We start from the raw sequence: 72,089 nt of genomic DNA on the forward strand, positions 1-72,089 counted from the left end.
CCACTATGGGCAACATCATCATCATATACCAGCTGATCAGGTGGTGGTGCGTATATAACGCCGTAACCTTGTCCCATATCCCATATAAATATATTTACATTTATATGCGTATATAACGCCATATGGTCATGGGTCATTGCACATGTATAAATGAGTGAAATGCAGGAAAAATATGTAATAATCTCAACATTCCTTCCGGATAAACTTTTTCAACTACGTATTATTCTAAGACTCATGAACAGAAAATAATAGTAATTCTCATGGGGAATTAAGAATATAGACATCCCTACTATTTCCATGAATAGATTAATTTATGGAAACTATGCGTTTGCTCGTTTCTTCAGTATAATTTGGACCATGCCAAAAGAAAAATGGGATGACCTTAACATACCTGGAGTAGGAACAACTCCGTATAATTATCCAGTTGGGAACCTTCATGGTTGAGCAAAATTTGCCCTTGCTTGTAAAAATTCATGGACAATTATTGCTTCACGGAATGAATAACATTTTTTTTTCTTTGTTTGGAAGGGTTATGGTTTCTGCTTTTGATTTGAATCAAGACTTTGCTTATGAATTTTTAAGGTTGGACAAAGATTATGTACCTAATATCTTTTTGGTTTGAAAACCAAAATACAGAATATGGTTTCACATATTCTTGGTTTGCTAAGACTTAAAGCTTAGTCATTCCCGTCATTTAGCCATTTGGTGACTTCCAATTTCGTGGATTCTTTCCATGTGGGGTGGGGGTGGGATGTAAATTTTTATCAACTTATTAGCTAACTGGGTAATGTCCTGTTACCCGGTAATTAATCAATTACCCGTATAATTTAAATAATTATCTCAACTTAATTAAATACTACTCTTTTTTAACATACCTTGTACACCTTACTATCATGGCCATGTAGTACTTTGTATGACACTAGTCCATAAATACCTGGTATTTTAGCTCGGGCCGTATTTTATCCCAAAAATGGCAAACTTTGACAAAAATTTATTTTATTAGACTTGCTCCCCCTTTCATCTTTATGAATTTAGTAATCACTTGTGAAACAGCATAATCCTTATAATCCCCAAATAATCTTTTCCTTGGACTGATGTGAATTACCTTACGACAAATTCCACGTAAAATACTGCAGGATACAACATCGTCGTAACTTAGTACTACGAAGCGTAACATCATCATAATGTAATACTACAGGGTGCAATACTGTCGTAACTTATTATTGCGATGCGTAATATCACCGTAACATAATATTGTCGGGTACAACACTGTCATAACTTAATACTGCAGGACATAACATCAATCGTAATATATTACTGCAAAGCGTAACACCATCGTAACAAATTACTGCATAGCATAACATCGTCATAATATAATACTGCAGGACATAATATTGACGTAAATATGCGGGGCGTAACATCATTCCGCCCTTTGGAATATTCGTCCTTAAATGTTGACTGATGCTCTATCATTTTCGTAACTTATAGCTCTTGTGAATACCTTAATACTCTTCTTGTTATTTAAGCAGTTGCTCTGTGAATAAATCCAAAGTCTAAGGTATTCCCCCCTTTAGTCTTTTTGCTCATATCATGACCTGTGGTCGAAATCTTCCTAATCTTGTAACTTCTGTTACCTCCTGTCATGTAGCCTGTATGACCTTGGCTTTGTTGGTACACTTATGCGATTCACCTTTCCTTTTACCTTTTATCTTTTTGTCAATCTCTAGGCCTTACTTTGTATATACAAGGCTTAATATGATGCCTCTCTGGGCCTCTATAGGTATACTGATGTCCGTTGCTCGATACTTTGTAGAACTTGCGAATATGGCCATATCATATTTCATAGATCTGATTATCCATTCATATGACTTTACTGCATTTACATGGGTTATACTATACCATAATTTTTACTTCAATCTACCTCTACTGAGGTATGCTTACCAAGTTCCCAGTTACTTTTGTTGCCTACCCTTTAGGTATAAATCTCAGTCCTTTAATGCCACTTCATTACCGTTTGTCGTAAGAATCATGGCCTAATCTCATGTCATACTTTGTAACTTATATCTGACCATTGTTGATTCGCCTCAATGTTGATCTATAATCCTTTATTTGAAGACTTGAAACTTCTTACGTAATACATTACCGCTAGGGCTTACGTTGTATTGAGGAATATTTGAAGTGATTCTCATAATCATAATTCATAGTGTCTCAATGTGATTAACCTTATGGGAGTATCTTGATTTTGTGCCGCCAACGAATTTTTTTTTCCCTTCTCTTCTTCTATTTTCTCTTTTTTTTTCAAATAATTATTTAAACGAAGGCCCAAACGTTATCCTTTATCTGTCACAATTATCCCCTCATTTTATTACTAGGTCAACATTTCATTCTTTCTAAATGCTATTAATCTTAGATTCCTTTGAGTTTGTTCAGGCCATACTAAACTTTCAATAACTTAGAGAAACCATTATCTCTCTTGTTTTCATGGACTTAATCCCGAGGACTTATCCATTCTCGTCACCTTCTCACTCGCCTTTTCTTATCCCTACTCCTGTCTTCCTAAAACCTTTTCTCTCTACCATACTTTAGCTTGCAACCTATACATATCCATTTATACTACTTGCAACCTTTCTTCAACTTGCTTGCACCATAGATTTTCTTGTGTTATTCTGGAACATCAAGCAAGACATCACATCGTCTCTAACTCTTCTATACACTTTTAACTACACCTCTCGATATGTAGAAACCATAGGCTGGAAGATATGCCACTTTTGTCACGACCCAAACCGATGGGCCGCACGGGCACCCGGTACCTTACTCAGCCGAGTACCAACATATGTATCTTTCTTATTACATCATCATATACACGTGACATACAGGCCTAATAGGCCAACATGATCCTTTATAAACTCAAAACATAGGCCGACAAGGCCGTACAATATTTCACGTACACAACATATGCTACAAGGCTCTAAGAGTACATAGTTGTCATAAAGGTCGGGACAGAGTCCTACCATACCAAACAATACACGTCTAAATCATACAAACCAAACATGCAACTCTGAAGCAAATGGAGCGCACCAACATCTTCCTATAAGCGGATAGCCTACTTGGAGGGCTCTCGAACTATCTATCTGGACCTGCGGGCATGAAACGCAGTGTCCCCATGCAAAAGAAACGTCAGTACGAATAATGTACCGTGTATGTAAGGCATATAAATAAATACATAAGAGACATGGAAGTAATATAGAGTACATGACTCGACCTGTCAGTCTGAATAACTTTGTAAATCATAAATTACTTTTAGCGTCATGCATATGCATATAAATGTCATGTCGTGCATAGGTATATGTTTCATAACATCATCAGCCTCTGAGGGCATCCCATCATATCATATCGTCCAGTGTGGGAAAAATTATCATCTTATACCAGCTGATCAGGTGGTGGTACATATATAACACCATAACCTTTCCCATATCCCATATACATACATATACATACATATATACGTGTATATAATGCCATTTGAATCATATTTCAGCCATTGTGGGCAACATCATCATCATATACCAGCTAATCAGGTGGTGGTGCGTATATAATGCCGTAACCTTTTCCCATATCCCATATACATATATTTACATATATACGCGTATATAATGCCATCTGGTCATGGGTCACTGCACATGTATAAATGAATGAAATGCAGAAAAATATGTAATAATCTCAACATTCCTTCCGGATAAACTTTTTCAACTGCATATTATTCTACGACCCATGAATAGAAAATAATAGTAATTCTGATGGGGAATCAAGAATATAGACACCCCTACTATTTCTATGAATAGAGTAATTTATGAAAACTGTGTGTTTTCTTGTTTCTTCAGTATAATTTGGACCATGCCAAAAGAAAGAAGGGATGACCTTAACATACCTGGAGTAGGAAAAACTCCGCATAATTATCCCATTGGGAACCTTCGTGGTTGAGCGAAATTTGCCCTTGCTTGTAAAAATTCACGGACGATTATTGCTTCATGGAATGAATCATGTTTTTTTCTTTGTTTGGAAGGGGTATTGTTTTTGCTTTTGATTTGAATCAAGACTTTGCTTATGAATTTTTAAGGTTGGACAAAGATTCTGTACCTAATATCTTTTTGGTTTGAAAACCAAAATATAGAATATGGTTTCTCATATTCTTGGTATTCTAAGACATTAAAGCTTAGTCATTCCCGTCATTTAGCCATTTGGCAAAAGTGACTATTAGTCACTTCCAATTTCGTGGCTTCTTGCTATGTGGGATGGGGGTGGGATGTAAATTTTTATCCACTTCTTAGCTAACTGAGTAATGTTCTATTACCCGGTAATTAATTAATTACCCGTATAATTTAAAAAATTATCTCAACTTAGTTAAATACTACTCTCTTTTAACATACCTTGTACACCTTACTATCATGGCCATGTAGTACTTTGTATGGCACTAGTCCATAAATACTAGATATTTTAGCCTGGGCCGTATTTTATCAAAAAATGCCAAACTTTGATAAAAATTCATTTTCTTAGACTTTCTTCCCCTTTCATATTCATAAATTTACTAATCACTTGTGAAATAGTACAATCCTTATAATCCCCAAATAATCTTTTCCTTGGACTGATGTCAATTACCTTACGACAAATTCCACGTAAAATACTGCAAGATGCAACATCGTCGTAACTTATTACTGCGAAGCGTAACATCACTGAAGTATAATACTACAGGGTGCAACACTGTTGTAACTTATTACTGCGATGCGTAATATCACCGTAATGTAATACTGTCGGGTACAACACTGTCGTAACTTAATACTGCAGGACGTAACATCAATAGTAATATATTGCTGCAGAGGGTAACACCATCGTAACATATTACTGCAGAGATATGCCAATGCTTGCAGGGCGTAACACAAGATATGCCAATGCTTGGTTAAGTGGGGAAAATCCCGTAGTTCCTTGGCTTGAGATCTTGTGAATGACCTAGATTCTATTGGTGTTCCTTGGGGTGTATCCGGTCAACTCTTACCACTTAAGCTTCTAAAACAAGAATCATACTTCCAAATAAATCCCAAATTGTCCGAAAACCGAAACCGACCATGCACACAAGTCATAATATATAATATGAAGTTTATCAAGACCTTAAACCACCGAACAAAATGCAAAAGCTCAATACGACCAGTGAGGTCGTTACATAAATATACCTATCCATAGTCTCGTAATAACAACTGGGGTCCGAAAATATCAAAGTCAACTCTTGGTTAAAAGTATGATCTTTTAAGTTCTTCAAATTGCCAACTTTTGACAAAAAGAGTGAAATCATCCTAGGAATGTCATGACCCAAAGCGATGGGCCGCGACGGGTGCCTGAGTCCTACTTGTCAAACACCCCTAAACATGCGTCTAGGATATGAACCTGTATAACGTCTATTGCATTACGAAATTGACATACTTGAAGGAAACCTGCCATCAAGGAATATGTACGTATACATGTAAAATACAGTGAGCGAGCCGGCAAGGCTGCTATAGACAACTATACATCCAAAACTGAAAGCTGACAAGGCCACATACAACCCAACTAGACATACTGTCCACAAATCACTAATAGAAACATAACTGTATAAAGACGAGACTAAGCCACATCATACCCATATACATATATATATATATATATACACATAAACATATCGTACCAAAATCAAAAGCAACTCCGGATCAAATGGAGTATGCCAACTCTTGCTGGTTAGGGATCCTAAGAAGGGGGACCGTCAGCTTGCCTACCTGCACCTGTGGGCATGAAACGCATGCCCCGTGAAATAGGGCGTCAATACGAAAAATGTACTGAGTATGTAAGGCATGAAAATTAGTACGTAACAGACATAAATGAAACATGGAATATAAAAATATGTATTTAAATCTGAATAACGTTGTAAATTCTAAAACGTTTATAACGTTATGCACATGCGTATAAATTTTGTGTCATGCATAGGTATGGGTGTACATAATATTGTGAGCACGTGATTTTTGCCCTATATGAATTACTCCCATAAATTCAACAAAAAATAATTTCTTTCAGTGTTTGCAATTTTGCGGATTTCGTGCCATTTTATGTTAAATGTTTACATTTGTCTGTGCATATTTATTTTATTTAATTAATGGAAAATACAAAAACATGTCTCATTTGCATTTAGTATTCAACTTTGCATTTTTGAATTAAGTAGTAAATTAGTCATTTTATAAGAATTGAAAAATAATCACAAAAATAGTTTAATTCACACTCTTTAATTTTAACTTTGATTTTGAGTAATCTTCTTTTAATTTATCTTTAATTAATTGTGATAATATTTATTTAGGTATAATTAGGGGTTTTTAGGTTAATTAGGTTCTAGTATTTAGTTTATATTTTAATTTAATTTTGAAAAAAAAGAAGAAAAAGAATTATTTTGAAAAAAAGAAAAGGGAATTGAAAGGTTAGAAAGTTGGGATGTCTTGTTTTAACTTGTCCAAGACCAATGTGAATTCCCTCACCCAGCCTAATTATGCCAGACCCACACCCCAAACCCGCCAGCCAACCCGTCGCTGCAACCCGACCCATTCCCCAAATAATTGATTAAACATAAAAGAAACGAACGGATGAGCCCCAAGTCCCAAACCCGACGCGTACTGTTCTTCTTCTCCAAAGAGTCACTCGAATCCAGCCCCATTTCAGCCCAAATCCATGGCGAGTGAGCATCAAACCCATAACCACGCGTCCATCCACCTCTCCTCTTATCGTTCTAATGGTTTCTGATGCCCAAGATTCCCCCCTCCTCTCACTCGCTCGAATATGAGTTAAATCTCACGATTGGAAGGTTTTGGAGACGATATGATGGATGAGTGTGAGGCGTTGGATGGATTTCACTCAATCCGAGCCCCACATTCATCAGGGATTCGTCTTCAAAAAGAGCCTTATCCGATTTTGAAGGGGGGGGGATTGCTGGTAAAAGTTTTTGGGGAAAAGGTTGAAAGTTTTTCTTTAATTTATGGTTTTCTGATTTTAGGGTCGGCTTTGAAGAGTTCTTTCAAAGTTTAAGAGAAAACATATATAGAATTATTTTTTATTTGTCGAGTCCGGGTTTGAGTTCCAAGGAAGATAAAAATTGAAGTTCAAGCTTGGTTTTCTACTGTCGTCTTGCTGATTTGCTGCTGAACCTCGCTAGGATATGGGGTAGAGAAGTGTATTGACGAGTCCATAATTGTTATAAAAGAGATTTGCAACTTCAGGTTCAATTTTCCTCTCTTTATTTCTATGCGACTCTGTTTTGTTTCAGTGTTTTGAGTTATGCGATTCAGTCTAACGTGGTTTGTTCTGTGTTATGATCGAATACCAGTGGTGGTATGTGTTTGAGTATATATAGTCAATAAGAGTCGATTTGGGTAATCATCTTCCATCTCCTGTATGTCGTGATTGTTATTCGGGCTCGAGGTATATTCTGAGTTAAATTTCATCGCGTTCAGTTGAACGATATGTGCAGTTTCTTCCGGTGAAATTCCTTTGCAACATGCTCTGATGTGCATGATGATTTGCTTGAGCCATAATTCAGGGAGTTAACTAATGGTTCTGTAGATGTTATACTAGAATGTGTGGTCGACCTAGAATGGTTTTCACTGTTAGCTGTGGTGTTCTGATTGAGGATTCAGCACACAACTAGCCAATGGTTGTGCTAAAATTGACCTCAAATCAATTGGTTCAAGTATCCTAGCAATAGAGTGTACTGGAATTTCTGAGTTTGCATCTTTTTATTACTATCATTTAAACTTTTGCGGGATTGAATCAATGAGTTCGAGTTTAGTTTCTCATTCATTCGTGACTAGCTAAGATTTTTGGTAAAATCTGTTGAGCTATGTCGCTTTTCTCTGATGTTTTGTGGGTGAAAACTTGGTTCGAGTCTATTTGTTGCCATTGTTTAGACCTAAAATTGAAGTTTGAGATTCAGTTGTATGAGCTGCGCTCATCTTTGAAGTTCTGGGGATTGGAAAATATCTTCTCCTTCTACTTTAATCCTAATTCATTGAATGTCATTGGTTGAAGGATTTGAGTTGAGTATTCGAGTTGGTAGCATCTTCGTTTTGAGATATGAGTCCGACCATGACTGCTTGTTGAAAATATGATCTTACTTTGCATCAAGTTGTTTCTTTGTTTCACATCGAAGTGCATTATGATCTTCACTCTGTAAAAATTATGCATCAGCTGTATTCATGAAGTAGTTTCTCTTAGAATTCTTGTTTGTTTTCTTAAGGCAGTGCTGGAAATATACTATTTAAATCCTAAAACTCAGTATTGGTAATTTTTTTTTGTGCTCTTGGGGTAGGAAAAGTGTCTGGGCTAAATCTTAGCGATTCATGTGGTATCATGTTCTGTTTGATTTAAAAAAAACCTAGCTCAAAGCTGTATTGGTTCATGTTGTACTGAGTTAAACCCTTGCTAGTTTGTCTTAGTTTCTTCATTCTAGATGGTACGAGCAGTAGGATTCTCTATTGCTTACCAGAATTTGTTAATTTGGTACACTGCTTGATGACCCATTCTTATCAAATCATGGTTTAAAACAGTGTTAAAACTAAGTTGTTTCACTACTTGTTTAGATGTGCTCTATTCTCCTTCTTCTGCTCGAAAGTTACCTACGTTGTTATAGCTCTAAGAGCTCTGTTCTTTAGTGCTGCTAAAAGCAGTTAATTCGAGCAGTGAATTAGGCTGAAACATGCAGTGTTTTGAGGGCATTTGCCAGGGTTGTTAAGCTGTTAAGCCTCTTCTGTTCTGCATTGTGTTAAGAAATTTTGTTCTGCATTGTTTTTCTTGCCTTCTTCTTCTTTGAATTAAACTTGTGACAGACTGTTTTGATATCTTTTCTGCAATAGGCTCGGTTGGCATCACACCAAATGTGACTGAGTCAATGTTTTGGACATGTCGACCTCCTATCAGGCTCTTTCCCTATTTGAAATTAATTAGTTTGCATCTATGCTTGGTTGATAGTGTAGTTATTTCTCATGTTTACAAAAATCATGTTTCAAAATTGAAGGACTGAAAGTTCTGTTGGTGTACTCCAGTAGCTAAATCACATTCTCAAGTTCTGTTATTGAGCTCGTACCATGTGAGAGTGCTGATTTTTTTTAATTGATTGTGAAAAGGATTTTTGATTCAAATAAGAGGTAGTTCATTCGCATTTGAGAGAATGTTAGTTTTGTTACAATGTTGATTAAGGATCACATTTGGATGGCTTCTTCTTTTCTATTAAAACGTGCCAATAGTTTAGGTGAAGTCTAAGGACAATATGAATTCTCGCTAACTCCATGATTGATTGATTTGTTTCTACATAGATCAACATCCCTAGAACCTTAACTCCTGCTCCTCGACATAGCAGAGAACGAAGGACCCCAATCCCCAAAGAGGCTACAGCCTAATTTCACTCTCTGGTTTTCTTTTTCTTGGAAATTCACCAGTAGCCATGGAACGGTGATTTGGATTGTTAGCCCAATCGTATCTTCATTTGGAGTCCTTTAATGAGATGTTTAATTAATTTTAACTCCTCAAGCCTGTATACTATTAGAAATCCTTTTAAAATAATTTGAGGTGTGCCGTTCCAAACAAAATATCAAATGCATGTCCCTCATTTAATTAACATGTGAATCCTTAGAATTCGAGGCGTGCCATTTAGTTGAATTTCCATGGCCCTCGCAAATTTAAAAACACGTAGTTGCTTTAGGCGCGTTAGTTTAGTAATATTACCTTCTTAATTTCGGGTGCGCATTTATGTGACCCAAATACAAATCTCAACAATGTTAGATAAAATATCTCGAGGACCGCGGGTGCATTTATGTGACGTGGTTCAAGACGTATTTTAAATGACGTTGCAGTCTTCCTAATAATTAAATAAAAGCGGTTAAAGTTGAAATTGAACCATAGGCTAAAATGTGTTTAAAATCAGATAATTTAGCCAATTATACTAGTTGGGCGACCGTGCTAAAACCATGGAACTCGGGAATGCCTAATACCTTCTCCTAGGTTAACAGAATTCGTTACCCGGATTTCTGTGTTCGCGGACTGTAATACAGAGTCAATCTTTCCTCGATTCGGGATTTGAACCGGTGACTTGGGACATCATAAAATTATCCCAAGTGGTGACTCTGAATCTTTTAATAATATGATCCCGTTTCGATTGTCCTTTAATTGGAAAAACTCCCTTATATACTCCCTTCCGGGGATGTTGGTAAAATGAGGTGTGACAGCTCTGGCGACTCTGAATCTTCAAATAAATAAATCCCGTTTCAATTGTCACTTTATATACCATTTGGTTCAAGGTTTAGAATTCGATCTTAGATGAATTGTTATATTTGGCTTTGTTTATTATCTGATTTTATTACATGTTTGGGCCTAATGTGCTAAATGTTGCTTTTACCGCTTTGATATTATTTGAATTGTATATGAACTGCTACGAAACCCCTCTTCTCTCTCCCGAGGAGTGTACACTGGTCGTGACTTCTTTCTGTTAGTGTCAAATCCCAAATAGAACGAGTCTTGGACAATTTGCAAAGCCGGATGATCTTTTGGTTACCGGCACGCAGCCCTCCCTCGGCTCGAGTTGTCCGCTCGGGTAAGCCAGGTCTAAAACAAATAAACCCAGGTTTTTAAACTTAGTATAACAATACCTCATGCTGGATCCCTAGTAGGAACGTTTGTTTGTATCATGTGCATTTTGACTTTGGAGACACAACACAGAGGTTGGGTCTGTCTAGGACAGGTGCACCCGAAATAAAAAGACCATCCTGATGCATCTTACTTGCTACTTGTGCATTTATTTATTTCGGATTTGCATGCTGACCGACTTTTGAATAAAAGGAGAGAGTTCAGAAAAGAAATAGCAGTGTAGAGGGTTAAGAGAGTTAATCACCTGTTTTAAGAAAAACCGGTGTCCAAATAGCACCGAAACTCTACTAAATTTTTGAAAAAAGAGGAGAAAAACGAAATAAAAAAAAGAAGAAAGTTTGGTTTTCAAAATAGTCTATTTTATTTGCCCGAACTACGCCAGTTTGATTCCTACCGGATGTGGGATACGTAGGCAACCTCCATCGGGTCTAACTTCCTTTTTTGCAAAATAGCCCAAAAGAACAAAAAATTTACTTTTATTTGAAAACAATTAGGGTGATGCCATTCTTGTCAGAAATAGCCGAATGTCCCTAAAAGGGCGCGGGAAGGCTGCTTTTGCAAGAATAGCCACCTGTGGTCATTTTTCAAGGTTTTCACCGGTTAGCCAACACAACCTTAAAATCTTCGTCTTCGAGGTGCTGAAAGGTCGTATTTGCAAAACCGGATTTTATTTTATTTGAAAAAAACAATAGAAAAGAGAGGAAAAAGTGTCAATTTTGTCTTCGAGTCAAATGAGTCTTGATTTTTGTTTAATCACCCTAACAAATGTGCAGAATGAGCACGAGTCCAAGTTTGCCGATAACAGTCATGAACAAGATCCCTTTGGAGTTGCATATGTGGTGGGAGGATTTGGGAAAATCGGAGCAAGATAAGGTCAGTCTCCATTTGGGAGGTCTCACCGGGTATTAAAAATCAGACCTAGAGGAGATGTCATAAAGGCTTTGGTTACGTTTTGGGACCCGACCCATAACGTATTTCACTTTTCGGATTTTGAACTCACCCCAACCTTGGAAGAGATAACAGGTTATATGGGAAATACTGAAGGGCTGAGGCATAAGTATTTGATTTCTCCAATAGCCGTTAACTCTTACAAATTCATGGATTTGTTAAAGATAAATAAGGGAGTCCCGTACTCCGAATTGGAGGGTGGTTTTTCCACTCTACGTTTTATATATTAGAGGTACGGGCATGTAGGAGGGTTCAACAATCCGGCAAACGGGGTTTGTAGCAGAGGGAACTAAACAAAATGGGATGAGCATAGGAGTTTTTCCTTCATGGTAGCTTTCCTAGGCCTTGTGGTGTTCCCCCGGAAAGACGAGAATATCGATTTGCGGGTGGCTGGAGTCGTGAAGGTCCTGGTTACCAATGCCAAAAGCATTCTTGCCCCTATGATAGTGTCTGAGATATACCGAGCTCTCACAGCTTGTAAAGTTGGGGCAGATTTCTTCGAGGGTTGCAATAAGCTATTACAGATGTGGATGATCGAGCACCTGTGTCATCGCCCTCGGTATATGAGTTATGGATCTACAAAGAAAAGTTGCATTGAAGTGTTTGACACAAGGATTTCAGGGTTCAAGCTTCCAGAGGGGTTTGGAGATTGGGTATCCCGCCTTCGTTCCATTACTGCAGGACAAATAGAATGGACATTGGGTTGACTTCCTGTTGAAGATATTGTATATATGCCCACCACTGGTCCTTACTTCCTCCTAATGGGTCTGCGAGGTATTCAGCCCTACGTTCCTTATTGGGTAATGAGACAGTTGGGAAGGTGTCAGGTGATACACCCAGATGAAGATCTTAGTGTTTATGCGGTCGAGGTTAGCTCCGACGGCCAATTTCATGAAGAAACAATTCGTTCTATTTGGAATGAATGCCAGTATTTGACGGTGAACACTCGAGTGCGTGACCTATCTAGAGGCGAAGTCTCACCCGCCTATCTTGCCTGGTATATAGAAAGAAGAAAACTGCAAGGGCCGAACCAGGAAAACCAGCCAAAAAGCCTCACATTCAGGAATTCGTTGAGGCGTCGCAAGACAGTGGGCTTGGTTGACTAAGGAGAATGAGTACAGGGCCACAATAGGAAAATTGGAAAAGCAAGTCAGAGAGCTTCAATTCGAGAGTGTCTTGCAAGTTGCGGCGGACGAAGGAGAAAAGAAAAGGCTAGCCAATGAAAATGAGGCCCTTCAAGACCAAATTCAGAAAATGAAAATAGTAGTAGAAAACCCCGCCCGAAGTGCCAAAGATGAAAAGCTCATCAATAACCTGAGGCAGAGAGTGAATGACTATAGTTTTGATTTGAACAAAGCAAAAAGTGAACTAGCCGGGGCTCGAAAGCAATTAGCTAAAAACGCAAATGAACGAGCGCACCTGGTTAAGCAGTTGAAAGAAAAGTACGACAATGAGGTCGCAGGATTAAGGAAAAGGGTCATCGCCACAGAAAACAAAATGATCAAACAGGCGAAAGACTTCAAGGTTGAAAGAGAACATTGATATATAGCTTTGGCACAATTAGAAATAGATTTGTAACAACTTCAGGAGCAGAATCATGTGGCCGAGCAAACTTTGGAAGCCAGGGCCAGCAGATCGGGCATTTGTTTCAAGAAAAATGTGTCATAAGAGAGAGAATTAGAAACATCGCCGATTACATTGTTATGAAGTGCCAAGTCTGTGAGGATATGACTCGCACTAACTTCTTCGCGGTGGTGATGACATTCGTTAAGCAGATAATGAGTGACTTGGACCGGCTTCAAAGGGATCTTGCATATAGGCCCGCGGCGAGACCGAATGATGTCCCGCGGGCACCAGGAGCATTGATGTATTCATGATTTCTCATTTGAGTCTGTATTTCCTTTTGCGTTAGAGTCTGTCAGTTGTGTTGAGTTTGTATTTTCTTTTGCTGGAGTCTATCAATTGTGTTCGAGTCTGTATTTTCTTTTGTTGGAGTATGATAGTTTATTTTTGGAGTCTATATTTCGTCTCTTCATCCGCGTCTATTAGTTTCTCTCGGAGTCTGTTATTTTGGAGTCTTTGTAATCAAAGTCTTTACTTTTTATGAAACTTGAAAATCCCAAAATATGTTATTTGACACTTATCTCCCAGAACTACGCTCGGTCTGATTCATGCGAGGTCATGATACGTAGGCAATCTCCATAGGATTCGACCATAACCAAAGAAAGAGAGAGAGAAAACAAGAGAGAAAAAGAAAAGAAAAGAGAGAAAATAAGAGAAAAAAAGAAACAATGGCAAAATAAGAGGGAAATGAAAAAAGAAGAGAAAAAGGCCAGAATGAAAAGAAAGAGAAAAAGAAGGAAAGTTGCAAATGGAAAAGTCGGGATTATGCAAGCAGCTGATCAAATGCATAATAGAAATGGTTAACTGCTTAGGTGAATTCATTCCCCAAAATGTGGTTACCAATCTGTTAAAGCCCTAACCACTAACAAGGTTGTTGTTGATGTATTGAGTTCAGGCAGGTGGTTAGTTGATTGGCATTCTGGCAACTCACTCATACAACACCCGATCAAAAGACAGGCTGAATATGGCCAACCAAGAACCGGAGACAAGTATTGGTGACCCGTCAAAAGAGGTGGAAGAACTGGATGTTAATGCAATGAAGGAAGAGATGTATAAGTTAAATCAGCAGATGGCTGAAATGTACCAAGCCTGGGCAAAGGGGTATCCACCACCGGTTTATCCCTCTAACACTGCTTATATCCCACCATCGGCCCAACCTCAAGAGCCTCCCACTGTGAACTCATCTCCAGCCTTTCCTCTCTACTAACAATGCTATGACACCATTTCCCATACTTCTCAAGCTCCACCACCCAAATAAGTCCCATACCCTAATCCACCAAGCACTCCTGTTTTTGTGGCACCTCCACCCGCTGCATTACATCGATCTTCCAGTGAACCTCAATTCCAGACTCACGACAATCAGTATTATCCCCCTGAACCCACCTTCAAAATCTCAGAACCATGTTCTTACACCCCTCATCTTGATCTCCCGGCAGAGACCGAGAGGCCACCCAAAAATCCCGAGCATGAAGATATGATCAGAAAGGTCAAAAGCTTAGAACGATCGTTCAGAGATATGAGGGGGTTGGGAGGTCAAGTAAGTGTGGCCTACAAGTATTTATGTCTGTTCCCAGATGTTCAGTTACCTGCAGGGTTCAAGATGCCCAAGTTTGATCTATACGACGGGCATGGTGACCCAGTAGCATACTTAAGAGGATTCTGTAGCAAGATGAGAGGAGCAGGCGGAAGAGATGAGTTGCTGATGGCATATTTCAGCCAAAGTCTGAGTGGATCGGCATTAGAATGGTATACTAAAGAAGATCACAGCAGGTGGTACACATGGGACAATTTGGCCCAAGCCTTCGCCTGCCATTTTCAGTATAATCTTGAAATTATCCCAGACCGTCTGTCATTAACAAAGATTGAGAAAAATCCCGGTGAGAGTTTTAGAGAATATGGATTCCGTTGGAGGGAACAAGCAGCCAGGGTTGACCCTCCGATGAAAGAAAGTGAGATGGTTGATTATTCTTGCAGGCTTTGGAACCCACTTATTTTGGTCACTTGGTGTCAGAAGTGGGTAAGTCCTTTAATGAGGTTGTAAAAATGGGAGGCATGGTTGAGGAGGGACTCAAGTCCAACAAGATCATGAGTTATTTAGCAATCAAAGCGACCACCCAGGCCATTCAAAACGGTACTGGAGGCGTACTCGGGAAGAAGAAAAAAGAGGATGTTGCGACAATCGAGTCGGGAGCTTGGGTTGGGTCCAGGGGCCCTTCGTGTTGCTACAACAAGCCTCGACCCTATCATCAAACTTACCCCCACATTCCATATAGCCCACCACAACACTACTACCCACCGCCTGATCCCTATTTTTACGTCCATCTCGCATAAACCTATACCCAACCCACTGCTCACGCACAATAGCGTGTGCCAGCTCCACAAAATCCATACCAAGCTCCCCAAAATAACTATCCACCCCCAAAAGCCTACATGAATCCCCATGGAACAGGTTTTCAGCCCAATCAATCCTTTAAGAATGAGAGGTTGCAGAAACAGAAGACTTTCACTCCTTTGGGAGAATCATATACTAGCCTATTCCACAGATTGAGACAGTTGGGTATGTTGAATCCGATCAAGGCTAAACTACCGAATCCCCCTCCCAGAAATCTTGACCGCTCGGTGAGTTGTGAGTATTGTTCAGGGGCCCCGGGTCACGACACAGAGAAATGATGGAAATTGAAAACAACTATTCAAGAGCTCATTGATACTAATCGGATTGAGGTCCAAGCCCCGGAGGCACCCAACATCAACCAGAACCCATTGCCGGCTCATCATGAGACTAATATGATTGAGATAGTGCATAATGGAGGGGAGCCTAAGAAGCCTTCACAAACCATCATGATGATTCGGGCTAGTGAAGCCAAGCCGTTTGAAAAGACAACAAATGAGAAGTCTGTGATCAAGTTGAACGGGGCAAATAATGAACCATCTGTGGAGGTCAAGAAGGCGTCCTCAAGTGACATTGCAGGAAAACATGAAAGAGCAAAAGTGGTTGTGCCAGGAGTGACGAACAAGCCTGTGGTAATTGTGAAGGGCGCCCGCACAAATCTTGTCATTATCAAACCGGTAACTCAATTACCCATAGTCAACAACAAGGCAGACCCATGGAATTATGAACGAGTGACAGTTACTTACAAGGGGAAAGAGGTTAAAGAAGAAATGTGTGAGACCCATGGTTTGACTCGATTAGGGAGATGCTTTGCCCCCGAAGAGTTGAGAAAAGCTAAGACCTCCAAAGATAACCCAGTGTTGATGAAGAAAGCTGTGACCGAGGAAGAAGCAGAAGAATTTCTGAGAAAGATGAAAGTGCAGGACTATTCAATTGTGGAGCAGTTAAGGAAGACACCGGCTCAGACCTCGCTATTGCCATTATTGATCCATTCGGACGAGCACCGTCGGGCTTTGATGAAGATCTTGAATGAAGCCCATGTTCCTAACAAAATCTTAGTAAACCACTTGGAAGAGATAGCCAACAAGATATTTGAGGTAAACAGAGTCACATTTTCTGATGATGAGTTGCCCGTAGAGGGTACGGAGCACAATAGAGCCCTCTATCTGACGGTGAAATGTGAAGATTCTGTGGTTACTCGGGTACTGGCCGACAATGGCTCCAGTGCAAATATTTGCCCTCTTTCCACTCTGAACAAGTTGAAGGTGGATGATGAAAAAATTCACAAGAACAGTATCTGCGTTCGGGGATTCGACGGTGGAGGGAAAGATTCAGTCGGGGACATAGTGCTCGAGCTTACAATAGGGCCAGTTGAATTTACTATGGAATTCCAGGTGCTCTATGTGGCTGTTTCTTACAATCTGTTGTTAGGTCAACCCTGGATTCATGCTGTCAAAACGGTCCCGTCCACTCTGCATCAAATGGTTAAGTTTGAATGGGATCGACAGGAAATTGTTGTATATGGCGAAGACAATTTGTGTGTTCCCAGTGATACCGTTGTTCCGTTCATAGAGTTTGAAGACGAAAAGGGGCCATGGGTTTATCAGGCTTTTGACACGGTATCAGTAGAGATGCGTTAGCAGACGAAATGCGTGCCGACTCTAAGGGTAGCTGCTGCATTAGCCATGGTAGCCGTTGAAATGTTGAAAAATGGTTTTGTACCGGGCAAAGGTTTGGGTGCATGTCTGCACGGTATCGTATAGCCGGTCTCTCTTCTTAAAAACATGGATACATTTGGTCTGGGGTTCAAGCCCACAGTCGCAGACGTGAGAAGAGCCAGAAAAATGAAACAGAGAGCATGGGCCCTTCCAAAACCAGTCCTGCATCTTCCCCGATCATTTGTTAGGCCTTGTACCAGAAAACGCCTAGTGACGACGGTTCCCAATTTGGTGGTTGATGTGGATGGAGATTTGATGGAAAGGTTCGAGAGGATATTCGCCAATGTGAACGTGTTGGAAGCTGGAGAGGGTTCTAGCAAGGCGGATGTGCAATTTATTGGGCCCAGTGCAAAGATTAACAATTGGGAAGATACTCCTCTCCCCACCAGGAGGGAGTTTTGGTAGTTTGCTTTGATTTTCTTTCAATTTATCTGGATTATTCTAGGGTTGTAATTCTTATTCTATGTTTCGTACATTTGGATGTGTAAACCTCGTTATCTTTAATTTCAATAAAATGCAATTTCTCTTTTCCTCTCTTCCTGATAGTTTTATTTTTGTTTTCCTTTCTTCCTTGTACATTTCTTTTTATGCTGGCTTCAATGATATGACATGCATGCGAAATCTCTAGCCCAGTCTTAAAAGCCAATCTAATTTTGAAATAGTAATTCAAGAAATAGAGTGTGATGTTGAATCGGAATATGATGAAGATGAAGCCTTTGAAGAGATTAGTAAAGAATTAAGCCATTTTGAAGAAAAACCCAAGCCTAACCTGAGTGATACAGAAGCAATCAATTTAGGGGACCGAGATAATGTCCGGGAAACTAAAATAAGTGTCCATCTTGAACCACAACTCAGAGAGGAGATAATTAAAGCACTGTTTGAATTCAAAGATATTTTTGCATAGTCTTATGACGATATGCCAGGTCTAAGCACTGACTTAGTGGTTCACAAATTGCCCACTGACCCGACATTCCCTCCTGCCAAGCAGAAGCTGAGGAAATTTAAAACTGATATGAGTGTGAAGATTAAAGAAGAAGTCACCAAGCAATTTGAGGCCAAAGTCATTCGGGTCACCCGGTATCCTACCTGGTTAGCCAATGTTGTGCCTGTGCCGAAGAAGGATGGCAAGAACAGAGTGTGTGTCGATTATCAAGATCTCAACAAGGCATGTCCCAAAGATAATATCCCATTGCTGAACATCCATATATTGATCGATAATTGTGCCAAACAAGAGATTGGCTCTATTGTGGATTGTTATGCGGGCTACCACCAGATCTTAATGGATGAGGAGGACGCAGAGAAGACAACATTCATCATGCCCTAGGGAACGTACTGTTATTGGGTCATTCCATTTTGTTTGAAAAATGCTGGGGCAACCTACATGAGGGCAATGACGACCATATTCCATGACATGATACATAGGGAGATCGAGGTTTATGTGGATGGTGTGATTGAAAAGTCTAGAAAGCAGTCTGACCATGTCATAGATCTGAGAAAGTTCTTCCAAAGGCTTCGCAGGTACAATCTCAAGCTCAATCCTGCAAAATGCGCGTTCGGTGTTCCGTCTTGAAAGTTGTTGGGATTCATAGTCAGCCGACGAGGCATTGAATTAGACCCGTCAAAAATCAAAGCCATACAGGAATTGCCCCTTCAAAGAACAAGACTGAGGTGATGAGTCTATTGGAAAGATTGAATTACATCAGCCGGTTTATTGCTTAGCTTACGACAATTTGTGAGCCTATCTTCAAATTGTTAAAGAAAGATGCTGTAGTCAAGTGGACATATGAATGTCAGGAAGCATTTCATAAGATAAAGGGGTACTTATCAAACCCACCTGTGTTGGTCCCACCAGAACCAGAGAGACCTTTGATTCTGTATTTGACAGTCTTGGACAATTCATTTGGATATGTGTTGGGACAGCATGACATCACCGACAGGAAGGAGCAGGCCATATATTATCTCAATAAGAAATTCACATCTTACGAGGTTAAGTACACTCATCTTGAGAGGACGTGTTGCGCCCTAACTTGGGTAGCCCAGAAGTTGAAACACTATTTGTCATCTTATACTACTTACCTCATCTCTCGCTTGGATCCGTTGAAGTATATCTTCCAGAAGCCTATGCCCATGGGAAGGCTCGCAAAGTGGCAGATCTTGCTCACAGAATTTGACATTGTCTACGTGACTCAGACTGCGATGAAAGCACAAGCATTGGCCGACCATTTGGATGAGAATCTTATGGATCAAGAATACGAACCTTTGAAGACTTACTTCCCTGATAAAGAGGTAATACACATTGATGAGTTGGAACAGATTGAAAGGCCAGGATGGAAACTTTTCTTTGATGGGGCTGCAAACATGAAAGGCGCTGGGATATGAGCGGTACTTATTTATGAAACAGGGCATCAATACCCTGTTACGGCTCAGCTTCGGTTCTATTGCACTAATAACATGGATGAGTACGAGGCATGCATTTTGGGTTTGAGGATGGTTGTGGATATGGGTGTCAAAGAAGTCTTGGTCTTGGGTGACTCGGACCTTCTGGTGCACCAGATTCAGGGAGAGTGGGAAACACGGTATTTAATGTTTACATGTTCTTTGTCAGTGATTCCAATCACTAGAGTTCAGGCATATTCGGAGGATTCATAATGAGGTCGTTGATGCTTTGGCTACTCTAGAGTCAATGTTACATTATCTAGATAAGGCTTATGTAGAATCGTTGCATATTCAGGTCTGCGATCAACATGCTTATTGTAACGTGGTGGAAGAAGAACTCGATGGCGAACCATGGTTCCACGATATCAAGGAATACATCCGGATGAGAGTATATCCAGTACTAGCTACAGGTGATCAGAAGAGGACAATTCATCGTTTGGCAAGTGGATTTTTCTTCAGTGGGGGAGTTTGGTACAAATGGACTCTAGATCTAGGACTGCTGAGATGCATAGATGCTAAGCAGGCCACGACTATCATGACCGAAGTACATTCTGGAGTCTGTGGACCGCACATGAGTGGGTATGTGCTGGCAAAGAAGATTCTCCGGGCAGGTTACTATTGGCTCACTATGGAGCGAGATTGTATCAGCTTCGTGCGTAAATGTCATCAGTGCCAAGTGCATGGATATTTGATTCATTCTCCACCATCTGAATTACATACAATGTCTGCACCATGGCCTTTTGTTGTTTGGGGTATGGATATCATTGGACCAATCGAGCCAGCAGCATCCAACAAACACAGGTTTATTCTGGTGGCCATTGATTATTTCACCAAGTGGGTAGAGGCTAATACATTCAAGTCTGTAACTAAGAAGGCGGTGAATGATTTTGTGCATTCAAATATCATTTGCCGGTTCGGGATACCGAAGGTGATCATTACAGACAATAGAGCTAATCTCAATAGTCATATGATGAAAGAGGTATGTCAACAGTTTAAGATTGTGCATCGCAATTCCACACCATATCGTCCCAAGGCGAATGGAGTAGTCGAGGCGGCTAACAAGAACATAAAGAAAGTACTTTGAAAAATGGTGGAAGGTTCTAGGCAGTGGCATGAAAAGCTGTCGTTTGCATTGATGGGTTATCGCACTACTGTCCGTACTTTAGTAGGGGCGATGCCTTATTTGTTGGTATATGGTACCAAAATAGTGTTACCCGCAGAAGTGGAAATTCCATCCCTTCGAATTGTCGCGGAGGCTGAGATCAATGATGAGGAATGGGTCAAAACCCGCTTGGAACAATTGAGTTTGATCGATGAGAAGAGACTAGCAGCAGTGTGTCATGGCCAGTTGTATCAACAGAGAATGGAAAGAGCATACAATAAGAAGGTGCGCCCACGGAAGTTTGAAGTGGGTCAGTTAGTATTGAAACACATTCTTCCTCATCGGGTTGAAGCAAAAGGAAAATTCGCCCCAAATTGGTAGGGGCCGTTCATTGTAACTAGAGTGTTGTCCAATGGTGCATTGTATTTGACAGATGTAGAAAGCAAATGTGTAGAAATGACTATCAATTCTGATGCAGTCAAGAGATACTATGTATGATTTCTTTCTTTGATTGCACTTGTTTGTATTTGGCATGTCTCGAATATTGAAATGACAAAGGCTTTTGTTCTGCTATCTAAACACCTTATCCTTCGTTACCCCTTTGAGCCTTGTTTATTCTCTTTCATACCCCTCTTTCGAAATTAGTAACAAATATAAAAAACACAAGCGTAAAAGATAAGTAAAGGAAGAAGAGAAAAATAGAAAGAAAGGAAAAGAGAGAAAAGAAAAGATGAAAATTGAAAAAAAGAGTAAAAAAGAAGAAAGAAAAAAAACAACAAAATAGCAAAAAGAGAAAAGGAGTAAAGAAAAGAAAATAAAAGAGAAAAAAAAGAAAAAGAATAAAAAAGAAGAGAGAGAAAAGTACAAAAATGAAGCAATTCCTATGTCATGAACTACGTTTGACCTCATTCCTTTTAAGGATATGTAGGCAGCCTCACGGTTCGGTCCCACTAAAATAAAAATCCAAAAGTCCCCAAGCAAGAAACTGGGGCAGAAGTTGTGGTTGTTGTAGGAAATCTGGCTCCGAAAGTTGTAGTTTTGAACCCATGTGAATCGTTTTGAGCCTTTTATATCCTTTCTTTCTAACTCCATCCAAAAGCCCACATTACGGTCCAAAGAAAGACCTTCCGATCGATTTTCAAAAAATGCCAAGTCAAGCAGATAGCGGTGATTCACATCAGGAGCAACACTCTTGTCCAAAGAGGGAAAAGAAATAAAAAATGAGAGAGTATTATTGGTGAAAACCCTCACGGGCACCGTAAGGCGACGAGATCTGAGAGAAATAAAAAAATGAGAGATTCTTATTGGTGAAAATCCTCACGGGCACCTTAAGGTGAAAGTGAGTTGACAGATGAATGAATGAGAGAGGTCTGCTGGTGAAAACTTTTCAAGGCACTGCAGGATGAACAAGGTCGGGATTTGGATGAAGAAATCAGGTTATGGAAATTCCGGGGCAAGAAAATGTGGCAACTGGAAGTTGATTGGTTGGACAGATTGGGTCGACTAATCCAAAATGCGTGTCATGATCATTGGTGCCCGCTGCTCCATCCAGATAAGTCCTTTTTCTTTTTCCTCTTCAGATAGTCTTCCAGTTTTGGATTTTCTTATCCTTAATTCTGAAAGTCATTGCATTTCATTCCTCTGGGTTTATTTCTCTAAGATGTTCCCAATGTCAGTTCTATTTAAGCAAATAAGAAGGAATTTCAAAGCTCACTACCACCTTCAAGATTACAAAGCACAGTGCGGCCAGAGCATACCAAAGATAGCATGAGTAAAGTGGGGTAAAGTGCCAGCAAGAGTTCCATCGACAAAATGATTTGGTAATTTCATGGGGGATGCAGAGGTTCAGTTAAAGGGGTTAGAGGTGTGAAATAACGGTTCGGGTATAGAACACTCGGGTCATTCAAGTTATGGGGTTTTGAAAGTCAGTCAGAAAGTCAAGCGATTCAGGGCTAGTTCGGGGAAGCCAGTCAAAACAAAACAATGCAACGAAGAGACCTTGAGCAAAGAATGCCATCAACTAACCACCATATTTAAAACTGACAAGATTTTTTATTTGATTAAAACAGGGGCAGGAAATTTCGGTTGTTTCGGAGAAACCCTCCGTAGAGAAAGGCACTCACCAAACAGGTTTGATTTTTGATTTTCTGGACCCTCCTGGAAAATAGGACCTAGTTTAAAGTTCAGAAATAGCATAATCTAGCATAAATGTATACCAAAGGAATATAAGTTAGCTTAGAAGTTTGCATGTTCGATATATGATTCAATTAGGAGTTTCCAGGACCCTCCTGAATAATGGGACTTAGCTTTAAGATTTTGATTAGATAACAACATTTAACGTAGACTCTGCTGTAGGGTAGTATAATTCAGCCATGAAAGTTGTCACCCTTAAGATAAAACTTGACCTTTGATTTTCAGGACTCTCCTGGATAATGGGGAGTAGTTTAAGACATTCTTAGATAACAAGATGTAGCGGAAGTCATGCCTTTAAAAGATATAGCTTAGATTTAAAATTGCCGTTTAGTTAAGAGTTGTCAGGACCCCCTGGATAATGGGACCTAGCTTTCAAATTCTTAGTAATATTTGGTAATATGATTTAGTTTAACTCACATATGTGCCCAGCTACCAAACTAGGGCAGAAAATTTCCTTTGTTTTTGTCATTTCGTTGAAGTCAGGAGCCCGCATGGAGAGCAGGGAATACATTTTAAGTTAGAAGTCAGAAGCCCGCCTGGAGAGCAGGGAATACATTACAAGTCAGCAATCAATAGCCCACCTAGAGAACAAGGGAGTACAATTCAAGTTTTAGCTTTCAAGCTCTTATTGATATTTGGTAATGTGATTCGTTTTTACACTTACATATGTGCCCAGATACCCAAACTGGGGCAGAAATGTTTTCTCTGTTTTTGTCTATTTTGTTGAAGCCAGGAGCCCGCTTGGAGGGCAGGGAATACAATTCGAGTCAGCAACCAGGAGCCTGCCTGGAGAGTAGGGAATACATTTCAAGTCAGCAATCAGGAGCCTGCCTGAAGAGCAGGGAATACATTTCAAGTTCAGCAGTCAGGAGCCTGCCTGGAGAGCAGGGAGTACGTTCAAGTTTAGCAGTCAGGAGTCCGCCTGAAGAGTAGGGAATATATTTCAAGTCAGCAATCAGGAGCCCGCTTGGAGAACAAGGGAGTACAATTCAAGTTTTAGCTTTCAAGTTGTTATTGATATTTGGTAATGTGATCTGTTTTACATTTACATATGTGCCCGGATACCCAAACGGGGGAAGAAAATTTTCTTTGTTTTTGTCTATTTTGTTGAAGTCAGGAGCCCACCTGGAGAGCTATGAATACATTCAAGTTCAGCAGTCAGGAGCCCGCCTGGAGAGCCGGGAATACATTCAAGTTCAACAATCAGGAGCCCGCCTGGAGAGCAGGGAATACATTCAAGTTCATGCAGTCAAGCGTCCACCTGGAGAAAAGAAAAACATCTCAAAGCGTAGTTGGCAGTCAGGCATCCACCTGGAGAAAAGAAAAACATCTCAGATTACAATTCAAGGCGTCAACAAAGGGATTCCACTGGGAAAATACAAGTCAACAAGGCAACAAGAACCACCATAGCAAGTCTGAAGTTATAGATAGGATTTTGTAATGCATAGATCATAGTCTAGTCTAGCTTCTTTTTATCTTGTCATGGTGTAATAAGGGATGCAGTAAGCAGTAGCAACAGCAGCAGCAACAGTGAAACCACAACTTCATGGTAGTACCAGCTACCAAAACTACCCGAACTACACTGAGCTGATTCCTTTTTAGCCAAGGATATGTAGGCAACATTGGAAGCAGGGTGCAGTCAAATCTTTCAAAAAATGCTTCCCACGGAGTATTCAAGCGGTCAAAAATCGCTCGTATCCGCTCACTTTATCTTTGCACGAAAACTCTTCGTATTTCCAGGCAAAGAGGGGCAGCTGTGAGCACGTGATTTTTTCCCTATATGAATTACTCCCATAAATTCAACACAAAATAATTTCTTTCAGTGTTTGCAATTTTGCAGATTTTCGTGCCATTTTATGTTAAATGTTTACATTTGTCTGTGCATATTTATTTTATTTAATTAACGGAGAATACAAAAACATGTCGCATTTTCATTAAGGATTCAACTTTACATTTTTGAATTAAGTAGTAAATTAGTCATTTTATAAGATTTGAAAAATAATCACAAAATTAGTTTAATTCGCACTCTTTAATTTTAACTTTGTTTTTGAGTAATCTTCTTTTAATTTATTTTTAATTAATTGTGATAATTTTTATTTAGGTCTAATTAGAGTTTTTCAGGTTAATTAGGTTCTAGGATTTAATTTATAATTTAATTTAATTTTAAAAAAAAGAAGAAAAAGAATTATTTTGACAAAAAGAAAAGGGAATTGAATGTTTAGAAAGTTGGGCTGTCTTGATTTAACTTGTCCAAGACCAATGTGAATTCCCTCACCCCAGCCCAATTATGCTAGACCCAAGCCCCAAACCCGCCTGCCAACCCGTCGCTGCAACCCGATCCGTTCCCCAAATAATTGATTAAACATAAAAGAAACGATCAGATGAGCCCCAAGTCCCAAACCCGACATGTATTGTTCTTCTTCTCCAAAGAGTCACTCGAATCCAACCCCATTTCAGCCCAAATCTATGGCGAGTGAGCATCAAACCCCTAACCACGCGTCCATCCACCTCTCCTCTTACCGTTCTAACGGTTTCTGACGCCCAAGATTCCCCCCTCCTCTCACTTGCTCGAATTTGAGTTAAATCTCACGATTGGAAGGTTCTGGAGATGATATGCTGGATAAGTGTGAGGCGTTGGATAGATTTCACTCAATCTGAGCCCCACATTCATCAGGGATTCGTTTTCAAAAGGAGCCTTATCCGATTTTGAAGGGGGGGATTGCTGGTAAAAATTTTTGGGGAAAAGGTTGAAAGGTTTTCTTTAATTTCTTGTTTTCTGATTTTAGGGTTGGCTTTGAAGAGTTCTTTCAAAGTTTAAGAGAAAACATATATACAATTTTTTTTATTTTCCGAGTCCGGGTTTGAGTTCCAAGGAAGATAAAAATTGAAGTTCAATCTTGGTTTATTTGCCGAGTTCGAGTACATAATTGTTATAAAAGAGATTTGCAACATCAGGTTCAATTTTCCTCTCTTTACATCAGTTAAATTTCATCGCGTTCAGTTGAACGATATGTGCAGTTTCTTCTAGTGAAATTCCTCCGCAATATGCTCTGATGTTCATGATGATTTACTTGAGCCATAAGTTCAGGGAGTTAACTAATGGTTCTGTAGATATTATACTGAAAATGTGTGGTCGACCTAGAATAGTTTTCACTGTTAGCTGTGGTGTTCTGATTGAGGATTCAGCACACAACTAGCCAATGGTTGTACTAAAGTTGACCTCAAATCAATTGGTTCAAGTATCCTAGCAATAGAATGTACTGAAATTTCTGAGTTTGCATCTCTTTATTGGTATCATTTAAACTTTTGTGGGATTGAATCAATGAGTTCGAGTTTAGTTTCTCATTCATTCGTGACTAGCTAAGATTTTTGGTAAAGTCTGTTGAGCTATGTCGCTTTTCTCTGATGTTTTGTGGCTATAAACTTGGTTCGAATCTGTTTGTTGCCATTGTTTAGACCTAAAATTGATGTTTGAGATTCAGTTATATGAGCTGCGCTCATCTTTGAAGTTCTGGGGATTGGAAAATATCTTCTCCTTCTACTTTAATCCTAATTCATTGAATGTCATTGGTTGAAGGATTTGAGTTGAGTATTCGAGTTGGTAGCATCTTCGTTTTGAGATATGAGTCCGACCATGACTGCTTGTTGAAAATATGATCTTACTTTGCATCAAGTTGTTTCTTTGTTTCACATCGAAGTGCATTATGATCTTCACTCTGTAAAAATTATGCATCAGTTGTATTCATGAAGTAGTTTCTCTTAGAATTCTTGTTCGTTTTCTTGAGGCAGTGCTGGAAATATACTATTTAAATCCTAAAACTCAGTCTTGGTAATTGTTCTTGTGATCTTGGGGTAGCAGAAGTGTGTGGGCTGAATCTTAGCGATCCATGTTGTATCATCTTCTGTTCGATTTAAAAAAAACCTGGCTCAAAGCTGTATTGGTTCATGTTGTACTGAGTTAGACCCTTGCTAGTTTGTCTTGGTTTCTTCATGCTAGATGGTACGAGCAGTAGGATTCTCTATTGCTTACCAGAATTTGTGAATTTGGTACGTTGCTTGATGATCAATTCTTTTCAAATCGTGATTTAAAATAGTGTTAAAACTATGTTGTTTCACTGCTTGTTTAGATGTGCTCTACTCCCCTTCTCCTGCTCGGAAGTTACCTACGTTGTTACAGCTCTAAGAGCTCTGTTCTTTAGTGCTGCTAAAAGTAGTTAATTCGAGCAGTGAATTAGGCTGAAACATGCAGTGTTTTGAGGGCATTTGCCAGGGTTGTTAAGCTGTTAAACCTCTTCTGTTCTGCATTATGTTAAGCAATTCTGTTCTGCATTGTTTTGCTTGCCTTCTTCTTCTTTGAATTAAACTTGTGACAAACTATTTTGATATCTTGTCTGTGATAGGCTCGGTTGGCATCACACCAAATGTGACTGAGTCAATGTTTTGAACATGTCGGCCTCCTGTCAGGCTCTTTCCCTATTTGAAATTAATTAGTTTGCATCTATGCTTGGTTGATAGTGTAGTTATTGCTCCCGTTTACAAAAATCATGTTTCAAAATTGAAGGACTGAAAGTTCTGTTGGTGTACTCCAGTAGCTGAATCACATTCTCAAGTTCTGTTATTGAGCTCGTACCATGTGAGAGTGTTGAATTTTTTTTTAATTGATTGTGAAAAGGATTTTTCATTCAAAGAAGAGGTAGTTCATTCGCATTTGAGAGAATGCTAGTTTTGCTATAATGCTGATTAAGGATCACATTTGGATGACTTCTTCTTTTCTATTAAAACGTGCCAATAGTTTAGGTGAAGTCTAAGGACAATATGAATTCTCGCTAACTCCATGCTTGATTGATTTGTTTCTACATAGATCAACATCCTTACAACCTTAACTCCTGCTCCTCGACACAGCAGAGAACGAAGGACCCCAATCCCCAAAGAGGCTACAGCCTAATTCCACTCTCTGGTTTTCTTTTTCTTGGAAATTCACCAGCAACCATGGAACGATGATTTGGATTGTTGGCCCAATCGTATCTTCATTTGGAGTCCTTTAATGAGATGTTTAATTAATTTTAGCTCCTCAAGCCTGTATACAATTAGAAATCCTTTTAAAATAATTCGAGGTGTGCCGTGCCAAACAAAATCTCAAATGCATGGCCCTCATTTAATTAACATATGAATCCTTAGAATTCGAGGCGTGCCATTTAGTTGAATTTCCATGCCCCTCGCAAATTTAAAAACGCGTAGTTGCTTTAGGCGCGTTAGTTTAGTAATATTACCTTCTTAAATTCGGATGCGCATTTATGTGACCCAAATCCAAATCTCAACAATGTTAAAATATGTCGAAGACCGCGAGCGCATTTATGTGACGTGGTTCGAGACGTGCTTTAATAACGTTGCAATATTCTTAAAATGAATAAAAGCGGTTAAAGTTGAAATAGAACCATAGGCTAAAATGTGTTTAAAATCAGATAATTAAGCCAATTATAACAGTTGAGCGACCGTGCTAAAACTACGGAACTCGGGAATGCCTAACACCTTCTCCTGGGTTAACAGAATTACTTACCCGGATTTCAGTGTTCGCGGACTATAATACAGAGTCAATCTTTTCCTCGATTCGGAATTTGAACCGGTGACTTGGGACACCATAAAATTATCCCAAGTGGCGACTCTGAATCTTTTAATAATATGATCCCGTTTCGATTGTCCTTTAATTGGAAAAACTCCCTTATCTACTCCCTTCCGGGGATGTAGGTAAAAGGAGGTGTGATAAATATCAACAAGCCACTGAGGACATTCCATCATATCGTCTCGGCCACTATGGGAACATCATCAACATATACCACCTGATCAGGTGGTGGTGCGTGTATAACACCGTTAACCCTTTCCCACATGCCAGATACATATATTTACATACATACGCATATATAATGCCGTCCGGGTCATATTTCAGCCACTGTGGGAAATATCATCATCATATACCAGTTTATCAGGTGGTAATGCGTATATAATGCCGTAACCTTTTCCCATATCCCATATACGTATATTTACATATATACGCGTATATAATACCATCTGGTCATGGGTCAATGCACATGTATAAATGAGTGAAATGCATGAAAAATACGTAAAAATCTTAATAGTCCTTTTGGATAAACTTTTCCAACTGTGTATTATTCTGAGACTCATGAACATAAGATAATAATTTTTCATGGGAAATCAAGAATATAAACACCCCTACTATTTCTATGAATAGAGTAATTTATGGAAACTGCATGTTTGCTCGTTTCTTCAGTATAACTTGGACCATGCCAAAAGAAAGAAGGGAGGGCCTTAACATACATGGAGTAGGGAAAACTCCGTATAATACTCCATTGGAAAACCTTCGTTGATTGAGCGAAATTTGCCCCTACTTCTTTAAAAATTCACGGACGAAATTCTTCTTGTTCCTTGAATATTTTTGGAAGAATCACGTTTTTGGCTTGGAAGGACTAAGGCATCTGTTCCTAATGTCTTTGGTTTTAAACCAAAGATAGAATGTGTGTTTATTCTCTTGAATTTGGTTACTAAGTCTTATTTGCTAAGATAAGACTTAAATGTAAGTCATATCTTGTCATCTTCATAGTTAGCCATTTGGCAACAGTGATGACTTAGTCATCTCCAAAATTGTGGCTTCTTGTCACGTCGGGTGGGGGTGGAATATTAATTTTTTTATCCACTTATTAGTTAACTGAGTAATGTCCTGTTACTCGGTAATTAATCAACTACCCGTATAATTTAAAAATTACCACAATTTACTTAAAATTCTATTTATTTTTAAAATACTTCATAAATACATTATATATTATACTACTGTGGTCATATGATACCTTGCATGGTACTAGTTCATAATTATCGGGTATTATCGCTCCACCCGTATTTTATTCCAAATTGGCCACTTTTAATGAAACTCGTTTTATTTAATCCTTGTACACCTTTATCCTTCATAACACTTATTTATCGCTTGTTATAAATAGTATAAGTACGTTAACATCAAGATGATCTCATCCCCGAGTCTACTTCGGTTAACTAAAAACGAAATTTTAACATACGAAAACGCGCGATGTAACATCCTTCCCCCCTTAGAAACTTTCGTCCTCGAATGTTTAACTCTCCGGGATTAATATATCCTTGATAGAGACGCCTTTGTAACAACGCTACTACCAACTCTTCTTGTAGAAACCTAGTAATTTTAACGCCATATAGGACCACAATCATTAATAACAACGATGGCTTTACACCACCAATAACAATAACTAGCACAAGAATTCATTCACGCACCTTGAGGTTTTGACGTTTCAGTCGGACCCTTCTCTGGTTGAGGAAATAAGTAGGGATATGTAGACTTTAGGTCTTCCTCAGCCTCCCAAGTCATTTCTTCCACATTGTTATTCCTCCAAAGTACTTTCACGGAGGTTACCTCCTTATTCCGTAGCATGCGGATTTGTCTGTCTAGAATGGAAACTGGAATTTATTCGTATGACAAGTCCTCTGTAATCTATACATTATTCGTGGGCATCGCTCGGGTAGGATCGCCAATGTACTTCTGTAACATAGATACGTGAAAAACCTGATGGACAGGCTCAAACTCCGAGGGCAATTCTAACTCATAAGCTACTTGGCCCACTCTTCGAATGATCCTATAAGGCCCAATATACCGTGGAATAAGTTTGCCTTTCTTTCTGAACATCATGACAACATTCATCGATGATACCTTTTTTGAATACCCAGTCGTCCACCTGAAATACCGAGTCTCGTCATCGATTATCCGCATAAACCTTCTGACTATTTTGAGTTGCCAATAGCCTTTTCCGTATAAGCGTAATTCTCTTGATTGCATGTTGTAATAATATTGGTCCTATTAATGTAGTTTCCCCAACATCGAACCACCCTATAAGCGACCTACACTTCCATCCATAAGGAGTTTTGTATGTAGCCATCTGAATACTGGAATGGTAACTATTATTATATGCGAACTCAATAAGCGGCAGATGATCATTCCAGCTACCTTTGAAATCTATTACATATGCTCGTAACATATCCTCCCGTGTTTGAATAGTACTCTTAACTTGTCTGTCTGTCTGGGGATGAAATGTTGTACTAAGATTTACTTGAGTCCCCAATCCTTTTTAGAAGGACCTCCAGAAGTTAGCTGTGAATTGGGCTCCTCTATCCGAGATAATAGATACAGGGACACCATGCAGTTGTACTATCTCCTTATTATAAAGCCTTGTATAATCCTCTAAGGAATATGTAGTTGTAATGGGTAGAAAATGAGCTAACTTAGTAAGCCTATCAACAAGTACCCATATCGAATCGAAATTACACTGGGTATGAGGTAAGCCTATGATGAAGTCCATATTGACTATTTCCTATTTCCAAGTCGGAATCTCCATAGCTTGCAATAATCTGCCTGGTTTTTGATGATCAATCTTAACCTGCTAACAGTTAGGATACTGAGCAACAAATTCTGCTATATCCTTTTTCATTCCGTAGAAGGGTGGTACCCCTATACTGAACTAACAAAGGACCCTCGTACTGACGTTCCTTTACTTCAGTTACTAACGAGGATGTTGTCGTATCCTGAAGAGTAATTCCAACGTCACCTGAGTCTAGTAACCAAACTCCAAGACTAGCTAGCTGATGAACCTCATGGGCTATTACCCTTTTTTCTGGCTGCAAATATGATAGGCTACCCATAGATCTACAACTGAGGGCGTCGGCTACTACGTTCGCCTTCCCTGGATGGTATAAAATATCAATGTTATAGTCTTTGAGTAGATCCAACCATCTCCTTTGATGTAGATTCAATTCCTTTTTCTTGAAGATGTACTGGAGGCTCTTATGATCCGTATAGATGTCAACATGAATGTCATACAAGTAGTGCCTCCACATCTTTAGTGCATGAATCACTGCGGCTAACTCTAAATCGTGGGTCGGGTAGTTCTTTTCGTGCTTTCTTAGTTGTCTAGAAGCATAAGCCAAAAACTTACCATGCTGCATCAGCACACAACCCAACCCAACCCAATGCCTGAAGCGTCATCATAGATAACGTAATCATCGGTCCCCTCTAGAAGCGTTAGAACTGATGCTGAAGTAAAACTGTCCTTTAAGTCTTGGAAAACTCCTTTTGCAAGCGTCAGTCCATTGAAACCTAGTTCTCTTCTGAGTTAACTTACATGGTTATCCTAATCTTGTACAATTCAGGAAATTACCCTATTCGGAGGCCCAAACTTCATCTTTTGTCCCTCACAATTTAGCCCTTATCCCCTTATTGGGGCAACATATCATCTATTCTAAACGTTACTAGTCTTAGACTCCTTTGAGTTCATTAATGAGACTTCTATAACTTAGAGAAACCATCAGCTCTCTTATGAACATATTCCCAAGGACTTATCCTTTCTTGTTACCTTTTTACTCATCTTTTCTTATCCTTCCTCCTGTCTTCCTAGAACCTTGTTGCTCTACCATATTTTAGCTTGCGACCTACACATATCTATTTATACTTATTCTCAACCTTTCTTCAACCTACTTTCACCTTATATTTCCTTATGTTATTCCAGTATATCAAGCAAGACACCACATACCACTTTGGTCAAAGGTGCTTAGAAGAGAAGAAAATTTCGTTACAAGTTTCTTGTAATAACCTGCCAAAAGAAGCTACGAATCTTTATCGGTGTTGTGGGTCTAGGCAAAGTCTTCACTACCTCAGTCTCTTGTGTATCCACTCAGATGTCCTTACCCGAAATAATATGCCCAAGGAAATCTACAGAGTTCAACCAGAGTTTATATTTAGAAAAGTTTGCATACAACTTCCCATCTTGTAGAACTCTGAGCACAGTACGCTGATGATCTGCATGCTCACCCTTTGAACGAGAATATACCAGTATATTGTCAATAAATATAATTACGAACAGATTTAAAAAAGGCCTGAACACACGGTTCATTAAATCCATGAATACTGCTGGGGCATTGGCCAGACCGAACGACATAACCCGAAACTCAAAGTGCCCATATCTAGTCCTGAATGCAGTATACAGAGTATCTTCATCCTTAACCCTTACCTGATGGTACCCAGACCACAAGTCTATCTTTGAAAAACACTTGGCACCTAGTAACTTATCAAATAAATCATCAATTCTCGGGAACAAGTACTAATTCTTGATCGTCACTTTATTCAGTTGCCTATAATCAATACACATTCTTAAGGAACTATCTTTCTTTCTTACAAACAACACAGGTGTTCCCCATGGTGACATACTAAGTTTGATAAAACCTTTTTCAAACAAGTCCCTTAGTTGTTCCTTTAACTCTTTCAGCTCTGCGGGGGCCACTCTATAGGGGGAATAGATATTGGATGAGTATCTGGTAGTAGGTCGATGGCAAACTCAATTTCTTGCTTTGGCGGAAGACCCGGAAACTCATCGGGGAAAACATCAGGAAACTCATTCACCACAGGGATGGACTGAATGGTTAGTGACTCCACTTCCACATCCTGAACCCGAACTATGTGATAAATACAGCCCTTTCTGATCATCTTCCATGCCTTGAGATAGGAGATAAATTTACCTCTTGGTGATGCCGTATTACCTTCCCATTCTAAAACAGATTCTCCTGGGGACTAAAATTAAACCATCCTTGACCTACGCTTGATGTTAGCATAACAAAAGGCCAACCAATCCATACCCATTATAATATCAAGTTCTACCCAACCGAACACCACGTACCTTATCCTTGTTTATTATCAGATCTATCATGGGCCATTACAACGACATCCATTTATATAAGTAATAATATTAAGACTTAACTCGCATAACTAATTTAGAAAAAAGGTTTATATACATAGGGGTCGACTAAGCCATAGATATATCATACCCAAAACTATATACAGGATACTGTTTGTAAAACCTCTAAGTAGGCATAACCATAATATGTACAAGTTGGGATGGGGCTCCCTACATCCTCATACAACAAACAAACACATTTTAAACCCTGACTTGGTAATATCCCACGAAGGGGTAGAACTCACCAACCAAAAACTGACACTTAGAGGAAGTTTATAGTAGAGGGTCCTTGCCTCGCCCTATATAAGAACCTCGATCGGACACACTTCGAAGCAGAATCTTCATGTCATTATTAGTTACCTTCCTCCTATTAGCCCGACTACTATCTTCTTCCTTTGCGTATCCCATAACATACATCGATAAACCTTGATTGGCAGACTCCCAAGATTGCGGACTATCCGGAACCTCAAAAGAGTTGGTGTTCTCAAATACATTGACATAATTTTGAGCCTAAGAGAATCCTGGTTATGCCAATCCATGAACTAATCCCCTTATACCCTGATCAACGAGCTATGAAAATAAGGGCCTTGGTGAGGTCGGAAATCCTCTCACCCCATCTACTGCCAGGATGGTCGAAACAACTCGAATGGATGACTCATATGGATCCTCGGATGGATCCTCCTCAATAGAACCCATGATCTCCGATGGGTCTGAATCCATAGTATAACTTATCTCTCTTTCTAACACCTTCGTAGCCTTCTGACCCGTGCTAGCAGCTGTAGTCTTCGACGGCATCGCTGAAAACGTAACATATCGTTAGGAACATGAATGCTTACATCACACAATCTAAGATAAGAAGAGAGGATAACATCCTATATGTCCTGTAGCCTCCTATATATAAGTGTGGTGCCTGACACACCCATAATCAAGACTCTACTAGATACGGTCTATAGACAAACCTAGGACAGAACTACTCTGATACCACTTTTGTCATGACCCAAACCGATGGGCCGCGACGGGTGCTTGAGTCCTACCTGTCAAACACCCCTAACATGCATCTAGGATATTAACATACGTGAAGGAAACCTGCCATCAAATCATATGTATGTATACATGCAGAATACAGTGAGCGAGCCGGCAAGGCTGCTATAGACAACTATACATCCAAATCTGAAAGCTGACAAGGCGACATACAACCCAACTAGACATACTGTCCACAAACCTCTAATAGAAACATAACTGTACAAAGACAAGACTGAGCCACATCATACCCGTATACATATATATGTACAAACATATCGTACCAAAATCAAAAGAAGCTCCGGATCAAATGGAGCACGCCAACGCTCGCTGGTCAAGGATCCTAAGAAGGAGACCGTCAGCTTGCCTACCTGCACCTGCGGGCATGAAACGCAGGCCCCATGAAATAGGGCGTCAGCAAGAAAAATGTACTGAGTATGTAAGGCATGAAAAATTAGTACGTAACAGACATAGATGAAACATGGAATATAGAAACATGTCTTTAAATCTGATTAACTTTGTAAATTCTAAAGCGTTTATAATGTTATGCATATGCGTATAAATGTCGTGTCATACATAGATATGGGTGTACATAATATCATCAAGTCACTGAGGGCATCCCATCATATCGTCTCGGCCACTATGGGCACATCATAAACATATACCAGCTATTAAGGTGGTGGTGCGTATATAATACCGTAACCCTTTCCCATACCCCATATGCATATATTTACATATATACGTGTATATATCGCCGTCTGGATCATATTTCAGCCACTGTGGGCAACATCATCATCATATACCATCTGATTAGGTGGTAATGCATATATAACATCGTAACCTTTTCCCATATCTCATATACATATATACGCGTATATAACGTCATCTGGTCATGGGTCAATGCACATGTATAAATAAGTGAAATGCATAAAAAATACGTAAAAATCTCAATATTCCTTATGGATAAACTTTTCCAACTATGTATTATTCTGAGACCCATGAACAGAAGATAATAATATTTTTCATGGAAATCAAGAATATAAACACGCCTATTATTTCTATGAATAGAGTAATTTATGAAAACTACGTGTTTGCTCGTTTGTTCAGTATAACTTGGACCATGCCAAAAGGAAGAAGGGAGAGCCTTAACAAACCTGGAGTAGGGAAAACTCTGTCTAATACTCGATTGAAAAACCTTCGTTGATTGAGCAAAATTTGCCCTTGCTTCTTTAAAAATTCACGGACGAAATTCTTCTGATTCCTTGAATTTTTTTGGAAGAATCACGTTTTTTTGGCTTGGAAGGACTAAGGCTTCTGTTCTTAATGTCTTTGGTTTTAAACCAAAGACAGAATGTGTGTTTATTCTCTTGAATTTGGTTACTATGTCTTATTTGCTAAGATAAGACTTAAATGTAAGTCATATCTTGTCATCTTCACAGTTAGCCATTTGGCAACAATGATGACTTAGTCATCTCCAATTTTGTGGCTTCTTGCCACGTCGAGTGGGGGTGGGATATTAATTTTTTTATCCACTTATTAGTTAACTGGATAATGTCATGTTACACGGTAATTAATCAATTACCCGTATAATTTAAAAATTACTATAAATTACTTAAAATTTTATTTATTTTTAAATACTTTATATATTATACTACCGTGGTCATATACTACCTTGCATGGTACTAGTTCATAATTATCGGGTATTATCGCTCCACCCGTATTTTATTTCAAACTGGCCACTTTCAATGAAACTCGTTTTCCTTAATCCGTGTACCCCTTTTATCCTTCATAACACTTATTTATCGCTTGTTATAAATAGCATAAGTACGTTAACGTCAAGATGATCTCATCCCCGAGTCTACGTCGGTTAACTGAAAATGAAATTTTAACGTATGAAAATGCGAGATATAACAAGGAACTTCCAAAACCAAATCCAAACATACGTAGAATCCAAAATCATCATACGAACCTATATGAACTATCAAAACCCAATTTAAAATTTAATTACCCAAAAGTCAAACCTTGGTCAGCTCTTCCAGTTGCAAACTTTCAAATCAAGAGTCATTCTTCCAAGCCAATCTCAAACCACTCAAAAACCAAAATCGATCATACACTTAAGTCATAATACATCATATGAAGCTATTCAAAGTCTCAAACCATCAAATAGAACGTAAAAGATCAAAATGATAGGTCAGGCCATTACAACTATTCTTTTTAAATTATTATTTTTTATATTAGTTATGAATCATATGGAGGTGGATTGATCGTTCATAAAAAATTATATGTCTAGTATAATATATTTTTATTTATCATTTGATTTATCGTCGCCAAGAATGCTTTTTTATTTTCTGCATGATGCCTTGTTATTTAAATCCCAATAAGTACCATCAGAGCTAATGGTTCAGCGAGGTCGAAGACAAGTTAAATTTGGTTTCAGATCAAGTTGCAACCAATTTGACAATAACAAAGATTTTATCAACAACAAGAATAAATTATCATGATACTATACGTGGAAACAAATTTTCAACATTCTTGCTGCTACATCTTTAATAACAAAAATCATTTTTGTAACAACCTGACCAGTCATCTCGGGCTTTAAGGTTCCGTTTAGTGGTTCGAGGTCTTGGGTTGATTCATATTATGTATTATAACTTTCATGCATGGTCAAAATTGATTTTTGTATGGTTAGGAATGAATTTGGATGAGTGATTCTCACCTTAGAAGCTTAAGTGGAAAATATTGACAGATGTTTGACTTTTGTAAAAATGACCCCGTAGTGTTGTTTTGATGGCTCCGATAAGTTCGTATCATGGTTTTGAGCTTGGTCATATGCCTGGATTTTAATTCAGAGGTCCGTAGGTTGATTTGTGTTGTTTCACCGAATATTCACAATTTAAAGGCTTAGAATTTTTATAAGTTTGATCGTAGGTTGGCTTTCTAGCTATTTTGTTTAGATTTCTGTTTCGGGACTTGGAACAAGTCTGTTTTTTTATTTGGATCTTGTTCGTATAGTTTGGCATCATTCCGAGTTATATGATAGGAATCGAACGTGCGGTTGTGTTTTTAGAAGTTCTTGAGTTTCATATTGAATTCGTGTAATTATTGTCCGATTTGTGATTTTGGATGTTATTTTGATGATTTCATCATGCGAGCTAGTTCGCATTATATTTTTAGACTTGTGTCGATGTTTGGGTTGGAGCACCGAGGGCTCGGTGAGTTTCAAACACATTTTGAAAAATATGGAAGAATTTGGAAATTGCTGGTGTGACCAGATGACTCAGGTCTCGCATTTGCGAGTTTTGGATCATATTTGCGATATTAGGCAAGTTCTACTAGGTTCCCATTTGTGGCCCTAGTGATCGCATTTGTAATGGGGCGTCCTGGGTAGCTGGTTTGCATTTGCGATCTTCTTGGTCGCATTTGCTATGTGTCCACGTTCGCAATTGCAGATTTTTCATCGAAATTGCCATGACAATAGGAGTAGGAGGACTTCGTGTTTGCAATTATCTCTTCGCATTTGTGAACTCCAGGCAGCATGTGCGACACTTATGACTAGACAAAAAGCTGAGGGACAAGATTTTTTGTCTCATTTTCATATGTTGGAACTCTAGACCCGGTAGGATGTTATTTTGAAGAGGGAATTTCATCTACAATTATTGGGTAAGTGATTTTGTTCAATTTTCAATTATTTTTCATGATTATATGTGAGTTTTAACATCAAAATTGTGAGAATTAAAGTAAATTTATGAAACTTTGTCAAGTTTTTGAAAATAAGAATTTGACTTTTAAGAGTCGATATGGACTCGGATTTTGAAACTAATCACATATATGAACTCATGGGGTCATGGGTAGTTGGTATGTACCATTGGACCCGTGTTTTGGCTGGAGGTGTCCAGGGTTGATTTTTGTTGACTCTTGAGAAATTGTGTAAAGATCATTACTTTATTTATCAAAATTGATCTCTCTTGCATTATTTGATGTTATTGAGTCGATTTTGGTTTGATTTTAGCAGAGCAGAGGTGAATTATAAAGAAAAATCTATTTTCGTGTGTTGATTGAGGGATCTTGAAGTAAGCATCTTGCCTAACATTCGGTGGATGAATTTCCCTATAAGGTTCGATTTGTTTGCACTATTTGAACTACGTGACAGACATGTACCCGAGGTGACTAGTGTGTACACGACTTATATGTGGAAATTCGACCGTTTAGACTCTTAGGTTCTTATGTATATTAAAATGAAGTTATCTTATCATGTTAAATACTCAATTGCTAAATTTACCCTTACATGTCTTAATCAAAGTTGATTGGTTCATGTTTTACCTTTTATTGCCAAATATACCCTTCTTTACCTTAATTAAGTTGTTACCTCATTTATGGTGCCATGTTGTCTCTTACGTAGTTGATCATCCTTAATTGAAGGTATTGTTATTTGTTCCCTTGTTGAATTATTCTTATCTGAAATGATTGTTACATGTTATCTCTCTTATTTTTTGAGTTGTTCTATTTGAAATCAATGTTACATGTTATCTCTCTTAATGTTGAGTTTTTCTTATTTGAATTCTTTGTTATGTTATCTCTCATATTGTTGAGTTATTCTTATTTGGAATCATTGTTACATGTTATCTCTCTTATTATTGACTCACTCTAATTGGAAGTCATTGTTACATGTTATCTTTTTGTTATTGAGTTATTATTATTTGATATCATTGTTACACCTTATCTCTCTCATTGTTGAGCTATTATTCTCATCTTTTTGTATTTTAGCATGAGTAGCTAGCTTTAAATACTAAGGTTGTTGACCCTAAATGGGTGTTATGTTAATGGGTGTTTAATATTGAATATATATATATATAATGGTTGGTTGATATATATTTATTTCTCATTCTTCAATTATTGTTGGTGATTGAAAACATTAACAAGAGCCATTAAACTCTTTCTTTACTTACAAAAGAGAGTTAGAGTTTGGTAGAAGTAAATATCAAAGACTCAATGCCTTAAACCTTATTTAATAGAATCTCTTAGGAATAAGTGGGTTTTATTTGGCATAAATTGATTGCTCTTAATTGCAACTCTTTTATATTTGGAAAAATCTTAAATAGGAAACACTACCCAACTATTGGAAAATATTGGGTAGTCATTTAGAAATCATTTTCATATCTAAAGAAACTTCCATTAGAAATATATCATATTAACACCGATAGCATTACACTTCATTGAAGGGGACACAACCTTGGTTTCCTTAATCAAATTATTTATAGTCTCAACGTTACAATTAGTTACCTCTTCAAGTCACAATCATATCATACTCTTGTTACAATTAACCGAATAGAATTAAGACCTAAGTCAAGTAACACACTACTCGAGTAACCTTTTCACTCCTATTCCCTGTGGGATTCGACCCCAACCTTGTTGGGTTATTATATTCGACACTGACCACCTTACACTATTTAATTAAAGTGTAATTTGAGCGTATCAAATTTTGGCGCCGTTGCCGGGGAATACAGTTTTGAAATTACTAATTAGTGGGTGCTTTACTTTACGTCTTATTCTATTCCATCACACTTTGCTTGTTTTGCTTGGTTTTGATAGGAAGACATGGCCGAATATGAGGAAGAAATGGAAGAAAATCCTTTTGCGGACATAGATGAGTACATCGAGGATACAAATTCTATTGTACCTCCGGTTTGCGTGCGGAGAAATCAGAGAGCTTAATTTCTCGCTATCAAGCCACTTCGGAAGAATATCTCGAGACCTCGAGGACGTGGAGTTGCAACCGAGTCCCCTCCCTCGGGTCTCATCGAGGCTCGACTGAGAGAAGAAAAAGATCGAGGCTGGAACAAAAAGGGGAGTCCCTAAGGCACGCGGCTAAGTCTGATAGAGCCGGCCTACTCGGAGCCTGTATCGAGGCGTCATGTTTAGCCTTCCCATCCCCATGCTTTTATAACTAATGTATGTTGTACTATAAACGGTTTCTCCTCCTGTATAAAGGGAACCCTCACCACCTTGTAAGAGGATGCTATTTCTCCAATTATTCTACACAAGATCAATAATATCTCTCTCTCTCTCTCTTTCTTCTCTCTAACTTACTCGCTCGAGGTCACTCTTAGCATTTATAGCTTTCATGCTTGTTCTTCATTTATTGCTTGGTATTGGCCATAAAGAGCATTCTTTAATTATATTCTAACTGTTATCCCTCTCACGGTTACCCTCGATAGCTCGAGCTCGAGCTGGATATCGACCTCGAGGCCCCTCATCGACCATTCCGAAGCCCGGGCGGCAAGCCCCTCGGTTTGATTACTGCTCCGTTTTAGCTCGTATATCATCGTTAAACTACACATTCTTAGCATCAACTTCTCTAACAACTAGCATAAAAATAGATCACATATTTTTAGAATCCCATTTACAAATTTAATTGTTGTTACCATTTTCACGGTAAATAGTTTGGCACCCACCGTGGGGCTAAAAATAATAGTGATTATTTTTTTGGTGGTTTCATTGCACAAACGCAAGTTATCTTTCACACTTTTTCATGTCCAAGATCTTTTGATTTCAGGTCGAAATGTCTGGCTCAGTAAATAGGATTGACAACGACTGCCTCGAAAATTACGGCAAAAATGGTGTGGCTGTTCCAGTCATTGGCGCGCCACCGCAGAACCTCGATAATGCACCTGGACCGATTCCAGCGGACGCGAGTTCGCTAGACGCATAGCAGGTCGATGAAACCTCGCACACCGACGGAAGCATACAATATGGCGGCCAATAGGAAGCCCAAAAGACGCCAGCTCGGAAAGCACAGGAAGTTAGTCTTCATGATATTATTGAAATGTTGCAGGCACACCAGTTGGCTATCGCTTAGTTTCAAAGTGACCCGAAGACTCCCAGCACAGTAGCGCCGGAAACTACTATCCCAGCCAAACAAGTACCGGAAAGGTCAAGCAACAACGGATCAGTAGTAGATCCTGCCATCATGAAAATGCTGGAGGACCTCACAAAAAGGATCGAGTCAGGCGAGAAAACGATAGCAGCCAACTATAAGAAGGTCGAAACTTACAACTTCAGAGTCGGCCAAATCCCAGGTGCACTTGTAGTCCCGAAGGGTATAGATTCGTGGAAGTTCGTGCAATGGTCGTTCCTCGAGTAAGCGGCCCCGGAACCCATTCCAAAGAAGTTCAGAATGGCGAAACTCCCTAAGTACAACGGGACCTCAGATCCCAACGAACATATCACAGTCTATACGTGCGCGGTGTCACACCTCCTTTTTCCTACACCCCCGGGAAGGGGTATAAAGGAGTTTTTTCCAACTTACAGTGATAATCAAAACGGGATCATTTTATTAAAACATTCAGAATCGCCACTTGGGACAATTTTATGGTGTCCCAAGTCACCGGTTAAAATCCCGAATCGAGGAAAAGATTGACTCTGTATTATAGTCCGCACACACAGAAATCTAGGTAAGGAATTCTGTTAACTCGGGAGAAGGTATTAGGCATTCCCGAGTTCCGTGGTTTTAGCACGGTCGCTGAACTGTTACAATTGGCTTATAATCTGATTTTAATACATGTTTTAACCTATGGTGCAATTTTAACTTTATAACTACTTTTATTTAATTATTTTTAGGAAACGATTCAATGTCATTTAAAATACTCCTTGAACCACGTCACATAAATGCACCATTGGTCTACGACGCATTTCATCTAACATTGTTGAGATTTGGATTTGGGTCACATAAATGAACACCCGAGTTTAAGAAAGTAATTTTTAAAATAGCACACCTAAAGCAACTACGCACTTTCAAGTTTGCAAGGGCCATGGAAATTCAACTAAATGGCATGTATCGATTTCTAAGGATTTCTAAATTTAGTTTTGAGGGCCATAACTATTGGTATTATTTAATATGGCACACCTCAAATTGTCTAAAAATGCTAGCTAGTTTTGTGAGGGCCATGGGCTTAGGGGGTTTATTCGGTATGGCACACCTCAAATTATTTCAAAGGGTTTTATTATTCGAAGTTGTTATAATCGGGTTACATGAAATGCACACCCGAATTTGGGAAATTAGGCATCGTAACTATGTCACGAGGACCGTACCCATAATCACGATAGTTTATTAATCGCGCCTAAAGCAAGCTATGATATTCATTATTCTTCCTAAATTTTGAGACTATTGCAAAGTCATGAGGTATAAATATGAAATTATGGGATTATGGGAGAATATGGTATTTCACATAGATTAAGTTAACTAACATTTTAGAACGTGTATAAACACTTATTAGTTATAGAAGAAATAGGCTAGCTATACTTATTGCAAATAAATAAAATATCCATATAAAGAAATAAAAGAAAAGAAAGAATCAGAAACTCAAGCGCAAAAAAAAAACAAATAAATAGAGATTGCATGTGAAGTGTATCAAAAGTGTTGTTCAGGCCGAGAAAATGATTCAACGGTGCATCTGTTTTGGTCATTCAGATTATAATTCATGAGAAACCCACTTTGGCTTTAAACGAGCATAATAGCTGAAACAAACAACTACTAAAAGAAAAGAATATACATTGTAATCACACACCACATATATGTAGAATGGATACATAAATAACAAATCAAGATGAACAACTCAAACTTTAAAATGAAGATCTATAGGAAATGAGCAGATCAAAAAATAACACTTAGTATATAAGAAAAATTAAAAGCACCTCATGAACGAGACAAGAGGAATCGAATAAGATGCAGAACTATCGAGTAAACATGGACCGAAAACGGAGAACTCGCCGGCAACCTCAAAACTCAAATGGCGACCTCGACTCTCAGACCTAAAGGTTTCCAATCAAAACCAAATAGTTCCGGCGAATAATAGCAAAAATGGAGGTTGGGAATAGCGGCTGCTGATGGTTTTTTCTTTCTTTGTTTCAGTTTGCAGCTGGGTTCTTTGTAATTTTTTTGTCTATTTTCGCTGATTCTTTTGAAGAAGAACGGTAGAATTTTTGTGTAGTTTAGGGACCTGATCTGTTTTTAGGCCTTTGGCATCTAGCTTTGCTGATCTATCTTCTAGATTTTAGGCGTTGGTTTTTGTAGAAAGAAGCAGAACTGATGGGATCTCATTTTGGAAAAACGGCGGATTCGTTTTTTAGGTCCCACTCAATTTAGGGATTATGTACTATTATATAGGGGTAGGGATTAGGTTAGGGGTATGGGCCTAGGAATTATGGGCTTGAAAATTATGGGCTAGGTCCAAAATTAGGCCTAAAAATGGGTTGCTCGAGCCCAAATTTTATTCTTTCCTCGCGAACGAGATTAAAATATGATCTCATTTATTAATTAGTCCTACTTAAGTAAAATAACTGTGAAAATAAGACTAACCATTAAAACAAAACTATTTTTTTGGTATTTTTCATGATTAAAAATGACTACAACACATTAATGAAACTATTTTTTGTAATTTTTGTTTTCTTGTAATAAAATAAAGTAAAATAGTAAAAATTAGTTGCAATAGCTATATTAGGCCTAAATTAAATATTTATTTGCTAAAATATGAAAAATCTTGGGGAGGGTCAAAAATCACATGTCTACAGCTGCCCCTCTTTGACTGGAAACGCGAAGAGTTTTTGGACAAAGAACGACTAGACAGGTTTTTGACCCGACCCTTATTTAAGGAGACCAAAACTAAGAGAAAAGGGGAACGTGACCGAGCCCTGGTATCTGAGCTGCCTATATATCTTTGGCTATAAAGGAATCAAGCCACGTGTAGTTCAGAGGTGAGTGAGATAATGGAGTATACCGAGGTGGAAAGCCGATCGAGGTGCCATTCCATCGAGGTTTCGGTCTGCGGTCCTGATGTTATATCAAAATCAAAAAAATGAAAATGACTAGCCAAGCCTGTCAACTACGAGTTACAGGATTCCTATCTATAAGTCTTCTAAAGATTGATCTTGAGTCTTGAATGGTTCTTCATGCAGACTTTGGATTTGAACCTTGTCGCTTTCTAGTTGCAGGTGCTAGCTCGTTTTTCTTTAGATTTTCGGATCAAGACCGGACATGTAGTGCTTGTGACCTCAACCATGTCTTGAGAAGCTCACATCTTTCATCAACTTCTGCATTTGGATTCACTTCTTGTTTTTTTTTTTTTCTGATTGTGACTAACTTTCGTTGATCACCTTGGACTATTGACTCGCATTCTCGCCGCGAGCTTCTTTTGTTGCTGACTTGAATTGTGTTCTGAAGTGAATTCCCTTATTCTCCAGGTAAAGATCCTAATTGCCAATACTTGAACTGTCTTCCTTCGAATATTGCTGCTTTCCCTTCGTTCTCCAGGTGGGCTCCTGATTACCAATACTTTGAGTTAATTTAATCTCTAGGTGAGCTCCTGATTACCGACACTTAAATTGTTTCCCTTCCTTAAAACTGGTGTTGTTCTCCCTTGCTCTCCGGGTGGGCGCCTAATTTCCAAAACTTGAACTGTATTCCCTTGCTCTCCAGGTGGGCGCCTGATTGCCAAAACTTGAACTGTATTCCCTTGCTCTCAAGGTGGGCGCCTGATTGCCGAAACTTGAGCTGTATTCCCTTGCTCTCCAGGTGGGCGTCTGATTGCCAAAACTTCAACTGTATTCCCTTGCTCTCGAGGTGGGCGCCTGATTGCCAAAATTGAACTGTATTCCCGTGCTCTCTAGGTGGGCGCTTGATTGCCACACTTGAACTGTATTCCCGTGCTCTCTAGGTGGGCGCCTGATTGCCAAGACTTTAACTTTATTCCCGTGCTCTCCAGGTGGGCGCCTGATTGTCGAACTTTATCTGTATTCCTGTGCTCTCCAGGTGGGCGCTTGATTGCCAAAACTAGAAATGTATTCCCAACATTAACTGTATTCCCGTGCTTTCCAGGTGGGCGCCTGATTGCCGAACATGAATTGTATTCCCTTGCTCTCCAGGTGGGCGCCTGATCGCCAAACTTGAACTGTATTCCCATGCTCTCCAGGTGGGCGCCTGATTGCCAAAACTTTAACTGTATTCCCGTGCTCTCCAGGTGGGCGCCTAATTGCCAAACTTGAACTGTATTCCCGTGCTCTCCAGGTGCGCGCCTCATTGCCAAAACATTAACTGCATTCCCTTGCTCTCCAGGTGGGCGCCTGATTGCCAAAACTTCAACTGTTCATCTGAAACTGCTGCCTTTGAACCTGATTACAACAAAACAAACAAAACAAAAAAAAATTTCCTGCCCCATTTTGGTGCTGGCCGCATCTATGAGTGTTAATTGAATCATGTCACCAAATATCTCTATGAATTTGAAAGTTAAATCACATTATCCAGGAGAGTCCTGAGAACTCCTAGTTAAATGACAGCTTTAAATTTAAATTATATCTTCTAAAGGTATGACTCCCACTAAACCTTGTTATCTAAGAGGGTCTTAAAACTACATTCCATTATCCAGGAGGGTCCTAAAAATTCAAAAATCAAGTCTTGTCTTAAAAGTGACAACTTTTACGGTTGAATTATACTACCCTACAATAGAACTTACGCTAAATCTTGTTATCTAATGGAAATCTTAAAGCTAAGTCCCATTATTCAGGAGGGTCCTGAAAACTCTTAAATGAATCCTATCTCAAGCATGAAAACTTTGAAGCCAATTTATATCCCTTTGGGGTACCTTTATGCTAGATTCACTACTCATGATTATTTTAAACTAGGTCCCATATTCCAGGAGAGTCATGAGAATTTACGGTCAAACCAATCTGGTGCTTACTTTTCCTTACAGAGGGTTTCTCCGAAACAAACAAAATTTTCTGCTCCTGTTTCAATCAAAGAAAAATCTTGTCAGTTTAAAATGAAGTGGTTCGTTTGTGGCCTTGACTTTGAGGGTGATTGCTCCTCCACTTCCCATGATAACTTCGACTTCCACTCGAAGACCTTGCTAACCACTTTCTCTATCATCCTTATCAAAGAAAATACCTTTTCTCTGTTCAGACCCAATACCCTCTATTTGTTGCATTGCTCATGAACTGATATTTACCAAACCTTTGTGTCTCACATGAATCCCAAAGCACGTCAATTGCCACCCACTCAGTGCGTATGCTATTCTTTCTTGACTTAAACCATTGGCCTTGGCCTTGAGGTCTATTGCTCCTTCACTTGCCATGATAACTTTGATTTCTGTTTGTAAGACCTTGCTTGTCACTGGTTAACCACTTTCTTTGTTAATCTTATCACAGAAAATACCTTTGATCCGTTCACCCTACACCCTCCATATGTTGCATTGTTCATGAATTGATATATACCAAACCTTTGTATTTCACATGAATCCCAAAGCATGTTGATTGTTACCAACTCAGTGCGCACATTGTTCTTTCCTAACTTATGCCAATTTGATGTGCTAGCCAGATCCCATTTTGTGCAATTGGAAAGCTGGTGGCAAATTTTGAAGTCATTTCTCACTTATTTTGACCAAACAGACTCAGAAAGAGGAAGTAAACAAGACAAAAGGAACAGAGTAAAGGACAAAGGAAAGAGATGATTCCTAACAAGAAAACTACAAAGTAGAAACCTATCAGATGTGGATACCAACTCTAATGACCATGAAATGCACCTGTGGCCTATTATGTCGAGCAAGTCTAATGTTCAACTCCTGTTATACCCCTAAACCATGAAACTGGGCTTCAATGCTCCGATTATCCAATCTGATTCACAATCCTTATTCGACTTGTAATGCCGGAAGAGTTTTCACCATCAAGCCTCTCTCATTTTGTTATCTCAACTTACCGTTGCCTTATGGTGCCCGTGAGAGTTTTCAACAATAAGGCTCTCTCATTTTTGATTTCTCTTAGCTCCCATCGCCTTACGGTGCCCGTGAGGGTTTTCACCAATAAGACTCTCTCATTTTCATTATTTTTTTGCTTGGACCAGAGTATCGCCCCTGATATGAATTACCTCTCCTTGCTTGACTTGGCATCTCTCGAAGACTGATCGGAAGGTCTTTCTTTAGACTGTAACATGGGCTTTTGGATAGGGTTAAAAAAATAAAGGATATAAAAGGCTCAAAACAATTGACATGGGTTCAAAATTACAACTTTCGGAACCAGATTTCTTACAACAACCACAACTTCTGCCCCAGTTTCTTGCTTGGGGAGTTTTGGATTTTTATTTTGATGGGACCAAACCGTGAGGCTGCCTACGTATCCATAAAAGGAATCATGTCAAACATAGTTCATGACTTATGAATTGCTTCGTTTTTGTACTTTTCTCTCTATTTTATTCTTTTTCTCTTTTTTATTTTTTCCTTTTTTTTTCTTTTCTTTACTCTTTTCCCATTTTTCTTTATCTTTTTCTCTTCTCTTTTCCTCTTTTCTCTTTTTTTAATATTGTATCTGTATTTTTGAACTCTGCTTCTGATTCCAAAAGAGGGATATGAAAGAAAATAAATAAGGCTCAAGGGGTAACAAAGAATAAAGTGTTTTAGATAGAAGAATAAAATGCCTTCGTCATTCCAAACTTCAAAGCATGCCAAACACAAACAACACAATTAAACAAACCAAAGAAATCATATATAATATCTTTTAACTGCATCAAAATTGATAACCATATCCACACATTTACCTTTTACATCTGTTAAATACAAAGCACCATTGGACAATACTCTCGTTACCACGAATGGCCCCTGCCAATTTGGGGCAAACTTGCCTTTAGCTTCAACCTGATGCGGCAGGATGCATTTCAACAGTGTTTCTTTATGTTATATCTGTCCCAGTTTCACACAATTCGGGCTTGAAGTGGTCTCAAAATGCCTTTACTTATTTCCCTCAAATATCCCTACATCTTCCACATTGTTTCATTGATTCGTGATTAAACTGACTTTTAAAACTAGTCTAAGAATTACGCGTGCATGTCATGTCACTAGAGTCAACAGGAAAAGAACTATAAAAAGAAAAGAGAACTAAACGAAAATGACTAGAAATCACAGAAAACAGAAAATTGCATTAGACAGATGGTGAAAGGGTTTGGACAACAAAACAAACTAACTAAACTGGGGTTACAAACCTAGAACAAACCTAGACAACACTAAACGGGCTACTATGACTAAACAAACTAGGCAAATTAAAAGAATAGAAGGGTTTGAGTCACAAGACAATATCCGGATTATAACCCTAAAATAACCCAGAAAGCAGAAATGACAACAAAATAAACCACCAAAACTCCTCCCTGGCTGACCAAGAAAAGAGCGTCTTTCCAATCATCAAACTTAACATCTTAGCCACTGACTTATGCATCAACAATACTAGGACTTTCACAAGTCTCCATCACATTGTTCTTAACAGATTGCCTTTGGGTTCCCTTTGCTTGCTCGTTCTTAGGATCAACCTCTGATAGCAATGAAAGCTTCGTAGCACGTGGACCTCCAAGGATCCCAAAAGAATTCTCAAATTCCTTTTCAAAATAAATCATACCCACCATATGCGTCTCATTATGCAAAAGTGACAGACTTTGGCTAGTGTCTGCTGCATCTGGATTTTGCACGACAATGTCGCCTGCATCCATAAGCTTCTAAATCGCATTCGTCAGATTCCAACACTTCTCTATGTCATGCCCCGGGGCATCTCAGCAATATGCACACCTTTGAGAAAAATCAAACTTCTTTGGAAGAGGGTTTGGTATTTTTATCTGGATCGACTTCAACATGTCCAATTTCCTTAGCCTCTGGAACAAACTAGCATATGACTCTCCTAGTGGAGTGAAGGTTTTCTTCTTCCGCAACCTCTCGTTCTTAAATGCTTGATTGGGCCGGAAACCTAATCCAGGGTGGTTTCGGTAGGCTCGTAGGGGTGGATAGGTCATCTGGTGCACAAGGATATCCACGGGGACGATGTCGAGGTTGGAAGTGTTGAGCAGGAAGGCCCATCGGATCATCTTTTCTGTTTGTCTTTCTTCCACCCAAGCTTACTGGGATGTTCTGAATGTCTTTCGAACAACTCATGATTTTGCCTGACTTGATTCCCTTTTCTACTAGCTCCCCTATTTTTAACACATCATTGAAAGGCTTTCCCAAGGTAGGGATTAAATGACTGAAGTATGTGGGCCCTTGGGCTTGTAGGAAAAGATCAACTATTTTTTTCTTCACCAATCGGGGTATTGACTCGAGCAGCTTTCTACCTCCATCTGAGTCCAAAATCCCTAAAGCTTTCCTCCGGCTTCTTTTCCATATTAGATAGAGAGGAGTGGTGCGGGGTAACACCTGATCTATATTGAAAGCACCAAACAAAATCTTGAGCCATGTCACCCAATGTAGGCCACTTATCAACATCTTGACGATTATGCCATTTCAAAGATGCCCCAGTCAGGCTCTCACTGAAATACGCCATCAACAAATTATCTTTCTCGCCAACACTTCTCATTTCACTGCAATACTCCCTCAAATGGGCTACCAGATCTCCACACCCATCATACAAGTTAAACTTTGGCACTATAAACCCCGCAGGCAGACGAACATCGGGGGACATAGACAATTCATTGTAAGATATGCTACCCTGGTCTCCCATTCCTTTATTGTTCTTTAAGGACTGTTCTATGCCTTTCAGCCTCCTGGGTATCCTATCTCGCCCTTTTCTTCCTGTGAACTTTTCATATTCAACATGAGGCTCATCCCGCGAGCCCTGCTTGTATGAGTTGGGAACCTTGTGGGCAACCTCTAAGGGGTAATATTGGGCATCGTGAGCTTTGAGTGGGTGTTCATTGTTTGGGATGGGGGATAAGACAGGAGGGCAATTTTTGGGAAAGGTAATTGGAAGATGAGTGATGGAGCTACTAGGGTGGTTGGGAAAGCTATGATAAGCGGGTGGATCTGAAGAGTATGGGGGATCATCTGACACTGTGACCGGTGTTTGGGTAAGGGTAGAATTTAGGAAGCTAGGAGGTGGCGGGGGGTGGTGGCTTCCCAGTCATCCAAGCATGATACATGTCCGTCAAGTGTTGTCTTAACATCCTTACCTCATCAGCCAAATCAGTGTCCCATTCAACCAATTGCTTTCGGGCACGGATATAAACCAACCCAATTTTGTTATTGTCCGCCATTGCCTTTTGAATTTATGTTGGGGAGAGGAGTTACTACTTCAGGAACCACAAACCAACCACCTTTCTGTGCTGAATTGTCAACAACAAACTTGTTAGTGATTAGAGCTTAACAGATAGGCATCCGCACATTTGGCGAATGAATGCACCTAAGCAGTTAACCATTTCTATTATGCATTTGATCGGTTGCTTGCGTCATCCCGGCTTTTCCTTATTTCCATTTGCAACTTCTTCTCCTTTCTTTTCACTCATGCCTTTCTATGCTTGATTTCTCTTTGTTTTTATCCTCTCATTTCTCTTTTATGTTTTGCCATTGTTTCCTCCCCATGGTTTCTTATTTTTCTATCTTTTCTTTTCTTGTTTTTTTCTTTGTCTTTCCTCTCCTTTTCTATTCTTTTCTCTCTTTTTATTTTATTTTTGTTATGGTCGTATCCTATGGAGATTGCCTACGTATCATGACCCCGCAAGAATTAGACGGAACGTAGTTCTGGGGGATAAAAAAAAAATAATAAAACATTTTGGGATTTTCAATTTTTTCATAAAAATAACATATTTTGATTACAACGACTCATCCTACCGAATTTTAACCATAAAAACCAACAGACTCGAAAAGGAAACTAACAGACTCCAACAGCAAGATGAAAACACAGACTCAAAAATAGACAAACAAATTCCCATAGAAAGAAAATGCAGACTCGAGTAAAAATCATGAATACATCAACGCCTCAAATGCTCCTGGGGCCCGCGGGACATCATTTGGTCTCACCACGGGCCTACGTGCCAAATCCCCTTGGAGATGGTAGAGATCTTCCATTATATGGACGACAAAGGTCATCACAGTGGCGAAGAACATGGATCTAGTGCCCTATAGCCTCCTGCTTATAAGTGTGGTGCAAGACACACCCATAAACAAGACTCTACTAGACACGGCTTGTAGACTCCCTAGGATAGAACTGCTCTGATACCACTTTTGTCACGCCCCGAACCTGGGGGGCGAGACCGGCACCCAGTGCCTTCCCTATCCTTGCGTACCAACTTGCAACTAACGAACTCTAAACATATAATGTCATACTTTGGACATGGGCCATGTTGCAAGATAACTGCGAATGCTGACTAAATGTCAATATAAAACTGGGTCGACAAGGCCGTCATAACTATTACAGCTGACAAACCAACCAAATATACATACAAGGCCTACAAGCCCAACATATTGCACTAACTGACAGGATATGTCTACAAGCCTCTATTGATGGATATACTATGATCGGAACATCTCCCCGACCTATAATAACATATATACATATATATACAAGATGTACATAAGGCTCTAGACCGGGAAACTCCAAAAGGCATAGAGATTACCGATCAAGCTGAACTCGGGCAACACTTATTGAAGAGGCCTATCGTCTATCCGTCTGACTTGCACGTATGAAATGCAGCGACCCCGAAAAAGGACGTCAGTACAAAATAATTTACTCAGTATTTAAGGCAATATACTAAAAGCTGAAACTGAACTGATAATATAATAACAGCAAGTAGCTGGAAGTCAAAGATAATCTGAAGATATGCTTACCTGCTGATACTGACTCAATTCTCTCAATATAGTAAGTAAAATAGTTGTCCGTACCTATAAGGCTCGGTATACATATATATTTACTATGCTGTAGTAGGCTCGCTCATAAGCGCTCAACCATGGTCGACTCTATATCTCGATCAACTGGGCCCCCTCATAAGCGCTCGGCCACAACAGGCTCAGTACATATATAACTGCTCTGCCGTAGTAGGCTCGCTCATATGTGCTCGGCCATACTAGGCTCTGTGTCTCGACCAACTGGGCTCGCTTATAAGCGCTCGGCCATAGTAGGCTCATCATATAACTTACCATCTGATCAAAGGTTGCCCAATAGGGGCCTGCCCATCGATTATAGCTCGATGGTAATGAAAATACTTTAATACTGTATATATAAACTCTCTGCTCTCTTGACTGGAAGAATGAAATACTCAAATGAATATGAAGTCCCGATAAAGGGAATACTGTAACTTGCGAGACTAGCAAAATATACGTAAATTCAGGGATATGAATTTTTCTTTATGCTTCATTATCAAACTTGTGTAATGACGAGATCATGCCAAAATGAAGGAAGAGCTTAGCCTTAACATACCTGTTTCTTGAATTATATAAACGAATCTGCTTCTGCAAAATTTACACTGGATATCCTTGAATTTTGGAACGAACTTGGCTTGGTTTTAAAATCTTTGGACAAAAGGTTTCTTGTTCTTACATTTTTAGCTTCAACCCCACAAACAGATCATTGGTTTAGATCTTCTTTTTACAGATAAATCATACCAAGCCTTCCTTAGCTCTTAACCTTTCAAACTAAGAAAGGTAAGGCTTTGTTTTGCTGATTTGAAATGTGCTAACGTTCTGCCCCTTTCCCACAATGAATTAGGATAACATTTCATGTAGTTGTATAAGTTAGATATCTCATAGATAGACACCTAGGATAGTAGACTTAAAGAGTCATTGTCTAGGTTTGTGGCTTCTTGCCACGTTTGGGAGGGGTTATTTTATTAAAAAAAATTTATCCACTTATTAGTTGACCGGGTAATATTGTAATTAATCCATTACCCGTATAATTAAAAAATTACCACAAATTACTTAAAATACTACTCACTTTTAACACACCTTATACACCTAACTACCATGGTCATGTAGTACCTTGTATGGCACTAGTCCATAAAGACCGGATATTTTAGCTCGGGCCATATTTTACCCCAAAAGGCCAAACATTGACGAAAATTCATTTTTTTGACTTGCTTCTCCTTTCATCTTTCAGGAATTTATTCATCACTTGTTTGAAATAGCATAATCCTTATAATCTCCAAATAATCTTTTCCTTGGACTGATGTCAATTACCTTACAACAAATTCAATGTTAAATACTGTAGGGTGCAATACTGTCGTAATTTATTACTACGAATCATAACATCATCGTAATGTAATACTGCTGGACGTAACATCCTCGTAATATATTACTGCAGAGGGTAACATCATCGTAATATGTTACTGCAGAGCATAACATCGACGTAATACTGTGAGGCATAACATTATTCCCCCCTTTGGAACTTTCGTCCTCGAATGTTGACTGATGCACTTATCATTTTCATATCTTATATCTTTCGAATACTTTAGAAATTCCCTTGCCATCTAGGCGACTATTCTGTGAATGAGTCCAAAGTCCAGGGCATTCCCCCCTTAGGCCTCCTTCTCACACCACAACTTGTAGTCGGAATCCTTCCAATCTCGTAACTGTTACTACCTTTCATCATGCAGCCAGTACAATTTTGACCTTGTAAGTGTGACCAATCTCTAGGATTCATATGTAGAGCTTGATAAGATGTCCCTTTGGGCATATATGAGTATACTGAAGTTCTTCGCTTGGTACTTTGTTGAATTTATGAATATTGCTATATCTCATCGCCTAGGTCCGTTTAGCCATCCGTATGAATTTACTGCCATAACTCTTACTTTAATTTATTGTTGTGAGGTCTGCTACCAAATCCCATCTTACTCTCGTTGCTTATTCCATATGTATAAATTTAATTCCTTTAATGCTTTCTCATTACTGCTCATCTTTAGAATGACAACCCAATCTCATCTCATACTTTGTGACTTTTGTCCATCTATTGTTGATTCACCTCAATATTGATCTATATTATACCACTGATAACTTGAAACTTCTCATGTAATACTTTGCCCCGAGGGCTTACGTTACCTCAAGGAATATTCAAAGTGATTCCCATAATTGTATTTTATAGTGTCTCAATGTGATTCCTTATGGGGGTATTCTAATTTCGTGTCGCCAGCGAAATATTTTCTCCTTTTCATCTCTTTTTTTTCAAATCATTATTCAAACGAAGGCCCAAACGTTATCCTGTATCTGTCACAATTATACCCTCATTTTATTACCAGGTCAGCATATCATTCCTTCTAAATGCTATTAATCTTAAGACTCCTTTGAGTTCATTAAAGCTATAGCGACATTTGTATAACATAGAGAAACTATCTGCTATTCTTGTTTTCATGGGCTTAATCCTAAAGACTTATCCATTCTCGTCACCTTTTCACTTGCATTTCCTCATCCTTACTCATTCTTCCTTAAAACTTTATAGTTCTACAATACTTTAGCTTGCGCCCTATACATACCCATTCATAAACTTTCCTTCAACTTGCTGGCACCATAGATTTTCTTATGTTATTCTAGAATGTCAAGACATCACATCATCTCCAACTTTTCTCTATTCTCTTAACTAGATCTCTCAATACTTAGAAACCATAGGCTGGAAGACATGCCGTTGACGATACCGCTATCATTCCCGGTTATTGGATACCCGTGCTTATAGCCTTCTATCCGAAGTATGAACTATTCATGATATTCTGGCTTTGAGTATCTTGTATGTTGTTCACCTTTACCTTACTTACCTTAAAATCTTGCATCGTATCTTCTCTCTCTTTTATGACCTCCCTTCCACCTAGGTGTAATTCACGTCCATAACTTGAAGCTCTATTATAATACTCGCACCTCTGGTAAATACACAATCTGGTGGGAGCTTCATACTGACTTCTTATGAGGCTGGTACTTCTTCTAACCGGCTTCCTTGTAGAACCATTATAGATTATGGTTGTTGTGTTATTTCTTTTGAACATCTGATATTAAGAGTGATTATGCCATGTTTTCCAGCACAACTTCTATTATTTTTCTAAGTCCAATAATCAGACTCCTGATTTACTTAGGTGATGTAATTCTTTAGTTTCCTCTTCCTTCTGATCTACCTTTATGCAGGCTTAAGCTATCTTCTGATCTGTGGCTCATGGTATCAGTTATTACCTTAGCCTTTCATGGGTATTGTGGAATATCCATGATACAATCGTCTAACAATTTAATCCTTTGTCTATGCCCTGGGCTTAATTCTTTCTTTTAACTTATACTGGAGTCTTCTATGGCTGTATGATTGTCAACAAATATGCTGCCTGGATAATGCTCCAAAATCTAGAGTGTATCCATAACGTACTAACTTTGAATCATTGATCAAATAATTCTTTTGTTCCATCTTAGCTTTCTTTCAACGTAAGCTATTACTTTTCATGGTCTTTCTGCCCCTTGTTGGGTCCATACTTAGCTTATCTTAGTGCCCATACTTGCTAGAGTTTTCATACAACTCATACGATCTCGAATATTACTTTTAATTCTTGCTTCCCGTTCATTAGCCACGATAGGTGCCAGTTTCCTTTGGAATGCATACAATGTTGTTACGAGATTGTTGTTACACGTCCATTTCATGTTTAGGTCGGTGTGCTTAGGTTGAAGCTTTCTTTCTTATCTCCTCAGCTAGTCTTTCGTTGTAGTACTTAGGGAGAACCCTTGACTCTCGTAAAGATGTGAGCTTATTACAGACCTTCTTGATGTCCTTACTTGCCTATAATCATCCGTAGTTGCTTACTTCCATGCCCTTGTGCTTGTATAGTTGCTTCTGAACTGATATTTTAACTCCCTTCCCAGTGTCACTTTCTTTTATCCCCGTAACACTCATACGGTACCTTTAACTACCCCGACGCTTCTTTGAATATATTTCAAGTATTATAATGATATTCTTTGAGGCTGAATTCTCCATCGTGGGTTCTACTACGTTTATCTTACACGATCTGATGACTCGTCTACAACCTCCTGTTTAGCCATAACTGGGATTTTCCTGACCAATTACTAACTACTCATTAGTCCATTCTCATATCAATATTCCTCATAATCTTTCTTGGGTTATTTCCTTTGTCTTAACTTACGTCTCGCACTAGCTCCTTATTTATTAATAACAGCTCGGGCAGAAACTTTTACCTCCTTTACTATTCCATTGTCACTAAAACCACTTAATTCTAACTTAATGCCATATCACTCCATATTCCCCCCTTTAGGGGTGTACTAAAATCTGAAGCCACAAGGATCTACCTATAGATGTTTTACCTCTTCATCTTTGGCGTTGTTTCTCAAAATCAATGATCCTTACTCACCTCATGGCAATCCTCATGTACCAAGAATGACACATTCCCTTACTCGCGAGGGTGACACTTAGCGTAATTCGAACATACAGTCTCTTAAGCTTAACTTTGCTCACATGCTTGCTCTAGGGAAGCATCTCCTTGAATGACCATTCTCTGAATTCCTCATGAATCTTCTTTTGTCATCCATTCTATTATTAGCGGAACAAAATCTGAAGTTCTTATGATGGCGACTATCACCAGTCACTCAGTCCCTAATTCATGTTTAGTTTATCCTGTTCTCCAGTCCATACTGATTTTTGTTACTCAGGGTATAACTCTCCCCTGTGGTAGTCGCGTTGGAGTCACGAACTTAATTCTCGAAATGAGGATATAACCTTATGGCCTATGCTCTTTCGTTGTTTTCAGGCCCATCACCTTTCGTCTCTTCCTTCATTTGACTAAAGGTTCTGTAATGCTCTACCATTTTTATCCATGTATCACACCTTATTCATCATGCTTCTTTATCTCTCTTCTCATTATTTTGCTAATATTTTTGCATATCCCTTTTCTTGTGAAAACTTCAATACGACATTCTTTCTCTTTTAGATTTCCTTTTCTCCATCTAGTGGCTCTTCAAGTTGCTTAACATTCTCGCTTTACTAGGGATACGAGTCACACTAAGGTAATATTTATCCCTTCAAGGCTTATAGTGCATGTCTTTGTAGTACTCATATCTGGCTGCACTATTTTAGAGTGCACCATCTAGGTGTCTCATAAAGAGATCTATTAGCACATTTGCAATATCCTTCGGATATGTCAACTGACGCAATCAATTCATCTATCATATCTTCTTATACTACTTTTGTTAACCCCTATAGAACATATCTAGAAAGGGTGTGATCAATTGTATATACCTCTATTACTATTAAATATAATCAAGAAGCTTATGTTCCTCTGCCTCAATTATAAACAATGTTAACCTTCATTAACTAGGTACCTCATACCATTTTTCACCTTGCTTCTTTTACTTGCTGGAACTTGTACTTATCTTCATAATCTCTCATTGTCCTTCACCATAAAGATGGATAGGCATTCTTGCCTTAAGGCTTCTTATCAGGAAGCTTACCCATTTCAGTACTCCCATGATCTGCTAAAGACCTCACATTTACTTATCGTAGGCATCATACAAAAATCCAATTCCTCTTACTCGGCTCGTCCATAACTATCTCTCCTTCCAACCTTCATTTTGGATGTAGGTATCGTCTTATTACGAATAAAAAACAAATTCGGAATTTGAATTCTTATAAGTGAGCTCTACCACATGATCTAGAGTAAGAAGAAATAGTGACAATCCTAAATGCCCTGTAGCCTCCTGCTTATAAATGTGGTGCACGACACACCCATAAACAAGACTCTACTAGACATGGCTTGTAGACTCCCTAGGACAGAACTGCTCTGATACCACTTTTGTCACGCACCAAACCTGGGAGCGAGACCGGTACGCAGTGCCTTACCTATCCTTGCATACCAACTTGCAACTAAGGAACTCTAAACATATTATTTCATACTTTGGCCATGGTCCACATTGCAAGATAACTGCGAATGCTGACTAAATGTCAATATAAAACTGGGCCGACAAGGCCGTCATAACTATTACAGCTGACAAACAAACCAAATATACATACAAGGGCTACAAGCCCAACATATTGCACTAACTGACATGATATGTCTACAAGCCTCTACAGATGGATATACTATGATCGGAAAAGCTCCCCGACCTACCCATAACATATATACATATATATACAAGATGTACATAAGGCTCTAGACCCAGAAACTCCGAAAGGCATGGAGCTTACCGATCAAGCTGAACTCGGGAAACACTTATTGAAGAGGCATACTTGTCTATCCGTATGACCTACACGCATGAAATGCAGCGCCCCTAGAAAAGGGACGTCAGTACGAAATAATGTACTCAGTATTTAAGGCAATATACTGAAAGCTGAAACTGAATTGATAATATAATAACTACAAGTAGCTGGAAGTCAAAGATAATCTGAAGATATGCTTACCTGCTGATACTTACTCAACTCTCTCAATATAGTAAGTAAAATAGTTGTCCGGCCCTATAAGGCTCGGTATACATATATATCTGCTCTGCCGTAGTAGGCTCGCTCATAAGCGCTCGACCATACTAGGCTCTGTATCTCGACCAACTGGGCTCGCTCATAAGAGCTCGGCCACAATAGGCTCGGTATATATATAACTGCTCTGTCATAGTAGGCTCGCTCATATGCTCTCGGCCATACTAGGCTCTTTGTCTCGACCAACTGGGCTCGCTCTTAAGCGTTCGACCATAGTAGGCTCATCATATAACTTACCATCTGATCAGAGGTTGCCCAATAGGGCCCTGCCCATCTATTATAGCTCGATGGTAATGAAAATACTTTAATACTGTATATATAAACTCTTTGCTCTCTTGACTGGAAGAATGAAATACTCAAATGATTATGAAGTCCCGATAAAAGGAATACTGTAACTTGCGAGACTAGCAAAATATACGTAAATTTCGGGATATGAATTTTTCTTTATGCTTTGTTATCAAACTTGTGTAATGACGAGATCATGCCAAAATGAAGGAAGATCTTAGCCTTAACATACATGTTTCTTGAATTATTTAAATGAATCTGCTTCTGCGAAATTTACACTGGATATCCTTGAATTTTAGAACGAACTTGGTTTGGTTTTAAAATCTTTGGACGAAAGGTTTCTTGTTCTTACATTTTTAGGTTCAACCCCACAAACAGATTGTTGGTTTAGATCTTCGTTTTAAAAATAAATCATACCAAGCCTTCCTTAGCTCTTAACCTTTCAAACTAAGACAGGTAAGGCTTTGTTTTGCTGATTTGAAATGTGCTAACGTTCTGCCCCTTTCCCACAATGAATTAGGATAACATTTTATGTAGTTGTATAAGTTAGATATCTCATAGACAACCACCTAGGATAATAGACTTAAAGAGTCATTGTCTAGGTTTGTGGATTCTTGCCATGTTTGGGAGGGGTTATTTTATTAAAAAAAATTTATTCACTTATTAGTTAACTGGGTAATATTTCGTTACCCGGTAATTAATCCATTACCCGTATAATTTAAAACTTACCACAAATTACTTAAAATACTACTCACTTTTAACACACCTTGTACACCTTACTTCCATGATCATGTAGTACCTTGTATGGCACTTGTCCATAAATAACGAATATTTTAGCTCGGGCCATATTTTACCCCAAAATGCCAAACTTTGACGAAAATAAATTTTTTTTGACTTGCTTCCCCTTTCATCTTCACGAATTTATTCATCACTTGTTTGAAATAGCATAATCCTTATAATCTCTAAATAATCTTTTCCTTGGACTGATGTAAATTACCTTATGACAAATTCAACGTAAAATACTGTAGGGTGCAATACTGTCATAACTTATTACTGCGAGGCATAACATCATCATAATGTAATACTGCTAGACGTAACATCCTCGTAATATATTACTGTAGAGGGTCACATCATCGTAATATATTACTGCAGAGCATAACATCGACGTAATACTACGAGGCGTAACACTAACTGTGCCATCGCTGCATAACAATGTTCTTTTTCTGCCTTAAAGTCTTTTGCTTGCTTGATCATTTTATTCTCAAAGATGGTGACCCTTTTCTGCAACCCCACAACCTCATTGTCATATTTTATTTTAACTATTTAACTAGGCGCTCTCGTTCTTCCGCATTCTTAGCCAATTTTGTTCGAGTCCTTGCTTATTTACCCTTCACCTTGTTCAAGTCAAAACCATACTCACTCACCTTCTGCCTAAGGTTCTTTATAAGCTTTTCATCTTTTGCACTTCTGGCAGGATTTCCAGCTGCTATTTTCATTTCCCGAATCTGGGCTCAAAGGGCTTCATTTTCCTTGGCTACCTTTTTCTTCTCACCCTCATCTGCAGCGGCTTGCAAACCATTCTCGAATTGAAGGTCCTTGACTTGCTTCTCCATCTTGCTTATGGTATCCCTACATTCATTTTATTTGGCCAACCAATCCCATTGCACTTGTGTCGCCTCGATAAAATCATGAAGATGGGGTCTTTTGGCCGGCCTTCCAAACTCAATATCCATTTTATACCAAGCAAGGTACCTTGGCTAAACTTCACCTTTGGATAGATCGCGCATACAGGTATTTTTCGTCAGGTACTGGGGCTCACTCCAAATTTGGCGTACTGCTGCTTCATGAAACTGACCATCAGGACCAATCTCGACTACCTGAGCACTAAGTCTTCATCTTTTGGAACTATTTGACATCTCCCCAACTGTCTCAAAACCCGGTATGGGGCATAAGGCTGGATACTTCTGAGACCCATCAGGAGGAAGTGAAGTTCGGTAGATGGCATGTATATGATGTAATCTACAAGAAGCCACCCGAACATCTATTCTATTTGGTCTGCAGTGATGGAACGGAGATGGGATATCCATTATGTGACCACTTCTGGCAAGCTAAACCCGTCGACCCTTGTATAAAATTCCTCTATACAGTTTTTCTCTGTCGACCCATAGCTCATGTATTGAGGACGATGACATAGATGTTCAGTCATCCACATCTGTAGCAACAAATTGCACCCTTCAAAAAAGTCTCCTCCGACTTTGCAGGCTGTGTGAGCGCGGAAGATTTCAGCTACTATCATGGGTGCAAGGGTGATTTTGGCCTGAGTAAGCAAGGTATTGACGACCCCAGCTATTCATATATCAATATTTCCATCTTTCCTAGGAAACACAAGAAGACCCAAGAATACTACCATAAAAGCAAAGCACTGGTGCTCTTCCCATTTGAGGCAATTCCCTTTGCTATAAATTTTGTTTTCTGGATTGTTAAACCCTCTTATGTGACCGTATCTCTGGTATATAAACTGCGGAGTGGAAAAACCAGCTACAAATCTGGGTTGGGACCCCCTGCTTATCTTTAAGGAATCTAGGAACCTGTGCACAATGACGACTCTTGGAGCAATCAGATATTTGTGTCTCATAGGAACCTCAGTGCTCCCAATATATCCTGCTATTTCTTCCAAAGTTAGGGTGAGTTCAAAATCTGAGAAATGAAACACGTTGTGGGCCAGGTCCTAGAATGTAACCAATGCCTTTACGATGTCTCCTCTAGGCCTGATATTCAACAACCCGGTGAGACCTCCAAAGTATAGATTGACCTTATCTTGCCCTGATTTACCCAAATCTTTCCACCACATACATAACTCCAAAGGGATCTTGTTCATGACTGTTATTGGCAAATTTTGACTCGTGCTCATTCTGCACATTTATTAGGGTGATTAAGCAAAATCATGACTCATTTGACTCAAGAAAACCCGGCTTTGCAAATACGGCCTTTCAGCACTTTCGGGGAGAAGATTTTAAGGTTGTGCTTGCTAACCAGCCTAAAATTTGAAAACGAGACCAAAGGTGGCTGTTCTTGCTAAAACAGCCTTCCGACGTCCTTTTGGGGACATTCGGCTATTTTAGACAAAAATGGCATCACCCTGCTTATTTAAAATAAAATAATTTTTTTGTTCTTTTTGGGGCTATTTTTGCAAAAGGGAAGTTGGACCCGATGGGGGTTGCTTACGTATCCCACATCCGGTGATAATCAAACTGGCATAGTTCTGGCAATTTTGACAAAACAAAAACCAAAATTTTCTTTTTTTTTTTTAAAACAAAACAAAAAATTTCTCTCTTTTTTTTCCAAAATTTGGGTAGAGTTTCAATATATTTTAGGACATCGGTTTTTCAAAAACAAGCAATTATCTCTCTTAGCCCTCACATTGACTTTTCTTCTCTCAACCTTTTCCCTATAAGCCGGTCAACATGCAGATCTGAAGTAAATGAATGCACAAGTAGCAAGTAGGTTGCATCAGGATGGTCTTTTTCATTTCGGGTTTTTCTGTCCTAGACAGACCCAACCCCTGTATCTCCAAAGTCAAATGCACATGATGCAGATAAGTGTTCCTACTAGGGATCCGACATGAGGCTGAGTTAATCTAGGTTTAAAACCTGGGTGTATTGTTCTAGACCTAGCTTACCCGAGCAAACAACTCGAGCAGAGGGGGGGGGGGCTGCATACCGGTAACCAAAAGATCATCCGGCTTTGCAACTTGTCCGAACCTCATTCTATTGGGGATATGACACTAACAGAAAGAGGTCATGCCAGTGTGCACTCCTCAGGACAGAGAAGAGAGAGGTTTCATAGCAGTTTATGTACAGTTCAAATAGTATCAAAGCGATAAAAAGCAACATTTAGCACATTAGGCCCAAACATGTAATAAAATCAGATAATAAACAAAGCCAATTATAACAATTATTCTAAGATCGAATTCTTGAACCCTGAACCAGAGATTCTGAGTTCTTTTCCCCAGCAGAGTCGCCAGAGCTGTCAAACCTCCTTTTTCCTACACCCACGGGGTATAAAGGATTTTTTTTCCAGCTTAAAGTGACAATCGAAATTGGATCATTTTATTAAAAAAATTCAGAGTCGCCACTTGGGATAATTTTATGGTGTCCCAAGTCACCGGTTCAAATCCCGAATCGAGGAAAAGATTGACTCTATATTACAGTCCGTGAACATAGAAATCCGGGTAAGAAATTCTGTTAACCCGGGAGAAGGTATTAGGGATTCCCGAGTTCCATGGTTTTAGCACGGTCGCTCAACTATTACAATTGGCTTATTATCTGATTTTAATATATGTTTTAGCCTATGGTGTAATTTTAACTTTATAACCGCTTTTATTTAATTATTTTTAGGAAAATATTCAACGTCATTTAAAACAAGCCTTGAACCACGTCACATAGATGTACCCGCGGTCTACGACGCATTTCATCTAATATTGTTGAGATTTGGATTTGGATCACATGATTGTACACCCGAGTTTAGGAAAGTAATTTTTAAAATAGCCCGCCTAAAGCAACTACGCATTTTCAAGTTTGCGAGGGCCATGAAAATTCAATTAAATGGAACGCCTCGATTTCTAAGGATTTCTAAATTTAGTTTTGAGGGCCATAACTATTGGTGTTATTTAATATGGCACACCTCAAATTGTTTATAAAAGCTAGCTAGTTTTGTGAGGGCCATGGGCTTAGGGTTTTATTTGGCATGGCACGCCTCAAATTATTTCAATATTCGAAGTTGTTATAATCGGGTTACATGAAATGCACACCCGAATTTGGGAAAATTAGGCATCGTAACTATGTCACGGGAACCGTACCCATAATCACGATAGTTTATTAATCGCACCTAAAGCAAGCTATGTTATTCATTATTCTTCCTAAATTTTGAAACTATTGCAAAGTCATGAGGTATAAATATGAAATTATGGGATTATGGGAGAATATGGTATTTCACATAGATTAAGTTAACTAGCATTTTAGAACGTGTATAAACACTTATTAGTTATAGAAGAAATAGGCTAGCTATAGTTATCGCAAATCAATAAAATATCCATATCAAGAAATAAAAGAAAAGAAAGAATCAGAAACTCAAGCGCAAAAAAAAAACAAATAAATAGAGATTGCATGTGAAGCGTATCAAAAGTGTTGTTCAGGCCGAGAAAATGATTCAACGGTGCACCTGTTTTGGTCATTCAGATTATAATTTACGAAAAACCCACTTTGGCTTTAAACGAGCATAATACTTGAAACAAACAACTACTAAAAGAAAAGAATATACATTGTAATCACACACCATTTATATGTAGCATGGATACATAAGTGACAAATCAAGATAAACAACTCGAACTTTAAAATGAAGTTCTATAGGAAATGAGCATATCCAAAAATAAATCTTAGTATATAAGAAAAATTAAACGCACCTCATGAACGAGATAAAAGGAATCGAAGAAGATGCAAAACTCTCGAGTAAACATGGACCGAAAACGGAGAACTCGCCGGCAACCTCGAAACTCAAATGGCGACTTCGACTCTCAGACCTGAAGGTTTCCAATCGAAACCAAACAGTTCCGGCGAATAATAGCAAAAATGGAGGTTGGGAACAGTGGTTGCTGATGGTTTTTTCTTTCTTTGTTTCAGTTTGCAGTTGGGTTCTTTATAATTTTTTTTGTCTATTTTCGCTGATTCTTTTGAAGAAGAATGGTGGAATTTTTGTGTAGCTTAGGGACCTGATCTGTTTTTAGGCATTTGGGATCTAGCTTTGCTGATCTTTATTCTAGATTTTAGGCATTGGTTTTTGTAGAAAGAAGCAGAACAGATGGGATCTCATTTTGGAAAAATGGCGGATTCGTTTTTTTTTTGGTCCCCCTCAATTTAGGGATTAGGTACTATTATATAGAGGTAGGGATTAGGTTAGGGGTATGGGACTAGGAATTATGGGATTGAGAATTATGGGCTAGGTCCAAAATTAGGCCTAAAAATGGGTTGCTCGAGCCCAAGTTTTATTCTTTCCTCGTGAACGAGATTAAAATACGATCTCATTTATTAATTTGTCCTACTTAAGTAAAATAACTTTTAAAATAAGACTGACCATTAAAACAAAACTATTTTTTTTTGTATTTTTCAAGATTAAAAATGACTACAACACATTAATGAAACTATTTTTTGTAATTTTTGTTTTCTTGTAATAAAATAAAGTAAAAGAGTAAAAATTAGTTGCAATATGTCTAAATTAAATATTTATGTGCTAAAATATGAAAAATCTTGCGGAGGTCAAAAATCACATGTCTACACGCGGTAAAAGGAAATGACCCAAAAGACGATGAAATCGAGTCCGTCTTATTGAAGAGGTTTGGGGAAACACTCTCGAAAGGGGCCATGAAGTGTCATCATAACCTAGTGTCCAACCCCATAAACTCACTTACCATACCGGCAGATTCCTCCATAAAGGCACATGCCGGTGCCATCAAAGCAACGACGAGAATGCCCGACATATCCAGCACTAAGCAAAGGGAGAATGAAATACTGCGAGAATTTGCATCTCATCCCCAGATGGAACGAACGGGATTACCCCCGGCCTCGGATGACCGGGCAGCACAGGCCTTCACTCAAAGCCACACTCTCGAAAGGGGCCATGAAGTGGCATCATAACCTAGTGTCCAACCCCATAAACTCACTTACCGTACCGGCAGATTCCTCCATAAAGGCACATGCCGGTGCCATCAAAGCAATGACGAGAATGCCCGACACATCCAGGACTGAGCAAAGGGAGAATGAAATACTGCGAGAATTCGCATCTCATCCCCAGATGGAACGAACGAGATTACCCCTAGCCTCAGATGACCGGGCAACACAGGCCTTCAATCAAAGCCTAAACAAACCAAGCTCAACGATTTCAAGGCAGTTGAAACAAAACTTGATCGGGTACCTATCCGAGATCCGGTCGGATGCTTATATCCGGCACCAGTCGCAAACCAGGGTTGTGGATGACCATCCAGGAGCCCCCTCGAGCTTAGTATACCCAAGTAGGCTTCTGGCAAAGAAACCAAGCAGAGAAAGGTACCGCCCGTACGCCGCAGATAGGAGGAACGCCCCAAGACGCAATCTACCTCGCAACGATCGGAGAACAGATCGAGGACAATATCCTCGAGGAATCATTAATAAAGACATATTCGATGGAGACACGAGACAGGCGAGGGTGCCTCGCTCATCAAGATACAATTTCAACATCGTTGTATCAGACATCGTGTTCACTGTCAGCGAAACCACACATACCAGATGGCCCAGACCTATTTAGCAGAATCCCTCTCAGAGGAATCACGGCTTAGTGTGAACTGTATAACACATATGGCCACGGGGTCAAAAATGGCCACCAGCTCAGAAGGAAAATAGTCAAGCTACTTAATAAAAATGACCGCCGAGAACTATCGAGGGATCAGGCTTGAGTTCAATTCCGAGTAATGAAGACGGCCAAGAAGAACAAAGCAAATGAACCGCGGTGTATTGCCACGATAGTGGAGGAGCGACGACACTCTCCAAGAACTCATAAAAAGGAGAGTAAAAATGCTCATCACTAGAGGAAGGCGGATTTGGGGATATATTCCCAAGGACGCCCTCACATTCAGCAAAGAAGGCATTGAGACCTTGTCTCGGCCTCGTACCGATGCACTGGTAACTGTCTTCCTCACTCGATCCACTTTAAATAAAGCATGTGATCATGAATTCAAGTGGCTCGATCAACGTCGTCGGGCCCAGGATGATAGGTCAGCTCGAACCGTTGGGTCAAATCATGCTCGCCTCTCGAATATTCGGCGGATTCCAAATGGAGATCGCAACGACAAGGAGAAAGACCATTCTCTCAGTTCAGCATGACTGGTCTTGACCGGAACGCCGAGTTCCGTATCATCGAAGGAGGCGCAAGGCACGGATGCCTTATTTAGACGACCGTGGACGCACTGCACGAGGGCAGTACCGCTCCCCTTCGCCAAAAGGATGAAATTCCACGCATGGGACGGAATTAAAACAGTCGGCAGAAAGTAACACGCGGCAAGGGGAAAAGTCCACATCACATAACGCATCGCCGGCACCAATATCTCCACTCTCGAAAGAGTCGAAGGGTAAGTGAAACACGTTTTTGGCCGAGCCCGATTGAACACTGCGATGGGCTGTACTACAGTCCTCGCTCCAAAATGGCAGGGACACATTGGACCTCAGAACATTGCCTGCGCACCCCGCGGTAAGATAAAACTACCCCCCTCCTTAGTTATTTTACACTAACCTGTATGCAGACACCTGGCCAGGGCATCCGAAAATGTTAATTCTACCTGAAGATCCCAAGGCCTTAACAGCACCCGTCGCGCTCTATCCCCTTGGACGAACTTTCACCCCAAAGAGGGTCTCGCCAGCAAGGTTCTAATCGGAGCAACGTGCCTCCTTGGAAGGATTCAACAAGCCTATCGGAGTTTCTTCGCAATCATCCCCATACCGAGAAAGGACAAACGAGGTCCCAATGGGAAATGAAGTACCGAGCCAAACGGTCGAACGAATTATGTCCGCATGAGCAGGGCTTACGGCAACCCAGTGACATGTATTCACACCAAGAAATTAAAGAATATCTTTCAATATCTCGTACTCCAAAAAAGAAAATTTTGGCATGCTCACGACAAATTTCCCTCCGCCGAATACGTCCCAAAATACTCGGAGACTTAGTGTCAACAATATGGCACCCGCACGATCAAGGTCGGAACTCAGAGCTCATAAGGCCCCAGCAAGGCAATTACGAACTCACAAATAACGGTCTTCGAGCCTAAGAAAACTCGATGACTCAGAGACTATCGTCAATCGCCATACACTAGAAACCCCGAGGCCGTAAGATCCCGAGCGGGTAGACTCGGTCTAGTCAGATCTATTTTATATAGCAACAAAAACTGTAAGACTTCAATAGGCATGACAAACTGTAAGACCTCAACAGGCATGACAAACTGTAAGACCTAAATAGGCATGACAAACTGTAAGACCTCAACAGGCATGAAAATTTTGTAAGACCTTACTACATGTATAAAACTCAATCCCGAGGTTTAGGCTATATGTCGCATTTGTAAGACTCCCAAAAAGGACATATCCTCGATGTAGACGCCTAAACTATTACTCGAGATAAAAATAGCTCCGGCCAAAAACATATGACTACGGTCAAAATGGCTGCACCAACCAAATTAACGCGACTTGAGGACGCCCGACCGTCGCTAACAAAATCATAGGCCATTACTTCGAATCTACTTCATAAAGAACTGGTTAATATAGGCTACCCTCACTAGGCAAACGAGCTTCGACCATGTCAGCTCCAAATCACAAGGCTTCGAGCTACTCAGCCTATGAGCTAAACTTTCCGAGGTGCTCGAATATCGCCGCTAACGACTTGAATCGAGGTTCTTCCCGAACCGACGACAGGTTAGGGAAAATTATTTTAAAAAGACCTTAACGAGAAGAAACCAAAGCCTATAATATGCGCACGGGCAAAAGCGTAAGAGCCATTGTCGCCAGCCAAACGAGCCTCCGGGCCACATACTAAAAGGTCGCAACGACCAATAGCATAAGAGCCACTATCGCCAGCTTGAAAATCGAAAACTTGAGGACTAAAATGAGCTCGAGTCGTAACCTGATTAGGAGAACGGATCCAAAATAGTTAACTACACATGCCTAAGGTCACATCGTAAGTGCCATTGTCCCCAGCCAGACAAGCCTCGGGGCCACACATTTAAATGGTCGTTTCGACCCAAGGCATATAAAAGCCATTTTCATCCGCCCATGCATGCACAAAAAACATGAGGGTCAATTAAGGTCGAGTCACAATGCAACTCAGAGATTGGACCCAAAATAGTTAAAATGCAAATGCCCAAGGGCAAGACGCAAGAACCGTTACCGTCCGCCTGTCTAGGCATAGGGGATTGAAGGTCGCGTAAGCTCAAGTAAAAGCCTGACTCAAAGACTAAACCCAAAACAGTTGTTCAAAGCACAAAAGCTCTAATGCCTACTCGTGCTAAAAATTGCACCTGACCGAGTATGAAAGAGCCTTTGTTCTTGTCTAATGAGCTCCAGATCCTTATGGCTCCCGCCAAATGCCAAAACTAGCTTACCTGGTCGAAAGCAATGAAGAAAGAGATACAAATGAGATAAAGCTTAAAATTTTCTTTTATTCACATATGCAAAAGGTGCGTCCTCCATCTACAAACATGCTCTGCAAATGTCACATACAAAATGACAAAATGGCGAAATCTATGCTCCGTTTGAGAAGGCTACGGCTTACCAGCCCCAGCTTCGCTCTCCGTGACATCATCAAGAAGTGACCGAGCATCACACTCGTCTGCCCTCGCTCGAGCCAACCCTTCCAAGAGGACGAAACCCTAACGCCAATCTCTTCGCGTTCCTCTCTTCGGGATCTGCAACGAACATATTCCTCGATCCTCTTTTCACGACCGAGGGCCAGCTTCAACTCGGCTTGGGCATTAGTAGCATCCTTCAAATGAATCGCCATCTACTGATCAACCTTGGTCTGACTCAATGCTGCTTCAGCCCGAGCATCGATTATCTCAGCCCTGACCTTTGAGGGATCGGACTCGAGCTTCACGATCATACCCACTTGAACTGAAGCGTTGTCACGAGCCAAGTGGAGTTGGGCCTCGAAGGCGGGAACTTTAGCCAAGGCGCCCTTCTCCTCTAAAGATTGAGCCTGCACCTGATCCCTCAGTTCACTACAAGCATTCCTATCTCGGTCGACTTCGCCCTTAAGGTACTCCAGAGCCTCCATCTTTTTCTACAACTACGATAGGCAAAAGTATTAAACTTAAGGGTAAAAAAGGCACAACACATACTACGAGAGGTTACCTGCTCCATCAAATAGCTCTTATAATTCGAGCTCTGGTACGCCTCATAGCGCCAGTGCATCAACTCAACCTCCTTCTCCTTGCTGACGAGCCTAAGGGACTCACCCTCATCCGGAGCTTTCTGAAACCTAGCCCATGATGTAGCAACTCATACTTGAGACTATCAAAGGCTTACCGAAGAAAAACTCGATAAGAAAAGGGAGACGCGAAATGTAGAAGGGCTACGCCGAAACTCACTGCGATGTGAAGACGACGGACTTCCTTGTAGGCCGAGCACACTCCTGTTTGTCTGGTCCCTCCAGCCCTAGAAGAAACAACCTCAGTCCAAGTATAATCACTTAGAGGAACCACCGCTCCGAAACCAAAGACTTCGGGAACAACAGGCTCGGACGATGTTCTCTATTTGAAGACACGGGCTCGTTTAGCCTCGCTAAAAGCTCCATCGCACTGCAAGTGCAAGTCATTTTTACCACCATTTCCCCTTGTCTCAGAAGCCAACTCCTCCTCCCCCTCTCCCGAGGAACATAGCCTCGCCCCAAGGGACCGCCCGATACCTGCAACGGAAAAGCAAGTACAAAAGAAATGGGAAAATGTCATCTCAAATATACGAAGACCAAGGTAATAGAATGGTACGTGCATACCTTGGTATTTCGCTTCAAACCTGCCACGGGACACAGCTCGCCACCTACACTCGTCGCAAGTCGAATGGATCGACAACCTCCGGACCCAGCTGGGCAAATCGAGAACTTTGCCCGGCATCCATGATGTTGCTACAGAAAAGGAGGAAGCATAATTACTCAACTGGTTCTCGCTATGAGCAAATCTAAAGAAAGCACGAGACACTCCACTCACACGCGTAATTCCATCCCTTAGGAAATGGTATGATCTCCACGGGGACAATGTCAGCTGTCCAAACCCGGACGAATAAACTGACCCACTCTTGATCCTCATCTTTCTCATCATCAATAACAAAGGGCGTAGATGAACGACACCACAAGGTTAGCGGGCCTCGATGATGAAAGGGGCAGTATAACCTGACTAGGTGGCTAAGCATGAATTCAAGCCCAACCTTCTCCGCAAAGAATCGTATCATCAGCACTATTCACCAAAAAGACGGGTGTATCTGCACCAAAGTAACCCGATACTTCAGGCAGAAATCAAGAACAACCCTATCAAGGGGGCTTAGTGCAAAAGGGTATAAGTATACGCTCAGGAATCCATCAGCGGAGTCCGTAGTACTCTCATCCGGGGAAAGCGCTTGCAACGCTACCCCCTCGCCCCATCCACAGTATCTCCTCACCATCTCCAGATGTTCCTCTCTTATCAAAGACATGGTCTTCAGAGTAAACTACCGGGGATCCTAATCACTGGGAGTGGAACTCTCCCCTCCCTACCGAGCCATCCCTGAAGTAGCTGGCATGACTATGGTAGAATTGGCAGATGGAAGCAGGGGACTATACCAACACTTTTGCACTTAAGATAACGAAAGATCTGACGCCAAGGCGGTAGGATAACTATCTAAATAATGGGATCTTCCAAAGAAGCAAGAGCCACCCCACACATATGTGGGAAACATCAACGACTCGCCTATCCAGGGTAAGCCCCGGGAGGCCAACGACCTCGGTACAAATCCCTGGGTGGTACCTGACCCCAGAGACCTCCATCTATAAGAAGTTAGGATTCAAGGAGCGAACTGCGTCATCTCTAGTCCTGAGGTGGTGCC

At 39.7% G+C, this 72,089-nt stretch overlaps 1 long non-coding RNA gene across 1 annotated transcript; it reads right to left on the reverse strand.

Moving 5' to 3' along the window:
* Nucleotides 1-33,989: 33,989 nt before the first annotated feature.
* Nucleotides 33,990-36,306, reverse strand: LOC142182265 (uncharacterized). The gene is made up of 3 exons (XR_012711125.1): nt 36,099-36,306; nt 35,229-35,321; nt 33,990-34,721 (listed from the first exon to the last, which is right to left on the reverse strand). It is a non-coding gene; the product is annotated as an uncharacterized LOC142182265 (long non-coding RNA).
* Between the last annotated feature and the right edge of the window lie 35,783 nt (nt 36,307-72,089).

The sequence above is a fragment of the Nicotiana tabacum genome, chromosome 1, assembly GCF_000715075.1.
Source record: "Nicotiana tabacum cultivar K326 chromosome 1, ASM71507v2, whole genome shotgun sequence".
NCBI classification, from domain to species: Eukaryota; Viridiplantae; Streptophyta; class Magnoliopsida; order Solanales; family Solanaceae; genus Nicotiana; species Nicotiana tabacum.